The sequence below is a fragment of the Camelus dromedarius genome, chromosome 31, assembly GCF_036321535.1.
Source record: "Camelus dromedarius isolate mCamDro1 chromosome 31, mCamDro1.pat, whole genome shotgun sequence".
NCBI lineage: Eukaryota > Metazoa > Chordata > Mammalia > Artiodactyla > Camelidae > Camelus > Camelus dromedarius.
In genome coordinates this window covers 24,101,561-24,169,435 of record NC_087466.1, presented here as the reverse complement: position 1 = coordinate 24,169,435, position 67,875 = coordinate 24,101,561, and the positions used below count along the sequence as shown (strand labels likewise).

General features: G+C 53.9%; 2 long non-coding RNA genes and 1 pseudogene across 3 annotated transcripts; 2 read left to right on the top strand and 1 right to left on the bottom strand.

Moving 5' to 3' along the window:
* Window positions 1-7,320: 7,320 nt before the first annotated feature.
* On the top strand, window positions 7,321-27,545 carry LOC116149971 (uncharacterized). Of its 2 annotated transcripts, XR_010378622.1 has the most exons (5): window positions 7,321-7,422; window positions 8,121-8,664; window positions 24,837-24,935; window positions 26,753-26,928; window positions 27,418-27,545. It is a non-coding gene; the product is annotated as an uncharacterized LOC116149971 (long non-coding RNA). The 2 variants fall into 2 exon arrangements; XR_004133560.2 differs by lacking the exon at window positions 7,321-7,422 and having other exon boundaries at window positions 7,831-8,664.
* Window positions 14,608-14,983, top strand: LOC116149970 (large ribosomal subunit protein eL34-like; annotated as a pseudogene).
* Window positions 27,546-33,674: 6,129 nt separating the features above from the next.
* On the bottom strand, window positions 33,675-37,126 carry LOC135319758 (uncharacterized). The gene is made up of 3 exons (XR_010378621.1): window positions 36,927-37,126; window positions 33,983-36,097; window positions 33,675-33,904 (listed from the first exon to the last, which is right to left on the bottom strand). It is a non-coding gene; the product is annotated as an uncharacterized LOC135319758 (long non-coding RNA).
* Between the last annotated feature and the right edge of the window lie 30,749 nt (window positions 37,127-67,875).

Here is a 67,875-nt window from a genome sequence, read left to right as displayed (position 1 = left end):
TTCCAAGTTGTGCACTGTATTGGCACACAGTCATTCACAGTAATCCCTTCCGATCCTTTGCTCTTCTGTGCTGTCAGCTGCACCTTCTCTTTCGCTTCTGCTTTTACTTATTTGTGAGCTCGCTCTTTTGTTCTTGATAAACATGGCTGAAGGTTTACCAATTTTCTCAGAATTTATTCTGCTCGTAGATGATCCCATTTGAAATCTCCAGCGACTCTTTGAACAAAAGTAAATCTTCGGGTGAACTCAGCAGGTGTAGATCACGCCAGGAAGCCATGCCCAGCCTGTTCCCCTGCTCACATGCTTTCAACCACAAGCGCTGCCCAGACTCAGGGATGACAGTGAACTCTCAGGAAGCCAGTTGCTGACAAAACCCGCCACCTCCTCAATTTACCAGCTAGCTGGTGGCAGTGCTATAACACAGGCTACCTCACTTTTAATAATCTTATATCTAATGTTGCTTCACTATTTATCTAGGGTGCCCCAGATTTGAAGCCTCTCCTTACATCTCTTTATAAGCACCCAGACGCCCTGCAGAGCGGTTGATCAGAAGGGGTCTGACAGCATTTGCTGAGTTGCTTGACAACCTCATTGGCCTTATTTCCATTGTCATCGGTCTTACAGTCTGCAGACATCCAAGTGGATTTAGAGATGTGTTGTCTCTTAGAGTCTGTATTTTCCGAGGATATTTAAGATAAGGTCACTATCTCCCCAGGCTTCAGCTCAAAAGCACCTTTTTCGACAGAACCTCTTTCAATTACATATTTTCAAGCTGTTACCGGTTGGAGTTAAGGCATGAAGGAAATATTAAAATAACATTTAGTTCTGCCCGTGTATCCTCACGTGTTCACCGCGGGGCAGAAACGCCGTCTCCGTCCTGGCGTCCCAGCAGCTTTCAGCACCTTGGAGAGGGCCAGCGCCCAGCCCGCTGGGAAGCTACTCAGTCTAGGAGGGAGGAGCTGTGGAGGAAGAGCCACCTGGTGAGATGAGCGGGAACAGAGGAACGAGCTCAGCAGGTGAGCGGCCAGAACCTGAAAGAGTGGTGGGAGGACAGAAGGGGCTCCGGGGGAGGAGGGAGCCCCGTGTCACACATGCTTCTGGTGGCCTGTTCTTGATTACCAGGGGACAAACTGCCTGAGGCCAGGGACCCACTCACATCCGGCAGATTTTCTCCAAGGTCCCTGCCCCTTCTCCCTGGTGGCTCTCTCACAGACAGGCCCTACAGGGCGCAGGACACTGGACTTAAAATGGGCACTGACTGAGCCATTGCGACCTGTGTTTGCTCTGATGCAGGTCAGACTCTGTTAGAGGAAGGCAAAGAAAGAAGGCAGAAAGAATTCCTGAAACAAACAGAAATCTGCCTCCTGGAAGACTCAAGATGTACTTCCCCTCTCACGCCCCCGCCCTGAGGGCTGCGGCAGTAACTGCCCCATTGTCTGCATCCGCGTGGCTTCCGGGACCCGCACTCACTTCATGGCTGGCAGTTGCTCTGCTGGGTCTCGTCTCGCCCTTGCTCTTCCTCTCTGAGCATATGTGAAGACGCATATTTATTGATTATTTATTTATTTTTGTTTGATGATCCAACTGCAGTCTGCTTTAATTAGGAAGCTAGCCTTGGGCCAAGCATAATATACACTTGTTTGACTACTTTTGAAAACAAAAACCACCTAACGTCCCCCACAGCTAATTAGCTTGACAAGACTTGTGTCACAGGAAAGGCAGTGGGATGCCTTGAAGGCATCCACCCAGCTCAGCAAGAGGGGCGGTGGGGGGAAAGCGTTCCATGCTCTGTGTGGGCCCGAACACCTGAAGGGTCACACAGTCCCCCTGGGATGGCCAGAGGGGCATGGCTCAGCCCGCAGAGACAGAGGCCTGGACAGCGGGGCCTCATGGAGCCCGCACCTCTCCTGGCTCCTGCTTGTTGCCTTCAGACGGCAAAAGTGCACCATGGGAGGTGAAGGTGGCTCTGCCCAAGCCCAGAAGTGGTCCCGGTCCCTGAGTGGGACTGAATGGTGCTTGCTATCCCAGCTCTCCCATCCCTGCTGTTGGCGCCTGCTGTTGGCGCATCAGTCACAGGTGGTTACGGGTAATTAGGGAAGTCTTCAGCAGGGAGGTCTATTTACTGCCACAGATGATTCGTAAATTAATACTTCATCTTAAAACCCAAATCATTAAAACAAAAACCTGCATTTGATTGCATCCAATTAAGATGATAATAATCTTACCTTGGAATCATCTCATGTCTTATCTTGGCTAAGCCTCCAAGTCTTTCTACATTATTTCTTATCTACCCTCCCCGCTAAGCTTCCTGCTAGGGAGGAAGGGCCAGGGGTTATCCTGTCCACTCTGCAGAATGCTCCTGTGTCCTGCCCAGGTGACCCTGAACCCGGGAGAGCCGGCTGCTCCCCTATGACCCCCACTCCTGATATGACCCGCACTCCTGAGCGGTGGGCCATCCACAGCCAAGCCCCTGCCTGAGTCTCGTGAGTTGGGGTGCATTTCATGCAAAATCCCCTCGTGCATGTTCCTTGCCATCCAGGAGAAGGACGTCTCCACCCTTCCAGGTGGTTAAGCCAAAGGCTCGAGCTCTACATACAGTCCTCTGGAATCCTTACGGTTGGCAGAACGCCACCCTCCATCTGGCCACCTCCAGCCCCACAGGCCAGTTCTCGGACAGAACCGTCACCTCTTGCTTGGACCCCTCAGGAGGTCCAGGTGTGAGGGGCTGTGATGGCCTGTGATGGGCGGGGCAGTCGGGCAGGAAGGGTCTTTGAGACACGGGGCCAGCGCCCCGTTCCAGCCTCATCCCTCTGCAGGGAGGGCCCAGGAGACGAGGGACAGCTGGACCCTGAGCACAGCAGACAGTGGTGGGTGAAGAGCCTGTCCTCACCTGGCGCCCACATGCTCCCCGGCTCCAGTCTTCTACAAGTGACATGCCACGTGACCAGCTCCGACCGTGGGCTGCAGGCTGCAGACACGGGACTGTCCCCGGGGTCTCCATCCTTCTCCCAGTGGCCGGTCACTCTCTGTGGACACACAGTGCCTTCCACACACTCTGCGGTGAAAGCTTCGCCCTTTGTGACCTCACAGATCTGAGGTGAGGACTGGGCAGTGCCTTTCTTCTCCCAGTGACAGAACTTGGTAGGAAGGGAGCAGAGAGAGGAGGGCTTGCGCAGGACCCCAGACCTTCTCTCTTGCAGGGCCTCACATGGGTCCTTGGAGCTCAGGGCTGTGCTCCTGGAACTGGAGGATCCTTGAGAGAAAGTGAACACAGGGTTGATTCCTGGTGAACTGGGTGTGTGGCGATGACTGATAAGCAGGGAGAAGGATGAGGGTCAGTGGGGCTCATCACTGCGCTGTTCTGGGCATGGAGCAGGGCCTGGGCCAGATATCAGCCAGGGGCAGTTTGGGGCATGAGGGATACACCCCATGACCCTCCCCATTCTGCTCTTTACTCAGAGCCAGACCAGGAGACCTGTACATTCAGGGACCAGCAGACACTGCTATAAATTTATCCCTAGACAGTAACCTGAAAAACAGCCTTTACAGTCTTCACAAAACCCACGCTGTATGCAGCTAAAATGATGTCTTCCCCGCAATCTCAGGGACCAGTGAGAACTAATCATCTTTTACGTTGTGTCAATCGACTTAAAAATCAATTCACCCAAGTTACACCGTCAGCCCCTGGGGACACATCGAAATCACTTTGTAGCTCCAAGTATCAGCCAGTCCTGGAGTCAGCTCCAGTCAGAGGACGAGAGATGCTGGCTTTGAAGCCTGAAGCTGCCTGAGGTCTCTGAGGCTCCCGCGTAGACAGCCAGACACGGTGCACCCCTGGAGTCCTGTGCCACCACCCACCACACAGTCCTCTTTGGAAGTAAGCGTCCCGTCCTGCAGGCAGGAGTAGGGCTCAGTCTTGGCTCCTCTGAGTACCTCTCTCTCCTGAGCAACCTCCTTGGGGTGTAGGGACAAGCAAGGCGGCCTGGTATTGTGACACCAGGACAAATACTCAACTGGACTCACTAAGTCTGTGGTGGGTCCTTGACAAAGAGTCTGTTCTGATTGGCCCATGCTCCATTCTGATTGGCCCATGGTGCATTCTGATTGGCCCATGCTCCATTCTGATTGGCCTATGGTCCATTCCGACTGATCCATATTCCATTCTGTGTGGTCCAATGGTCTATTCTGATTGGCTCATGCTCCAGTCTGTCGGTCATGTGAGACAAGGTTGGGTCACTGTGGTGCGGTGTAGCCAAGTGCGGGTGGGCCTCCGTGGTCAATTCTCTCATCTGTCCTGCAGGAGGATTCCTAGTTATGACGGAGGACTCTCAGGGTTTTTTCTGCCCTCCTGGCAGGTCCCTTCACAGTGTCCTCTGGCCCCATCACAGTTACCCCTCCTCACGTCCCCAGGACACACCATAGCGACCCCAGCATCACCAAGATGTGCAATGATCAGTGTGAACAGCAGGTGGAGTGGCCACCTGTGTATGAAATGACAGGTCTTGCTTCTTCAGGACAGTCTGAGGGTTTACTTTGGGCAGAGGGAGGAGAGGTCGCGAAGAAAGGTTTTAAGACGCACCCAGGGATCAGTCTCTCCCCGGGGAGGCCCTGCCCTCGCCTGCAGACTGACAAGAGCCCACCGCTGCCCTCATCCTCACAGTTCCTGCCTCTGTTTTCTGCGCCTCCTTCCCTCGTCCATCCCTCTGCTCTCTGAGACTCACAGCTGTAAATGCCAAGGAACAGGCTGGGGACGATCAGAAAACGCTTTCTGTGCGATTTCAGTCAGGCTGTCCTCTTTCCAGCTCCCCGTGTGATGTCACAGGTTTTGTTTCTCTTCAAGCCTCAAAGCAGTTTTCTGTCTGCGTGTTTTCTTCGCCTGCCTGGGGGGCTTACCGCCGAGTGTCAGCCATGAGCGTGAGACTCAGGCGTCTGCAGCCCCGTTCCTCTCTGACTGGAGCCGTGCGGCTTCGCAGGAGAGGGGATGGGGGAAACCACGGAGGGTCCCATTTAGAATTCCACTCCCTCTGTCAGCAGGCCCTCCCCTGGGCCGAGTCCTACAGGGACGGTGAAGGTGGAGAAAGTTGAGTTCCCCGCAGGTGCGGGGACACCGCGTACCCCAGGCCTCTGGATGGGGGCCTCGAGGGCGTCTCCCAGCCTGGTCCCGGTGGCCGGGGGCTGACACATCCCTGCGGTGTCTCCGCTGCACTCAGCTGCGCGTGGAGGGGAGAGACAGGTCGGAAGGTTGGGGCCCGTCTGGAACTGAGGCCCGGCCGACAGCTGAGGGTGAGGACGTGTCAGCCCCTCCTGGGCCATCTGTGCACGTGTGGTCAGGACGTGTCTGTCCACAGACAGGACAGACGGACTCCAGCCCAAAGGGGCCTCTGTCAGCTGGTGGACCTGGAAGGGCTGGGGGAAGTGGGGGTTCAGGCATCATTTGGACAGGGGAGAGGGCATGGGGGCCGGGGGTCAGGGCCCTTGGGGTGTCCTCGGATGACCTGGCCACACACTGAGGTTCTGGAAGCAGCCCGGGGTGAGTGGGCCCCCAACTGCTTCTCTTCAGCTGCTCATAAACGCTGCACATGTGACTGCGCTCAGCCTTGGGAGCCTCTTGGACTTCCTTTTTTGCAGAAGTGACGCTCCGTTTAGCTGGCCAGGTGAGGGGCTTTCACATCCCGCCACTGCTTCCCCAATGCCCAGAGCCCGCTCAGCGCCTGGGTGGATCACGAGTGTTCTGAGTCCTGGAACACGGACTGCCCCCCAAGGTGTGTCGCCTTTGAGGGCCGAGATGTGCGTCCAGGGTCTGCCCAATTCAAGGACACATTTAAGTTGGGGGACAGAGAGGACGTGCCGGAGCTGCTCTCCACTGTGGCTCCGTGAGGGAGGCAGGGGGACAGGGACCGAGCAATGCTGCTGTGTCCTCACTGCTCAGGGTGCTCAGGCCACTATGGTTTCTGAGGCCACAGCTGCGATCTTCAGCTGTCCTTCTGTCTGAGCGTGGGGGTGGGGATGGGGGGATACCCGAGTCATCCTCAGAGTACACCCTGCCCCGTGCTGTGAGGATGTTTTGCACACAGCTCGCCTTGGAAAGGTTGACCCAGTGATGTCCGGCTCTGGGACCCTCACAAGTCGTGTAGAAAGTGTGTGCACCGGGCTTCCGGGCTGTGTCAGGGTCACACAAAACTGCGTCGCCTCATGCAGGCGCTGGTCCCTGCACTGGCAGTCAGGCCAGCTCACAGGAGGTGGGGGCCCTGGGTGCGGGCGGGCGAGTCTGGATCTTGGCTTCCCCGGGCTCAGCTCTTCCCACACCCATGTGTTCTGTGTCCCGGTCTCTGAGAGGAGTCTCAGGCCGCATGTCCCCCCAGATGACATCCTTCCCGGGCTCAGAGCTGCTGAGGAGCCTAAGAAGAGCGGCTGCCCAGGCCGCCAGAAATAAGCTTTCGAGTCGCCATGACTGGGGCAGCCTCCCCAGGCTGTTGGGGGGCTGGGCAGAGACAGGCTCGCAAAGGTTCAGGCGGGCTTCACAGGAGCTGTCCCCACAGCGACCTGATGGAGCCCAGTGCCCGGGGCCTGTGTTCCAGATGTAGGCGGTGAGAAGCTGTCTATGGATGTCCCGTGAGGGTGTCAGCATCTTAGAAATGCCAGCCCAGGGTGGACGGACGGAGTGCAGGTGAGGACTCGGCGCCGACAAAGCCTCTGGAGACCAGTCCCAGCTCAGGCTCTGCAGCTGTTGCTCTGGAACATTCCTGTCCCCCGTCTCCTGGAGAGCTGGCGGCTGCAGGATGTCCTGGGGCCCTTGTGTTTAGTGTCATTTACCTCTCCAGCACTCAGGTGGCATCATGTCTTTGTGTGACAGTGACCGTGAGCCTGGATGACTTTGAGCAGAGCTTCCTCTTCTGGATCCGTCACACGCTGAGAACGAAAGACCAAGCTGTCTTCCGCCGGCACGTGGGTGGGTCCGCTGGGCAGCGGGAGTAGGCAGAGGAAGCAATGCTTCAGCAGGAAGTGGGTTTGCGAGAGTGTAGGCGAGAGGGAGGAAGCAAAGCGGTTTAATTAAGCCCAAGTTTAAAAAATGAAGTCACAGAGTTATTTTTGATTAAATATAACTTTTTCTCCACATCTGTCACCACTCGGTGTAGGTGACATCAAATTTAGACAGTCCGTGGGTGTCTTTGTGGGAGCAGATCACATCTATTCGTTGGCAGGAAAGGTTGATTTGAAAAGGGACTGAAATTATCCGTGCTAAAAATGAACATTTCATGAACAGTCACGTGAGAGTGACAGCCTGAGCACACGCCCACCTCTCGGCTAGAGGCGGGGACACCACGATGGACGCACCCCCTGGCTGCGTCCAGGGTGTGGGGGGATGGTCACTTCTCCTGAAGGAAATCCAGAGGAGGGAGCAGAAAACGAACGCAGAGCCAAGTATGGTTCAGTCACAAGTTTCTGTCTTTCGTTTCTTGTTTCTCCCTTTAAAGGATTTCCTCCCTCCTCCCTCACCCTCTGCTTCCCCGCTCCCCGGCTCATCTCCTTCCATATCTGCTTCTCCTCCCAGGCTGCGCCCTTCTCCGCGTCCCAGGCGGACCCAGGCGTGGTGCCTGGGCACTCCCTCTCCCTGCCCTCACATCAGCGCCCTCCCTCAGGTCTAAACAGGGGCACTCCATACCCGCCTTGCGCCAGGGCCCTGGCCGGCCCGAAGTGCCTTCCCCACGACGGCTCCTGGCCCCTCCGACAGGCTGCCTGGCCCGCGTGGCTCCCCAGGCTGGCTCACTGGCTTCCCGGCAGCTCTGCCCACCTCAGAACCCACCCCATTGGGCCGGCTTGGTCACGTGCCTCCTCCTGACCAATCCTGCTGCGGGGTGGTGTTCATGCTGATTGGCTGGGCCTGATTCCCTGCCCTCTCCTGATTCAATCACCGTGCCCGGGAGGGGGTCTGGCGCACTGGTTGGCAACTTCCTGAATCACGTGTCCCACCCAAATCGCTCCACTTGGAAAGGCAGGACATGACTTCCCAGAAAGCAGATGAGGCCATGGGACCAGAAGGTGCCCCCAGGAAACGGATGCAGGGAGGCCGGGACCCCTGCTCACAGCCCGAGGGAGCTTACCCTCTGCTCTGCTCCTAGACCCCGTGCCGGGTGCTGGCCGTGCTCCTGCACTACTTCTTCCTGAGCGCCTTTGCGTGGATGCTGGTGGAAGGGCTGCATCTCTACAGCATGGTGACCAAGGTCTTCGGCTCGGAGGACAGCAAGCGCGGCTACTACTGTGGGATGGGCTGGGGTAGGTGGGGATAAGATGGGGTAGAGCAGGTGTGCCTTCATCTTCAGGTTCTTCTTGGCACCCCTCTGTGCCCAGAATGGCAGGAGGGGAAGGAGAGCCCCACTGGACAATTGATGGCAAAGACGCGTTGTTTCACTTTGTTCCTGTGCATCCTGAGGTGTCCTGGTGAGTACGTGAGGCCTCCCTTCCTGTGGGAAGGTTGGGCTGCGTAACTGATACCTGGTGTTCCGGCGCTTGCTGTACGGCATCTACCAGACGCTGGAGACCTCCTGCTTGTTTTTGACTTTCTCCAAATAGTTTTAATTTTCACGGTCCTCATTATGCGAGAAGATAACGGGTTTGTTTTATGCTTTGAGCTGCAAATACAATTTCTCTGATGAGGAACTGGAGGTAAGATATATACCCCACCACTGGTTTTCCTGGAGTGAACAGGAGGGGCCACTAGAGGGAGGGGGAAACTCTGGGAAGAAGGAAGGGGAGAATGGATGCTGGCAGACAAACTGTCTCTGCTTCATCCTGTATTATCTTATTACTTAAAATTTTTATATCTTTCATTAAAAATTTGAATATTTCTTTTTGCAATAGATGTGCTCCTGACAAGGAAGGGATTACCATGTTTTTTAGTGGTTGTAAGATAACTGGGCTGGGGCAGAGCTATGAAGATGAAGGCCCTTTAATCCTTCCTGACAACTGCTTCACCTGAGATGGTCTTTTTTTTTTTTTTTAATTGAGGTATACTCAGTTTACAATGTTGTGTCAATTTCTGGTGTGCAGCATCATGTTTTAGTCATACATATACATACATATATTCCTTTTTATATTCTTTTTCATTATCAGTTACTATAAGACATTGAGTATAGTTCCCTGTGCTCTACAGTAGGACTTTGTTGTTTATCTATTTTGTGTGTAGTAGTGTGTATCTGCAAGTCTCGAACTCCCAATTTATCCCTTCCTACCTCCTTCCTGCCCCAGACACCATGAGTTTTTCTATGGCTGTGAGTCTGTTTCTGTTTTGTAATTAAGTTCATTTGTGTCTTTTTTTAGACTCCACATATCAGTGATATCATGTGGTATTTTTCTTCCTCTGTCTGGCTTACTTCACTTCAATCTCCAGGTCCATCCATGTTGCTGCAAATGGCATTGTTTCATTCTTTTTAATGGTTGAGTAGTATATGTGTATATATATAGTATACATATACCATAACTTCTTTATCTACTCATCTGTTGCTGGACATTTAGGTTGTTTCCATGTCTTGGCTATTGTAAGTAGTGCTGTTATGAACATTGGGGTGCATGTATCTTTTTGAATTATAGTCTTCTCCAGATATATGCCCAGGAGTGAGATTGCTGGATCATAGGGTAAATCTATTTTTAGTTTTTTAAGGAACCTCCAAATTGTCCTCCACAGTGGCTGTACCAATTTACATTCTCACCAGCAGTGTAGGAGGGTTCCTTTTTCTCCACACCCTCTCCAGCATTTGTCATTTGTGGACTTTTGAATGATGGCCATTCTGACTGGTGTGAGGTGATATCTCATTGTAGTTTAGATTTGCATTTCTCTGACAATTAGCGGTATGCATAGTTTTTCATGTGCCTGTGGGCCATCTGGATGTCTTCTTTGGAGAGGAGGCTATTTGGGTGTTCTGCCCATTTTTTTATTGGGCTGCTTGGTTTTTTGGTATTAAGCTGTATAAGCTGTTTGTATATTTTGGAAATTAGTCCCTTGTCAGTTGCAGCCACTCTGTAGGTTGTCTTTTTGTTTTGTTTATCATATCCTTAGCTGTGCAAAAGCTTTTAAGTTTAATTAAATCCCATTTGTTTATTTTTGCCTTTATTTCCATTACTCTAGGAGCTGGTTCAAAAAAAATATTGCTGCGATTTATGTCAAGGGTGTATTGAAGATACTGTCTTTTCTCCATTGTATATTCTTGCCTCCTTTTTTGTAGATTAATTGACCATAAATGTGTGGGTTTATTTCTGGACTTTCTCTCCTGTGCTGTTGATCTATGTGTTTTTGTGCCAGTACCATACTGTTTTGATTACTGTAGCTTTGTAGTATAGTCTGAAGCCAAGGAGCATGATTCCCCTGGCTCCAATCTTCTTTCTTAAGGTTATTTTGGCTATTCAGGGTCTTTTGTGTTTTTATACAAATTTTAACATTTTTTTCTTCCAGTTCTATCAAAAATGTCATTGGTAATTTGATAGGGATTGCACTGAATCTGTATATTGCCTTGGGTAGGCAATATTGATTCTTCCAATCCAAGAACATAGTATATCTTTCCATCTGTTTGTGTTGCCTTCTATTTCTTTCACCAGTCTTATAGTTTTCAGAGTAGAGGTCCTTTGCCCCCTTAGGTAGCTTATTCCTAGGTATTTTATTCTTTTTGATGCAATGGTAAATGGCATTGTTTCCTTAACTTCTTTTTCTAATATTTTGTTGTTAGTGTATAGAAATGCAACCGATTTATGTGTATTAATTTTGTATCCTGCAACTTTACCAGATTCATTGATGAGCTCTAGTGGTTTTCTGGTTGCTTCTTTAGGGTTTTCTATGCATAGTGTCATGTCATCTGCAGACAGTGACAGTTTTACTTCTTCTTTTCCAATTTGGATTCCTTTTCTTTTTCTTCTCTAATTGCTGTGGTTAGGACTCCAAAACTATGTTGAATAGAAGTGGTAAGAGTGGGCATCCCTGTCTTGTTCCTGATCTTGGAGGAAATGCTTTCAGCTCTTCACCATTGAGCACGCTGTTAGCTGTGTGTTTGTCATACAAGGCCTTTATTATGTTGAGGTGTGTTCCCTCTAGGCCCACTTTCTGGAGAGGTTTTTTTTAATCATAAATGGATGTTGAACTTTATCAAAAGCTTCTTCTGCATCTGTTGAGGTGATCATACAGTTTTTATTCTTCAGTTTGTTAACGTCGTGTAGCACATTGATCAATCTGCAGACACTGAAAAATCCCTGGGACAAATCCCACTTGATCATGGTGTATGACCTTTTTTTTTTTTTTTTTTAACTTATTGTTAGAGTTGACTTGCTAGTATTTTGTTGAGGACTTTTAATCTATATTCATAAGTGATACTGGCCTGTGATTTTCTTCTTATGCGAGACCTCTGTCTGGTTTTGGTACTAGTGTGATGGTGGCCTCATAGATGGGTTTGGAAGTGTTCCTTCCTCTGCATTTTTGGGGAATAGTTTCAGAAGGGTAAGTGTTAGCTCTTCTCTAAATGTTTGGTGGTATTCACCTGTGAAGCCATCTGGTTCCGGACTTTTGTTTGTTGGGAGTTTTTAAATTACTAATTTGGCCTCACCCCTGGCCCCACCCCTGTCATCACCCCAGGGGCCCATTTATCACACTCGGGTGACTGGAGCAGTCTCAGGACCTTGGGCAGGTGGGACGCTGGACAACAGTGTCTTGGTGCTGAGCTCAGGAGGGAAATTGGTGATTACAGAGCATGCTGCGAGTCCTCAGGTTGAACAGAGGAACTCAGTGAAGTCGAAGACCTTTGCTCTGGGCTGGGGATCCTGGGAAAGACACGTGGAGATAAAAGGGGTCCGCCTTGAAGTTACTTCCTCCCTGTCACTTCTCCAGGGAGTCTGGGGTCAGCTCTGCAGGGGTCCTTCAAGGCAACCCCCACAGGTCTCACTCTGAGACGGGGGTGTTTCGAGGATATTTGGTCCTCGCCCCTCCTCCCCCTCCCACAAGCACCACACGCCTCAGCAGATTAACCTCAGTTAAACTGAACTGGGAGCCTCTGTGGGACTCACTCTGTGGCGAGGGGTGTGCTCTTCTCACAGCCTGGAAGGCGAGGTCACGAGACAGTGACCTGCCAGCTCAGTCCTGCTTGTTTGGTTGGTCTGCACAGTTTTTGAGAAGAAACTGGGATTAGATGCCATCACTCAACATCTGGTATTCCTTGAGCACCCGGAACCCAGGACCCTATCCCTTCCTGATGGCGCGTGGCTGGAGCCAGGCAGGTCCAGTCACCCTGACGGCCCCTGGAGGACGCGAAGCCTGCGGGCCCAGCTGTGGGCCCGGCTGCGAGCACTCTGCGGACGGAGCGCTGGGCGGGGTTCCAGCAGGCCTGCACTCCCATCCATCTCCCTGCCAGCCTCCCCTTAATTAATTTCATTGGCAGTTCATGCACTGTGTCCTTTTCTTTGATTGGGTCAGAATTGGCTTCAGGCCTAAGTAAACACATTCTGAAGGTGGCTGGGCTCTCTTAACCTGCAGTTATTAATTAAGAAGGAGCTGGGGGCTGACCCAGGGCATGGGGAGTTCATGCTGCAGGGAGGGCCCCTCCGAGAGGTTGCTTCCCCATAGATTTCCATCCTGTTCTTACTCCGACCTTCAAATCATCTGAAGCTGCTGGGAGTGGCACCGAAGGACCACCTTCCACTGACTGTCCTTCAGACGGCCAGGCCCCGTGCTGGGAAGTATGCGGTGAGTGGAGGTGGATGGCAATAAACCCCGTCTTCTACAAGTCCGTGAGGAAGCCGGGAGGATATCAGTGAGGAGCGCCCGAGGGTTTCAACACCAGCAGAGTGGACATGAGCCTCAGCTCGCACTCGGGGTGGAACAAGCGTGTTTGCTTTGTTTTCATCTGTGATGCTATCTGATCTCTTCTGGGAGCTCGCGTTCAGCTCGAAGGTGGAATTTAATCAGCCATTCTGGGTCCTGCTGGGAAGATTTATCACACTGTGCCAAGGCACCCGGAGGCGCGTCCCGGGCTGTATTGCGCCGCAGTAACGAACAGCTCACAAAATCCCAGCAGCTTCAAATAAGCAAGTTTTCATGGGAGTCAGGGGATTCCACTCACTACAGCAAAAGCCCTGGTGAAGAAAAGCACAGCCTGATTGCTTTGAAAAGTTACTATTTTCACCGGAGAGAGAAAGCTTGAACTCCAAAAACTGTATTTCATTAAGATGGGACCTGGATTCTGAAATTTTACACACAGTCTTATTGGTCTCTCACAGTTCAGTCGGTAACAGAGAAAAAGGAGACAGGGCTTTGAGGTGGCTGGTAACAGCAGAAATTACTGCAGGGATTGGCGTCCTACCTTGAGTAACTTATTTTACAAACACACGGCCACATCTTGTTTAATCCTCACAACAGCCTAGTGAGGAAGGATTTTATCACCAGTTTTCATGAGAACAGGAAGGCTGGGGGGTTTAGCTAGTTCCCTGAGGCTGCACGGCTGGTCTGGAGCCGGCTTGGGAATAGAATTGGGTGTCATTAGGCTCCAAAGCCTCGGCTTTTCCCACTCTTTGCCCCAGCCTGCTCCCACGCTCCTCATTCTTCCACGTGTGAACTTTTCCTCAACAACACACACACTCATGTAGTCTCTGCAGCGTCGGTAGCTTGTTCTGCAGCTGTGAGTTTGGGGAAAGATCCTACCAGTCTCATCACTTTCCTGCCCACGGGGGCTTGGGCCAGTTTTGCTATTTTGCCACTACCATCAAAGCTGTGGAGAACGTCCTTGGACTTGAGCAGGACAAATTCCAAGCACGGTACCTGGTACTTAGTGAGTCCTTGAGTCCTTCGTTGTGTGGATAAATGTATCTATCTCCAGCTGTCACTAGCAGGGTCACACGTGCAATTGCTTATTTTAAACGCACTCTTGGATTCTTCTTATTCTCATCCATCATCCTCCACCTCCCACATCATCACGTCACCAGCATAATCACCATTATCAGCTTCCCTGTCAACATCTATTGGGCACTGCTGTTTCCCTGTGTGCGTGTTGGGCTGGGTTAAGAACTTTGCACGCATTATCGTATTTAATCTTCCCAATAATCACTTGAATGATTGAGTTCATTAACTTACCAATGATCAACAGGATCTTAAGACTTGGCTTACTTGTCTTAAATACTGTACAGCTGATAATTCTTCCTCCCCCTCCATCATCCGCCTAGCAGTCATTGAGTGCTTACTGTTTACGAAGAATGATAAATTACTTTAGTTCTCCCAGTGACATTTTGTGGTAAGGATTGCTGTCATCCCCATTTTGCAAGCGAGGCAGCTGAGCCTCAGAGAGGTAAACTGACTCACTCAACACCATCCAGCTCCAGATAAGTAGAGCCTGGATTTCAACCAGGAAGTCTGGCCCCACAGTTGGGATCAAATAAAACCATCCCACTGCCTCCCAGACACACAGACCACTGACATTCTGAGCTGGTTACTCATCCTTACACAGAGTATCCCATAAGCATCTGGAGACCGAGAAAGTAGGAGGGTAGTGGGATAAATTCATGGTCATCAAATCCCACTATGGAAGAGTTTTGTATTTATATGCGGTTAGAACTAGGGAAACGTGCTTTTTTCCCCTCTTCCGGGGACTGTATCGAGAGGCATTCAGAATGGTCCAGCGTTTGACATACCGTCGTAGGCTGTCCTACAGTACAGCCTCTAACAAAAGCAGGCTGCCCCGAACCCCTGGTAATAGGGTTGTTTACCTTTATACCAAGAAAGATGGGAAAGCATCAAAATCCGCACGTGGCCTGTGCCCAGGATGACTTCGAGGAGTTCGCGCTGTAAGACCTACAGCTCTTATGAGACTGTCTAAAAAAAAAGCATGTCAGCCGGACTTATGGTGGTTCCACGGGTGCTAAGTGTGTCTGTGACAGGGTCAAGCGTGCTTTCCTTACTGAGGAGCAGGAAATTGTGAAAGTATTGAAAGCACAAGCACAGAGTCAAAAAGCTCAATAAAAAAATGAAGCTTTTCTGAGTAATAAAAAAAGTGAAAAAGCAAAAAAAAAAACCCCCAAAAACCAAAAACCAAAACAAAGAACTGGGGACAACGTGCCTGGACTGCAGATGTACTCTGACTTGGCAAAGCGACTGTTACCGGACGGTTCTGGGAGGCGTCAGCTCTAGGCGTTGAGTGTCTTGCCGGGAAGCTCTGTTTTCCATTTCCCTTTCATTGCAATTTCAAAGTTTTAATCAAGGTAGGACTTGGGAGAGTCTAAGACTGTCCTCACTGCAGAGGACAGATGGTGTTCTAGACAAAACAGGAAGGACTGAATTTGCAGTGGAGATAAAGGAAAGCCACGTGTGAAAAACTCAGGCTGACCCTACACTTGCTCTCGTCTGCAGGGTTGGGAGCCGCAGCTCCAGCAGGAGGCGCACAGTGCAGTCCTGTCCCTCCCCTGCTGGTCCTGACGCCCCGATGCTCTGGAAAGCCTTGGGCTTCATCTCCAGAGAGGGTCTGGTTCGGAGGCTCTTTGGGAGCCAAACCATTTGGATCAATGAATGCCCAGTGTCAGTGCGCCTCCACTCATCCCCCGGCCCCTCTGCTCTGGAGACGGAGGCCTCAGTACTCGCAGGGGTCCTCACAGCATTTCCAGAGCCTGAAGCTGGGTCTGTGCTGTGTGCATGGAGTCCGTGGGTCCTGTTCCCCATAAGTGGGGCCTCAGGGACGTCAGCTTCCTCATAGAGAGGAAGCTTGCAGTCTCAGCTCTTTGCACCTGTTTGGGCACCAGCCCTGCCCTTGGGTCCAGTTCCTTCGCGCTGGACCATGAATGCAGATGCGGATCAGCTCCAGACCCCGGGCTGGGATTCCTGAGCCTTCCACTGGCAGAGCGAGCAGAGGGGGGGATGCTGCACTCACAGCGGCTGCATCGTTCATAGACCTCGGAGGATGCACTGCTTTCTGAGCAGCTAGGAGTGGGTTATTTTTTCTTTTCAGAAATAAAGTCAGTTTCGCAAGAAAAGATCCTCATAATTCACCTGTGCATGAGGAAGTGGAGAAAGGCCCATTTTTAATGTGTGCCCTTCAGAACAAACTCCCCAGACAACTGGGGCAGGAAATGCTGGGTATCTACCTCCCTGTTTGAGGGTCATAAACACATCAGCTTATAAATGCCTCTAAGCTACACAGTGTCCTCTGGAAGAGAAAGAGAAAGATGAAGGTTCCCTATGGTCAAGCTGGAGTTCCCAGAGCTGTTTTTTGAATGTAGGGCCTTTCCTCTGCAGAATGATTGATGGCTGATCCAGAGCAAGTTTTAAGAAGTTTATTCTTAGTGTGAGAGCTTTCTTCCAACTCCCAGTCCCCAAACAGACTCTGGTGTGGCATTGAAAATACCAGGCAGATTTATTTTGTCTTAATTCAATCTCAAGTGGCAGAAACATAACTTCAAGAGTCTGTTGTAAAAACTAGAATTTACTGCCTCATAACAAAAACACCCAGGGCCATGGCTTCAGGCATGCTCACTCCAGGGGCGCGAGTGACATTATCAAGATTTGTCTTCCTTTTCCCATCTTGCAGATCTGACTTCTCCATTTGTGCCTTGGCTCTCCCCACGTGGTACCAAGATAGCTGCCTGGATCTGAGTCTCACTAATGTTTGCATCTTCTCGGAAAGCTCAGTTTCTTCTTTCTCAATCAGTTAAAGGAAAAACCCAGGGCTGAGTCTCATTGGTCCACCCAGTGCTACACATTCATCTTTGGGCCAATCTCTGGCTAGAGATGTAATGACTCAGCTAGCTGGGCTTGGGTGACGCAGCCATCTTAGATCCAGGAGAGGAACCAGATAGCACATGGGGGTGGATGATGGCTCACCAAGGAAAATGCAGGTTCAGTTACTAGAAGAAGGCGGCCCAATGGAGCAGATCTGCAGTGGTGCAACCCAGCAACAGCAAACACCCATCCTTCAAGTCCCAGAGAATCTCGCCTGCTTTGACTGCCTTCCTTCCCCTGTGAACCATGGCTCTAGACTGCAAGATCTCTTTCCACCACTGCAGGGCCACACCTTTCCCAGTCTGTCCATTTCGACCTAGAACTATCCATTTCATTATCCTCGTGTGCGTGTGTGCATGTGTGCATGCATGTGTGGGCACACGTGCCTTCCCCAATGAGACTCTCAGCTCTGGTGAGAGCTGTGTCTCACCTCATATTTTCTCTGTGACCCCCACCTGTTAGATTAACCCTTCACCAGATGGTTTGCAAACACTTTCTCCCATGCCATAGGTTGCCTTTTCATTTTGCTGATGGTTTTGTTGGTTAGAGCTTTTTGGTTTGATGTCGTTCCATTTGTTTTTGATTTTGTTGCTTGTGCTTTAGGCGTCATCATCAAAAAATCACTGCTGGGGTTCACGTCAAGGAGCTCTTCACCTACATTTTCTTCGAGGAGTTTAATGGTGTTAGACCTTACAGCTAAGTCTCCCATCATGCTGAGTTAATTTTTGTGAGGCATAAGATAGGGCTCTAGTTTCATTCTCGTACATGTGAATATCCAACTTCCCAGCACCACTTATTGAGTCGACTAATTCTGCATTGAGTATTCTTGGCTCCCTTGTTAAATATTAGTTGACCACATATGCACGGGTTTATTTCAGGACTCTCGATTCTGTTCCACTGGTCTGTGTGTCTGTTTTTATGCCAGTACCATAGTGTTTTGAGTACGCTATTTTTATAACATACCTTAAAATTAGGAAGAGTGATGCCTTCAGATTTTTTTCTTTTCAGGATTGTTTTGGATATTTGGGGTCTTTTGTGGTTCCATATAAATTTTAGGATTTTTTCTGCTTCTGTAAAAAATGCCATTGGAATCTTGACAGGAATTACATTGAATCTATAGATGGTTTTGGGTAATATGGATATTTTAACAGTATTTAATTCTTCCAATTCATGAACTTGGGATACCTTTCCATCTATCTGTGTCTTCTTTGGTTTATTTGGTTAATATTTTGTAATTTTCAGTGTAGAGATCTTTCGCCTCCTTGATTAAATTTATTCCTAAGTAGTTTATTGTTTTTGCTGTTACTATAAATGGTATTTTTAAGATTTATTTTTCTGATAATTTGTTGTTACTAAGTAAAAATGCTACTGACTTTTTATGTTAAATTTGTATCCTGCAACTTTACGTAATTTGTTGATTAGATCTAATAACTTTTTGGAGTCTTTGTAATGTTTTATATATAAAATCATGTCATCTGCAAATAGGGATCATTTTAGTTCTTTCTTTCAAATTATGATACCTTTTATTTCTTCTTCTTGCCTGATTGCCCTGGCTAGGACTTCCAGTACCATGCTGACATAGAATGGTGAGAATGGGTGCCTTTGTCTTGTTCCTGATCTTAGAGGGAAAACTTCCAACCTTTCACTGTTGAGCGTGATGTCAGCTGCGGGCTTGTCATATATGGCATTTATTATGTGAGGTACTTTCCTTCTATACCTAACTTTTAAAGAGTTTTTTTTAAAATCATGAATTGATGTTGAATTTTGTCAAATGCTTTTGCTGCATCTATTGAGATGATCATATGATTTTTTCCCCCTTCTTTCTGTTAATGTGATGTATCACACTGGATGGTTTGCATGTGCTGAGTGATCCTTGTATCCAAAGGATAAATCCCACTTGGTAATGTTAAGAGATCTTTTTAATGTGCTGCCGCATTTGGTTTTCTAGTATTTTATTGAGAACTTCCCATCTAATTCGTCAGGAACAGTCACCTGTGGTGTTCTGTTCTTGCAGTGTGATGGTCCGTATTCTGGACCGCCCGCCTGGGAGGGTGCTCATCATTGAACCCCCTCAGCACCAAGGCTGGTGACCAGGCAAGGCCTGTGGCTGGCACAGGGGTTGGGTCATACACACCATGGAGTACAGTCAATGGGCATGTAATTATTCCTAAATGGGAGTGTCCTCTTCCCTCTAAATGTTTTTGAACGTTATAAGCTTCTAATGAAAACTAAGGCAGGAGTTACTCTGTGCTGAGACCACGCCTCACAACTGAGAAGATGGAGATGGCGCTGAAAGGATTTGGGTGCTGATACTGTAGGCTAACTGCAAAGCTGCTTCACAAATCCTTTTTCTTCTTGAAAACTGAAATGGACTTTGATGTCTTTTGAGAGCCTTACTGCATTTTTTAATTCACACAGAGCCTCTTTTCTCAGTTCTCTGTGCTCTGCTGAGAACACTGGGGACCAGTGACGGTCTAGAAATGGAACTGAGGGTGAGCTTGGGCAGAGCTCCCATGGTGAAAACAGCCCAGTTCCCACGCCCGTCCCATAGTGGGCAGCACTGGGGCATCTGGAGTTAGGGTGCAAAGGGGGAGGGGTCTTGGCCCTATCATGCTGGGTTGGGCTCTCAGGGAAGTTTGTAGAAGGACCTTTCCCTTCTCAAGGAGTCCAAGGCTGAGCTGCAGCCACAGGGCACGATCGCTGCCAGGGACAGGTCATGGTTCCTGAGTCCCAGCGGCAGAGCTGGACTCTGGCCAGCGCCATGCAGCAGAGAACTTGGAACACCGGGAAATTTAATGGATTTTCACCCAGAATGTAAGTCCTTTCCCCTCCTTTTTGCTAACCTGTGTATGCTGTGTGAAGGAAAGGGGAGGGAGGGAGGGAACTTGGCTCAAAGTGGCCTCACAGGCAAACACCTGTGAAATGGCCTCCTCACCCTATCTGTGGGTGAGGGCTCCCCTCGGGGATCTGGCAGATGACACCACTTCCCAGGGTCAACTAACTCCAACGGCCCCACCCTGGCAAGGTGTCCGCAGCTTCAAGAGTGCTGACATAGCAAGGAGAGCATCCTCAGGCCACTTCAGAGGTGGAGAGGAGAAAATGCACCCAGGACGGAAAGTCCAAGTGCAGCGCTACTCTCCATCCTTCATTGATAACCTCCTCGTGAGGGTCCCTGGCCTCGTCTTTTTTCTGAGCTGTCAGCAGTGGATGCAGCAAACACCAGTGTTCCTTCATCTCACATCAGCATATCCTGATTCCTGGGGATGCCCAGGGCATCCTAGGAGCTGGGGGCCTCTCCACATCTCAGTTTGGCAATTATACATCCCAATTAAGTCCCTCCTGATAATGGAAGGGGCACTGGGTAAGCCTTGGCAGCAGGACGTAACTGGGGAGGATTTATGAAGTAAATTAACAAGGAACTTCTGCATAAGCTCTTTTTTTTTTAAATCAAAGAGATAAAGGCTTCGCTACAAAATATTACTGCACCCATAAAACTGGAAAAGAATGGACTCAGGTGGGTTATTTCATTCAAACATCTTGACGTTCTCTGTGAAGGATGGAAGGATCATGATTTCGAACGTGATTCCCAAAGTGTCTAGTCCAGAGCACGTGACTCTCAGGTTAGAAGGGATACTGGGCCCCTAGCTGGCCTTTTCCAATCTTATGTCTGAATCCAGAGCTGGTGTCAGCTTGTGTACGTGTTACAGGTGCGCAGCCCACGTTGGGTATGTGTCCTGTGCACGGTGGCTGCTACTACTGGGAGCTGCCTGTGCTGTACCCGTCTGGTTCCTGTGTGAACTGCCTGTGGGTGTGACTTGCGGGCTGCCATCGAGCATCACCTACGCACGTCCTTCACGTGTGATGCTGCGTGTGTGTGTTACCCGTGTGAACCCTCCGTGTGCCGTCTCCCTGGTTTCCGTGCTATGTGTGTGTTTCCCAGCGGCTGTGCTCTCTCTGCGGCTGCTTCCCCTCTGTGCTGCCTGGGTGTGGGCTGTGTGTGCACCGCCTTCAGGCTGCACTGCTGCTGCCGTGTGTCACTCACCACGAGCCTCCCCGTGCAGCCTGAGTGTGCATCTTGTGTGTGCATGTGTGCTCTGCCTGTGTGGGCACTGCCCGGCTCAAGTTCTAGCCTTTCCCCTGTGCTGTGCTCACTTAGGTGGGCCGCGTTACCTGTGTTCATGCGGCCTCTGTGTCACCTGACTGCAGCAGGACCCCGTGTTATCTGTGCATGCCCCCCGTGCGCTGGGGTCCTGGGGGTCTCCTGGTCTGTCCCTGTGTGTGCACGCCACTGCAGTACGCGGTCTGTGTGTTTTGCCTGCGTCCAGCCTGTGTGTGCGGCACCTCTGCGTCACCTGAGCCTGCTGCTCCGTGTGGACATTTCCACACGCTCAATGTGCGTGATTCTCAAGTGAGCTGTCACGGGTTATTCCCCGGGATTCTCTGTGTGTTTTGGTTTGTGTGGTGCCGCCCCTGTGACATCTGTGTGTCCTGTGTTCATGCTACTTGCATGTTACTCGGGGTGATGTTTACAGCTGTCACACGTGTGTTCCTGGTATGATTACTACCCGTGTGTTGCACCTGGGCACTGCCAGTGTAACCCAGGCGTGTCACCTCTGTGAGTGCTGCCCGCGAGCCCTCAGTAACACAGCATCTCCCCTAACTTAGCGTGAGGGGCAGGAGAGAGAAAGACACAGAAAATCTGAAGCTCCAGGTCCTCAAGAGCCTGCCCCTGTCATCATGAGGCTGAAACCCGCCTCTCTTTTTTTTTTCCTCAAAGCCCAGCTCACTCACGCTTCTGACCCAGGGAAGCCAAGAACTCCTGGCTGTGGCGCGAGTACATCACACGAGAGGGCTCTCCCTCCGCTGCAGCGCCGCCCCCAAGGCCCCGCAGGGACCCCCGCCCAGCCGAGGGCAGACCCCCTTCCTCCCTGACCCATGTCCCTTCGTTCGCGAGGACTAGACTCCATGTCGGCGGCAGCTCAGGCCGTGGACTAGACCAGCGCCCATCTCGGCCTCTTCGAGCGGAGGGGGAGGGTGGCGGGAGCAGAGGGTGTCCCGGCGGGGGTGACCCCCACCCCCCGCGGCCCCGGCGCCACAGAACCCCCACCCCCAGGACGGGCTCCCTGACCCCCCCCTTCAGACGGGACACCGGGGCCAGGGCGCCGGGAAGGGCACAGTCCCCGTTCTGGGCCCCGCCCCGCCCCCTCTGTACTAACGAGGACTCCTCGCCCCAGAGGGGCAGAAACGCACCTCAAATTTGCTCAGGAAAAAGCCGGGCGGTTGGTGCGCTCCTGACCTGCGGTCTCGGCAGCGCAGGCCCAGCTGGATCCAGGGCTCCAGTGGTGTCGTCAGAACTCAGTCTGCTCCTTCTTCCAGCTCAAGCCTTTGCCTTCATGCGGCCTGGCTTCGCTAACAGGCCCCAGTCTCCCCGCCGGGCTCCTCCAGGATCCTCCACAGTGACAAGGCGGCGGCAGCGTCCCGTCCCCGCCTCCTCTCAGGGCCGAGGCTCTCCTGTCGGCCCGGGGCAAGGCCTGGCGCTCCTGGTGATTGGACTGAACGAGGTCATGTGACCGTCCCTCACCCAATCAGTGCAGCCAGGATACAGCCAGCGGAACTGTAAGAGCCTTTCCTATTGGTCCTCGAGCAAGTCCTGATGCTCACTCTGATTGGACACGCAGAGGTCATGTGACCAGCTCTAGCCTAATCACTGCAGTCAGGGTAGGGCTTCGCTTGACCCGCCTGGGTCACAGCCCCATCTGGAACGAAGGGTGCTCCAGCTGGATCACAGGTTTGAGCGTGGGGCACAGATTCCCTGGTGAAACTTGGGGTGCTCCTAGAAGGAGAGGTGGACACAGGAAGATGTCCTCCACAGAAGCCGGGTCAGTGCCCTGGAGGCCCCCCACCATCTCCACATGGGGACCCTGATGGGTAAAGAAGAAGGATGCAGCCTGGCCCCCACTTCTGGTCTTGGACACACATCTTTTTTTTAAAAAATATTTTATTTATTTATTATTGTATTTAATTATTTTATGCTAGGGGAGAAGGTAATTAGGTGTCTTTTTAGAGGAGGTGCTTGAACCCAGGACCTCATGCTTACCAAGTATGTGCTCTGCCACTTGAACTATACCCTCCCCATTAACACTCATCTCTGAGACCCGCTGACCCCGGCCAGAGCCTGGGACTGGCTGGGACTAAGGCCTGCTGGGCAGCTGTGGCCAGAGCTCGGCCACCCTGCCCTGCGTCCTGCCCTTTCTCTGGTCCTGCAGATTCAGCCCAGCCACGGGCTCACGCCTCTCTGAGCTCACTGTAATGCGCTCCTTAAAATGGTACTTTCGTAGTTGGAAGGTTTAGCCCTGAGTGTATCAGCATGAAGATTGGGGGCTTTGTGCATTAGCGGAATATAAATTATACTGAACTGTGGAAGATCTTGAGTCTCTAATGAAATTTGAATTTTTAACCTCATTCATGAACTCGGAAGCCGATGAATCATCCACAGGCGGTCCAAGGTATCAGGGAACTGCAGACTACGGATGTGTGCGCTGGAGCGAAACCCCAGTCCTGGGACTCGCCTCTCGATTTGGAAACTGGAAATGCTGCCTAATGAGATGCAAAGCCTTAGAATCAGAAAGAGAGATTCTGGTGTGGAGGCTCCTAAAGTAAGTTGTAAGATGGGGGTACAACTGCGCCCACAGTTCTGTGTCCAGAGGAGGTGAGCACAGTCCGTGGTGACAGGTCTGTCCTTAAGTGGAGAAAGTCGCAGACTGGCTGCCCTGCCATCTGCCCTCGGTGCTGCTGGGGCGAACCCACACAGCAGTTAAGGAGCAGGAACCCGAAAAGGCAGGGGCTGAGCTCTACACAGCGCTCAGACCTCCTCTCACCTCCAGAAACGTCTGAGGCTCAGCCTCTCATGGACAAGGCTGCCTCACCTGAGCCCCCTGGGAAGCCCTCCCGGACCCCTCATCTGCCCCTGATGCTCCCTCCTGAGCCCGCCCAGCACAGGGTGGAGCCCCATTGGAGAGCGTATCTCATTCCCGTGCCTTGGAGTTAGTCTCACCCACCTGGAGTGATGGGATTGCTGGAAGGAGGTCAGGACTCACTTCTTTCCCAGAGCATCTGACGTCCTTGTCAAGCTCCTCCCACCTCTGACAGGGTGACGGGCAGCAGCAGCCCAGGTCTGGGGGCAACTATGGCAATCGGAGCACCCCTGTCTGTCCATGATGGACACGAGGCGCAGGCAAGAAACAGACAGTGTTTTAAGTCACAGAGATGAGGGGATTGTACGTGACTGCCGCACACCTTTGCTTTGCATGCGCTAACCAAAACTAGCTCTCATAGTGGGACGGGAGGGTCGGGCAGCAGGCAAAGGTTTCTTCTCAACCACATGTAGCTAATCTATTGCACAGGCTTAGCTATCACCCTGGTATCTTGCACTCCAGGGCTCGGAGCCAGAGCCCGCATTTTCTCTAACACCCTATCCTGCAAAGATTAGGATTTATTTATTCTTTGCTTCTGGTAAATCTCTTTTATTAGTTCTAATGTGTTTACTCTGCTTACTTCCAATCAGTCTTTAGAAGTTTCATTTGTGTGTTTATTTGCGCTTTAGTGTTCTCTCTTTGTTTCAGAGCCGGGCAGTTTCATTCAGCATTGTCTTCCATTTAATCTCTACTCTGGACTTTCAGGGGCATTTTTTTCTGTGGCTTTTCAAAACTCATGAATCTGGTTTAAAGCATTTCTGCTGAGTGTTCTCACCTCTGAGTGGAGGGTTCCCTATTTATAAACAAAGGATCTGATGCTCAGAGAATCTGCTACTCAACCCGGGTAGACTTTCAGTTAGGTCAGAAAGATGAGGGGAGCGGAGATCCACAACGATTTGATGAAGTTAAATATTCAGGAAAAATAAATATTAAAATCTTTGTCAGCACAGGGTAAATTTAAGAAAGGACACTCACATTTAAAGGTATACATAGTAGAATAAATTTAGAAAAGATTCAGTGAAGCAAATACTCAGAACCCCGTTTGGACTTTACACAGAACCACTTCATGTCTGCTACTGGTCAGTGTCCAGGTTTGTAAATTAATGCAAGTTGTTTCCATTGACCACTAGGGATGAAGAACATCTCCTGCCTGGAGATCACATGATAACTCACCCCGCAGACCCTGGGGGAAAGGCCTTGGAGTTGATGCGTGGAAAGAACCAACACTGGTGAGAGCTCTGCTATGTGGTAGGGAGCACCGGCACTGAGTGGCACTGAGTCATCTCAGTCCTTACACCGGCCTAGGAGACAGGCACTGTTTACCTATAACTCTATCTATATGGGGACTGAGTTCCAGCAACTGTCATGATTTTACGTTTAATGGGGATATAGGACAGGCCTGTACCATCGCAAGGACACTGTGATCAGTGTGGTGCGTGCAGTACTGGGGGGGGGGCGGGGAGGGCACTATGGGAAGATGAGGGTAGTGCTGCATGGGTGTGGCTCAACCCCAGCCCAGGCATTGGGGGTCACTGCTATAGCCTCCTGGACCTTGAGGAAGATGGAGCCTTATTCATCCTGCAGCTGATACTCCCAGAGTGCCTGCCACGTGAAGGCAGTGGATTCTTAGGTATGACCCCAAAAGCGTGGGTGACAAAGGAAAACAGAAATAGGACTTCATGGAAATTGAAAAAAATCTGTGCTTCAAAGAACATTATCAAGAGGGTGAAGAGACAACCCACAAAGCGGAGAAAGTGTCGGCCAGCCACACACCTGCTAAGCGTCCGGGGTCCACAGTGAGCAAGGAGGTTCTGAAACTCACTACAAGATAGCCAAGGACCGAATTTAAAAATGGGCGAGAGATGTGAATAGATATTTCCCCACCGAAGGACACACACGTAGGTAATTAGTACACGAAGAGAGGCCCAGCATCCCCCCGGTCTCAGCCTGTCAGTGACCCAGTTATGACTAGGCCTCGTGGTCCTTATGTATGATGACAAGACGCCCTTCAGGCCATCAGGGAACTTTGGGGAAAAATGGTTTATTACTTCCATGCTCTGGAAGGTACATGGTACACCTGGGGCCACACCGTGAGGTCATAGGTAGAGAGAGAGAGCACTGGGGTTCTGCTTTTCCTGGGGCCAAGGGTGGGTGCCTGGGGTTTCAAGGGCTCACTCTTTATTGGTGAATTAAAAAAAATAAAAATGGGACCATATAGTGCAGGGAACTATATTCAGTTTCTTGTGGTGAGCTGTAGTGGAGGAGAATCTGAAAAAAATATGTATATACATGGATAACTGAATCGCTCAGCTGTACACCTGAAATTAACACTGTAAATCGACTAGACTTCAACAAAAAATAGTATTTTGTTAAAAAGTACATTAAAAAGTAAGAGTGGGGCTTTAAAGCTCAGAAAGAGAAAAAAACAAGCATCCAAGTGGTCAGTTACCAACTTCAACCAAAATCTTTAAAATCAAAGGAGCCCCAGTGGACGGGGGTGGCCTGGCTCTTGTGTTTATCTTTAAAGTGGATACCTCTTTGAAGTGGGTGTCTTGGCAGTCAAAGCTTGTCAGGCGCTTGCATTACACAAAGAGAAAACCCAGCTGTCAGGGTTTACCCTGCAGTAGGACAGGGTGACTCCTGTCCCAAATCGCCAGCACCATGAACCAGAATCTTGAGAGCTAATTACCCACGTGCCGAGTGCCAGGCTGTGCTTGGCTTAGCAACCTGGGCAGAGAATCAACAGACAGCCTCCTAGAAATGGTGAGGAAAGGACCTAGATTTGGAAAATGTACGTATGATTTGCTGAAGTGATTTTCCTTCCTACAGGGCTGTTGTGTGTGTGCTTTTGTGTCCTGTGGAAAGGACACATCTGAAGGTTTATTTTGCTAAGAACGTTAGTCCTTCTGTTCTGTGCTTCTCACGCGCTCTTGCAAGGTTCTCGGGCGGGCGGGGGGTTGCTTCCCTTTGACCGGCAGGTCTGAGCCACACCCCGTCATCCCTCTTGTACGAGGGAACTTCTCTGCTCTTCCCTTGCCATCGCCAGCTGCACCAGCTCTGGGCTCTATCCCAGAACGTCCTGTGTCCTGTGGCAGGGGACCCACAGCAAGGTCCTAGGAGACAGTCAGGGGCCAAGAGAGGAAGTCTGCCCCACGTGGATTCCAGGACGGAGGTCATCTTGGCTTCGCCCCCGACATTATCAGTTGGATTCCCGGAAGACAGGTGCGTTCTCACCAATGTGACAAACCTCTGCTGTGTTCCACAGCTGCTGGCCTCACCCCTGGCATCTCCCTGAGTCTGGGAGAAGCCGCAGTGATCTCCTGGGGGTGGGGTGGAGGAGACAGACCTTCCTGAGAGGTCTGAGGTCTGAGAGAGCAGGGGTGCTGGATGGTGGGAGGTGGGAGAGTAGGTGTGAGAAACCAAGGAAGGGGAGACGCCCTGCTGTCAGGCTGCTGGGGGATTCCTGGGGGGATGGGCCACTGCATCTGGGATGGGTTAAGTTTGCCTCCCATGTGTGACTATGAGAAAGAAAAATGAGAGAGAGAGAGAGGGGGAGGGAGGGAGGGAGGGAGGGAAAGAGGTGATACTGGCCGACAGGGGATGCTGAGGGAACACGGAGGAGGCCGAGGTTAAACAATGTCAGCTCTCACTCAGGTATAAATTAAAAATCATCTCCTGTGAGCTGACTGAAAATGACAAACTTCCTTCCAGATGACAAGCTGGAGGAAGGAGATATGAAGAAATGAAAGGCACGCTCTGACTACCCTTTAATAACCCACAGGCATGTGTGAAAGGCAAGATTGTAGGGAATCCGAAAATAAATTTTAATCTAAAAGAACAAATAATACAGCGACAGTTTCAGTTTCTGTTATTCTCTTAAAGTCTAGGCTTAAGCATTAGGACTAAGTCAGTAAGAAATACAGGTTGAGGCAGCCACACGAAGAACAAAAATATTATTAAACAGTAAGAAATATTTGAGTCCAGGGTCCTAGCTATGAGAAAGCAGGTGATAAACGCCTTTCAGGCTAGTGCTTCATTCACAAGTGCCTGAAATATACCAGGACAAATTCCCAAACTATTTCTACATCTTTTACCGCTAGGTCCATCTTGTGCACATGAAATTAATAACCGTCACATTTTTGGAGCACCTCCTGGGTGACAGACCTTTGCGCTAAGGGGCTGAGATGGATGATCTCATTCAGTCCTCTCCCAGTGAGGTGGGTACCACTATCAGCCAACTTACCAGTGAGGAAGCTGAGGCACTGGGAGGTGACAGAGTTGGCCACACATCCAGGGAGGGGTGGAGCCAGGATTCTCACACCAGCGTGTTCTGCGCCCAGCTGGTGGAGCCTCAGCGGCCAGGCTGAAGCTCAGTGCAGGGGCGCCACACAAACACAGGGGCAGCCCACGTAATGACAGCACGGGATCCGCATCTTACACAGGGCTTAGGTTTAAACAGAGCGTCTTAAAAATCACGAGTAGGCCGGCATTGGACCAGATCAGTTTTTGGTTTTCATTTTTTTCTCTGCTGAGCATAAGATGAAATACATGCCTCATCCGTAGGGCCATTTTGAGTGAAAAACACAACTTTAAACACTGAATCACCTCAGAATGGTGGGATAGTCACCCCCTGGAGACAGATGAGGGGACAGCAGGTCCCCAGCCTCTGGTTCGTCTGCATTTGCGACACAGACTCCTTGACAGGACTGACCCAAATGGTTTAAAGTGGCTCCCCCACTCCCTCTCTGCAAACTGAGTGTATGTATCTGGATTTAATACCTAGGTGAGTACGTGCCAGGGTCCCACCGCGTGCCATATCGTAACTTCTGTTTCCTTGGTCCACATGCACACAGTGAGCTCTCTACACTGACTGCCCACTCCCTCTGCGTGCAGTGACCGCGTGCTGGCTCAGCCCCTTTCCAGCCCCGGCCGCACCAGAGAAAAAGCACTTCAAAGGGATCTTGTGAAGAAGCCCCCCCGGCCCCCCCACACCACGCGTATATTTGACCAAGAGGCTCAGTTTTGTCCCCAGAGCGGTCCTTCTTGGAGGAGCCCCGCGCCTGCACGGCGCGTCCGTGGACGGGATCTTCCCGTGTCACGGAGTCTGGGTCAGTGAAGACTCATCTTGCTGAAGCAGCAGGACGTCTTGTAACTTCGCGCTGTAGGGGGAAGCGCGGGTGTGAAGCATCTCTGGAACGTGCTCAGTACTGGCGGCCTTCGGTTTGGGCGCGGTGTCCTGGAACCGGGGTGGTCAGAGAAGGCCTCCGTGCGGACGTGGCGTCGGGGGCGAGGCCCCGCCCGAGGATGGGGGGGAAAGTCCTCGCAGCACTGGGCTGCGGGTCGGGGGGCACGGAGGGGCCTGGGGGCCGCCGGTGAGGCCCTCGTCCCGGGGCCACCCCCTCCCGCGGGGCTGCTGTCCCGGGCGGACAGCGCAGGGCCCCGCCACGTGCCCCGGGCCGCCGACCGGAAGCTTCCGTGAGCCTCCGCACCGGAAGCTCCCGTGAGCCTCCACTCCGGAAGAGGAAGCCAGCGCTGCGGGCGCCCCCGTGGGCCGCGGAGGTACCGGGCCTGGAGTGGGGGTGGCGGGACGGAGCACTGGGGGGCCGGCGGGCGGCTGGGGGGTCCGGGGCGGGGCCCTCCCTGGAGCCGCCCCAGCGGGGGGCGGGCGTGTGTTCCCCCCAAGCCGCGCAGCCCGAGTCTCTGCCCACGAAGGGCCTGAGCGCGTCCTGCCGTCCGCCCTGGCCTCCCAGCGGGAGCGGGGCCTCACCTGGAGCCGGGGGGTGGGGGTGGGGGTGGGTGGGAGTCCGCGGCCCTGACCCGCCCAGGCCTGCTGACACAGGGGCCCCTCCCAGCAAGGCCCGGGGGTGGGACGCTGACATGTGCCCTCCTTAACCCGTCCTTGCAGCTGCCGGCCCTGCTGACTCGGGAGCCGTGGGAGGGGTTTAACCAGGGAGTGAGGGGGTCTGGTTTGTCCTTTAAATGTGTGTCCTGGTGATGGGCTGCAGAGGGATGGGAGGAGAAGCCAGGCCAGGAGGCCGCGCCTTGTCCAGAGAAAACTCGTCGTGGTCACAAGACACCAAATACACCTATCCTGGGCAAAGGCAAAGACGGAGACACACCTGCAAACTGAGACATGACCACACAGATGCACACACACCCACAACCACGCATGACTCCTGTGTGCAAATTCAGAAACGTTCCTATTTATACAGAGAACACAGAACCACACACAGGCAGGGGTTGCTTGGGCCCAAAGCTGCTCCTTTCTCATGTCCCTAGAACTGCAGGAATGAACCAAAGCTGCTAGGCTTTGCACCCTCATGCTGCAGAAAAGCTTGCAAATGAGATAAATATTCAGGAGCCCCTGGGAGCCTGGTTTGGGAGATTGGATCCTGTAATGAACGGTCACAGCTCCGGGCCGGATGAGATACCGGTCCCCCTTCCTCTGTCAGTGAGGCTCACTCAGCTCTGCTCCCCACAGCTACGGACAGTGTGGTCCAAGTGCTAATGGCTTTTAAGCCAGGCTGCTGGGGACCAGCAGTGAACCCTGGGCGGTGTGTGATGTCGGTGTGCACCTTTATCCTCCACAGGGTAGAGCAGGTCAGCCACGCGCTGTGACCCCAGGTTAGTGGTATTATTGAGTCCCAATGCGTTCTTGCCGCGTGACAGGTCAGTAAATCAGGAGACGAGTCTTGGGGCAAGGAATAATGATTTTATTTGGAAACCTGGCAGACCGAGAAGATGGCAGACTAACGTCCTGGAGAACCATCTTCCCTAAGTGAGAATTCAGGCTCCGTTTATACTAAAAAGGGGGAGGGGGTGTGGTTGGTTGTTGCAAACTTCTTGGTGTCGGAATCCTTTGTTCTTGAAGCTGCCCACGTAGGTCAGGTCGTGGTGTTCCTGTAAACTTCCAACAAGACATACTATTTTTCTGCTCTGCAACTTTTTATCTCTGTATGAATGGAAAAGTGTTCTGCCCTTAAAGATCAGAGCCTTAGGAATGGCCTGTCCCATGTATTTCAGGCTCTAGGCAACATCCCTTTACGAAAAAGTGAAAAATCAGTATGACTTAACCACGAGAAACACAGCACAGGGTTAAAGTCAAAGGAACAGATCTAAAATGGAGTCAGATTGGTTCTTTTCTATTACAGTGACATGGTGTGCATCATTTGTGCATCAGCAGGATGTTCTGAGATTTGAGACGTTGGGGACATCAGCTTTTGTCCCTGATCAGTTGTAAACAGTGTATCTTGGCAAGTCTATCCCACTAGTCAATTACAAGGGAAGAAAATCAGATTTGAGAAGTAGTCAGACATTCTATAGTATATTGCACTTCAGATTATAATTCTATAAAATCTAATTATTTATGTCTAGACTGAAAGAAATTTAATTTTGATTATTTAACCACATTTCCTATTGTTCTTCTGAGGAATGCTGATTTCCCAGCAGCCCTCTGACCCAGTCCTTGAGAGTTGCTTTTTTCTGATGTTGTGTCTGGAGCTGAGCAGTGGCTTCTAGATGCCTTGGGTCTCAGGGTTTGTCCTGAAGAGTGATTCTGGGAGGACGTTATGTCTATTCTGGGCTCTTTTCTTTCATCATCGTTATTTTCATTGTCACCACCATTGCAATCATCACCATCCTTATCAACATCACTGTGGTCATCACCATCATCATCGCCATCTTTGTCATCATCTCTGTCCTGCTCGTTGTCACCATTATCATCACCACTGCCGTGATCACAGCCATTCGTGATGTGGTACTCATCAAGTCCAGACGTTGCTCTAAGTGCTTCCAATCCATTGCTCCTTTACATCATCGCAAGTCTGTGAGGCAGTATCACTGCCAGCCTCATTTGAATGATGATGGAGTTGAGGCACAGAGAGGTTAAGGGACTCACTTAATGTTGAACAGGTATGAGCTGTCGGGTGTGGACTCAGACCCAGCAGCCTGGCCCCGTGTCCATTCTCTTACCCACTCTCTGTATTGCACCACGTGCCCTTGATCTGCCTCGAGAGCCTTGACTCCCCATCCCTGGGATTCTGTCCTCACCTTGGCTGTTCCCAGAATTTCCCTCCCTCCCCCCAAGCCTTTTGTCAACATGCCCAGGCTCCCTCGTAGTCCGCATCCTCATGAAGCCCCTTCTAGCATCATATCTCCCCACCTCCAGAAGCTCATAGCACTGCTGCTGTCCGCTCCTGACGCTGACCACCCGCAGCACTGTCCTGAGGGTCATAGTCACGTAGACTCACCCAGCCTAGTGCCCCGAGCATCTCCCCAGGGTGTCCAGGGACAGCCTGATCTTAGCCCTGATGGTGGGCTTTAAGGCGCAGGGTCAGGAGGAGGAGGAGGTGTTTATCACCTGAAGTCCCTGATCTCTCAACATTCCCACATCACAGCCCACAGAAGCCACATGGCCGTGGCATTGTTCTGGTTGACGTGCCTTGTGGCTCCGTGCTAGTGTAGGGCCCCTGGCTCAGGACACAAGCATGTGATGTGGGCAACTGAGAGAGACTGAATTTGAAGGAAAGGAGATTGAAGCACAGAAGCCTGTCTTCCCCACAAGGCAGCTGTGGTGACACCTCTTAACAAAGTCCTCACTCTCCATCTGATCTCCCTGCTGGAGACACCTTTATCTTTTCTTGTCGAAAATCTAGCCTCTAAACCTACAAGATTTCCTGCTGTAGCAAGATCAGGACATAGAATTAGAACAGCATGTGTAGTAGACACGGGCTGGGCTTCCCCACTGACCGCCAACAGGAGCAAAGAGCCTCCTGCTGAGCAGGGCCCCCTCCCTGGCGGCCCGGGAACGAGTGGCCTCCCCACGGTCCCCTCTGGCCCCCATCCCAGGGAAAGGGCCCCGAGCTCCCTGGGTCCCCTATGGCCCCCGCCCCAGGGAAAGGGCCCCAAGCTCCCCTGCCAGCGTGCAGATGGAGAGCCCAGCATTACCGCTGCTCGCTCTGTGCTGGCCGTGCTCGCAGCTCTAGTTACAGGACCAGTTCCCTCAGTCCTCATCCTGACATGGGGTCGGTTATCCTCAGTTTGTGGATGAGGAAACTGAGGCCCAGTGGTTCATTCACTTGTCCAAGGACACATCCTAGTGAGTGACAGGACTAGCGTGGTCATCATTATCATCAGTATGCGGGTTGAGCTGCTGTGACTTCAGACACTGACCTGAGGCCCCTTCCCTTGTGTTTGGGTGTCAGACGTTTTATACAAACCGGGTGTCCCTGTCAGGCTCCAGTGAGGAAGGAGTCAGCTGACCGGGGTGGTGGAGCAGCTCGGGAGGACGGAGGGTGGAATCAGGTGCAAACAGGGTGACACCGTGGTGACTCTTGTTCCTGCCGAGGCCACCTGACACCTCCCAGGTGTGATGTTGAGGCCGGTGCTCCCACCTCCTCCAACCCCCAGACGGACGTCCTCCTGCGCTCAGGCCCCGGCGGCGCCAGCGCTCACTCGGCCTCCCTTCCCTCTCAACCCGGGCAGGTTCCTCCTGAACCACGTCCTGGGCACCTGCACCACCTCTGGGTCTTCATCCTGTCTTCAGCCCAGGACCTCGTGCGTCCAGGGAAATATTCCAAATATTTAAAGCCTGGGACAGAAGGAGCAGCAGCTGAAAACGAGCAGGCAGCCCTGAGCAGCACGTGCTGGCCCTGCGCCTGCCGCCGCCCCCATCAGACCCGCGGCTCCCTCCCTTCACCTTAAGGAGACCCAAGTCTTCGACCTCAGGATGAAGGCTGAGTCCTGACCTAAATCATCAGTTTCCAAAGTAGTGCGGGCTTCTGGTTGTAACACATCAATGCAGATAACATTTTGAGAACAGCTGGAAAAATTAGAATATACTCTGGGTATTAGACTGGATTAAGAAACTATTAATTATTTTGGCAAGCATTTTAACTATAAAGGAAAAAGTTACACTTTTGTTACACATACAGACATATAAAAACAAAAAATATCATTAATACCTCAAAATGTATACAGTTGACCTTTGAATAATGTGAATTTGAATTTTGTGGGGCCACTTATACACGGATTTGTTTCAGTACATAAGCACCACTGCACTGTCCGAAGTTGCTTGAATCTGAGGATGTGGAACCGTGGCTGCAGAGGTAACGTTAGACATGGATTGTCAGCTGCACGAGCGGCTTGCGTCCCTCAAACCTGAGCTGTTCAAGGGTCAACTGTAATGAAAACACACTTGCTTCAAACGAAAGATAACTGCAGAGGTTTTACACGCACGTGTGCTCACACATGCACCCACACTCTCACACTAACTCACCGAATGATGGGAGTGGCACAGCTCAGGGTGGAGCCGGATTTTAAGTGTCTGTGATGACCCTCTTGTCGCTCAGTCCTGTCCGGTACCTGCGATTTGACCCCATCTGGGGACCAGGTGGAAAGTCTGAGGTTGAGCCCATGAGCGGTCGTGCTGCTGTTCTCAGCTCTTCCCCTGCTCGAGCATCCTCACGCGTTCCCCTGGCTTCAGTTTTGAACACGTGCCTGCTCTGGCCACTAGCTGCAGGGGAAGGGGCTGTGGGGCAGCTCCAAGCTGGACGCCAGAGCCCTCTGCTGCGTCCTGTTCCCTCGGAATCCCCTGTGCTTGTTGTGGGAGGAGGCCTAGGCCGGCCCACGGCCCCTGGGGTAAGAGACGCAAAGCACAGAGACCCCTCAGCCACGTTCAGCCCATACCAGGCAGTACCCAGCCCTCTGCCCACTCACGAGGGCGGCCCGAGACCAGGAGCGCCGCCCCGCGAAGTCAGCCTGCCCGACCCGACCCTCATCGGGTCTGCAGACCCCTGAGGACAAAGGCTGTGGCTTAGGCCACCAGGGGTCTGGGTGACTCGTGATGCAGCATTCTTGTGGCAGCAGGTGACTGACACAGTGTCCCCGTCCCAGTCTGGGCACCAGGGAATACTGGGTCCCCCTGTCCTACGAGGGCCGGGGCTCCCAGCCCACGGAAACAGCAGCCCTGAGAACAGGTGGGGGCTCTGCTTCCTGGTGTTCCTTGACAATACCAGGCATTACGGGCTAAACTGCTTTCTATCCACTTAGCAGATAATGTACAACTCACACAAGAAACCCAGAGTTATTGCTTATGACGTCTTATGACTGCATTATGGGAAGAATCCATCTTTGCTCAGAAGTTAGTAGGAAACAATATCGTCCCCAGACAAGCCTCCTGAACAGTACTGTGCAGTTGGCTCAGTCACACTGGGCGGTCGGGCTGTGATGCGATTTTGTGATCAGACACCGGGCACATCTGGAAAGCCGTCATCCCGGGGTGGCCTGAGCAGGCTGGTGCCATGGGGCCTGTGGGAAGTAATCCCATTCTCGGTGAAGAGATTTCTGATCATCCAGAGCAGCTCTGAACTCAGAGATTTGGGGCCCCCGAGGTGGCAGAGCCTGCGGCACCTGGCAGGGAAGTGACAAAAACGCCTAAGTTTACTTTGGTCACCACGGGAGGCAGAGACAAGACCGAGTGGGTCAGGAACCACCACATCGGCCCCCAGATGGGCAGTGGGAGCCGTGACGTCCGAGTCCAGCCAGGACACGGCGGGTCTGGGCTGTGAGCGGTGCGGAGGGGCCCGGGCCCACACATGGCTACGTTCTGCGGGATCAGACAGCTTTTCCAGGTGAGGACTGTCCTACCCCGTCCCTTCTCCCTCCGGCGTGGGCAGCGCCTGCCCGCTGCCCCTGCCGTGTGTGGGCCCATCGCAGACTGACGACCCCCGTCTGGAAAAGTGCTCACTTGCCGAGATGGGAGGGAGGCTGCCCGCCAGCCTGCTGGTCCAGGGGGACGGGAGACGGGGAGCCACCCCCAGACTGCGGGCTGAAGAGAGGCGCCCACTGGGCCTCGCAGGCCTTCACCTCCTCCCTCCCAGCCCAGCTGGGCGAGGGGTGCCGAGGGCGGCTGAGACCAGCCAGTGGTGACCCTCTGGCTGCAGCCCCGGGACCTCTGCCGGGAGAGCCAGGACCCCCAGGGTCGTGACCGCAGCGTAAGCTGATACGACAGGTCCCAGGCCCAGGGCGCCGTCCCGCTGGGTGGTGTCCCGAGCGCACGGGTACGCGGGGCGGCGCCTCAGAGCCACGTTCCAGCGCCACCACCCCTGTGCCTGGCCAGGGCGCTTCCCCTCCCTGTGTGTCACCTCCTCGTACGTGAATAATAGTAATGACAACGTGAGGCTTACTGCGGAGAGTGAACGTCTGAGTACACACGTGGCTTCGGGAGCAGTGTGAGCGCACGTGGCACTGGCACACGCTGCGGTAGCGACTTTGCCCAAATGCTGGGAACCCCGGACTCCGAGCCGAGATGCTGGGCTCGTCTCACAGACCGGCCTTTCCCCCGGCGTCCTCTGCACGTGGCGCACTCGACAGGATGAAGGAGTTGCTGCACCTGTACAAGGACCCCGAGGTCAGACATCCCGGGAACCCCAGCACCAGCCGTCCCCCCAGCCTTTGCCGCAGCCCCGCCAGTGCCTTTCCCACCCCGAGGAGTCTGGGGGGGGCGCTTCTCGGGGGCGGCACGTGGCTTTGCAGCTCCTGGGGCTGGAGCAGGGCTGGCGCAGGGGCAAACCCTGCCCTGCTGTCCTCTGTCACTGAGTGACCGCCTCCCACCCACATTCCTGTCAACAAAGTCACTGAGAAGTTGATAGATGGGAAGGGAACCCGTCCTCCGTCCAGGGCAGCAGGCGAGACAGCCGGCTGTGTGTTCCTCGGGTAACATGCTGGCTTTAGTTTGTCAAGTATTTGCCGCCCAGCCCCGGCCACTCGTGAGCAGCGATGCTGTGACTTGGAAATGCCTTCCACCCACTCAGCTCCTCCCTCCAGACAGAGGAGCTGTGGGAGCTGGGCTGGAAATCGCCTCCTGGGAAAACCGGGACCAGCCGCCCCCCTGCCGGGGTGGGGGGGGCCTCCGGCGACAGCTCTGCAGCCCGATGCCCGGCCAATCAGTCTCCCGAGGAAGTGTGCGTGTCTCCCGCCCAGAGGCTCCCTCCCGAGGGTGCGCCCCGAGCCACAGGCTGCGGTTTGCACAGTGGGCTCTGTGAGTGACGGGTCCTCCTCGTCCTGCGCCCAGACTCAGGCATGGAATCCCCCCCCCCCCCCGCCACAGTTGGAGGCCCCGCAGAGACCACACCGCGGGCAGAGGCCCTGCTCCCGGGGCCGCCTTCAGAGGCAAACTGTGTGTGCAGTGACGTGCCCCCCGGGCTGGTGAGGCCACACACCGGGGCGGAAGCCAGCGCTCCAGGTCGCCCCCAGGTGCTCCCCGCTTTGTCGTTTCCACATAAAGATCATCAGCGGGAAAGCTGTGCCCGGCGAGGGCGGTGTTCAGCTGCCGCGGCCTGGGGTTGTGGGTGCTCGGCTTTTCTGAGGAAGTCCCTGAATTGTCCACTGTGCTTTTATTTTCTGCCTTTCCCAGCTTCACCGAGTTCCTCTTGGCGTAAAGTGAAGGGCACTTCCTGATCGCCTGGGGCATCTGAGTGTCCGTGTGAGGCCGTCACTGCAGTCACGGGAGTGAGCGTGTTCCCCCCCCACGTTTCCTGTTCCCTCGTCAGCCCTGCCTCCTGCCCGACAACTGCTGTCACTGTAAAGTAGGGGAGCCCTCCCTGGGCCCGGCGGAGAGACTTAATGTGATTATCTCCACTCTGCACGTAACTACACTTCACAGATTTACAGCGATCGAGGCTCAGAAGGTTTACATCGCTTGCCCAGAGCCCAGGGCTGGGAAGTGGCAAAGCCAGCATGGGTATTAAAGGCAAGATGACTCTGAAGTCCTTGCTCTCTTTCTTCATGCTGTGTTCTCTCTCTGTTCCATTCACAGTTTTTTAAAAAAATTCAATCCTTAATTCTCTGAGCACACTACGAACAAAATACTAGTAAACTTTTCACGTAAATTCAGTTTGCTGAACACTAGCTGGGCCAAAGATCTTTTTTAGTTCCCTTTTCCCCTGTGTTTTCCAGTTTGTTTAATGTCTGCTGACCTACTCATAATTGCTCACCCTGTTCTTGGCTGTGTGCCAGGTGCACAGATGTGTCCGTGAGAAGGGTCTGCATCTCTGTTCCTGTGGTTCACTTTCCCTTACACTCTGGCCTCCACCTCTCTGTTGGATTCTGCTATTTGTTCGTGCATCTTCTCTGTATTTTCCACTAGAGGCTTTAACATGTTACTCAGAGTTGTTTTAGATTCACTGACTTAGTTCCAACAGCCTGTGTCATACCTGAGTCTGTTTGTGTTGGTTGCTGTGTCTCTTGACAGTGGATTTTTTTTCCTCCTCGTCTTTCCCTGTGTCCTGGACTTTTTGGTTGAAAGGTGGACATGGGAATGGACAGTAGAAATGGAGGCAATACTATTTACACTGGGAAATGTACATGCCTCCCATTTTATGAGGGGGCTTTGTTTGGGGCTGGGGTGAATTCATCCAGACAGGAGCTGAGCTGGCGGCACACCCCCGCCTTCTCACTCCTCTAGTGTTACCTTGTGTCTACAGTGGGGACTAAGTTTCAAGAGGATATCTCTCAATATTCCTATTCCACCCTCAGCTTTAGGATTTACTTATAAGCCTGTGGCGTGGAGGTCTCTCTCTACACGCTCGTCCCTCTCCCAGGGGCCTTCTGCTGCGACTTGTACTCAGTGCCTGCTAACTTCATGATGGGCGATGGGGACCCTCTCTGTTGTCCCAGTTGATTGTATTAGGTAGGCTCCCTGTCGCTGTCTTGAAAATGAGGCGTTCACAGTGACCCTGACCCACTGGCCACCGTGTCATCCACACTCGCTTTGTCAGTCTGATGTGTCTTTGAGGGAGCTTCCTGTTCTCCATCAGCAGAAGGTACCCTTATGATCTGCACCCAGGGTGGTTGTTTTTTTCCTCTCTCTCTCTCAGAAGGATGTCTCTCTGATCCCTTCCCCTTGTCATAATGGGCAGAGACCCATTTGCCGTGGAGATGGCAGGGTTTGCTGATCTCCCAGAGTTGCCTGACATTTGTGCCCCAGGAGTGAGGTGAGGGGGGAGGACCTGGGAAGGGCTTGTTTCCTCCCTGCAGTGACAGCCATGCCGCTCTCCCAGAACGGCATCACAGAGGGAGGCTTCCTCCCATCGCCCATCCTGCCGCCAGTCTTTGTCCTGAGCAGCAGGTCCATGGAGCAGCATGTGCGAGGGGCTGCACCCTCCTCGCCACGTGCCTGGCTTCTAGGGTCTGCACTCACAGGCCTGCCCACCCTGAGCCTTTGGAAACCTGTGGACACTTCAGAAGAAATGCACTTATGGGAGCCCTGCGCTGCCCTTGCTCTGACCCCGACAGACCAGGGCTGCATCCCTGCCCCTCCCTGGAGGCGGCTGCCTTCCTTAGATTCAGGTTGGCTAGTGGCCCTGCAGCCTCCGCTCTCTCACGGGCAGACTTCCTGCCTTTTCCTTATTGTGACTGTGGGAACGATGCTCTTTAGCACTTGGGAAACATGACAGAACCCTTTCCTTTAAGGGTCTCTTCATAGGCTGTCGCTCAGAAATCAGCCACATGGACCATGCGTGGAGCATGAAGAGAACGCTGAAAACACAGCTGGCATTGCAGACAGCTGTGCAGCCAGATAGACGTGCTGTGACTACGGGGGTGAGAAGACGGGCTACTGAGGGGCGACAGGCAGGCTCTGCTGCTCCTTGCTGTCTTCTCGGTTTTCATGTCATTTCCCCCATTTTACACATAGGAAGGTTGGCGCTCAGTGCCATGGCAGCTTTTGCCCCAGTCACATGGTCCAGAGCATCAGCACTCAGGCAGGGACTCTGCTTTCTGGATGCAAACCCGGTCAGTGGGGACGCTGGTGAGGACAGACCAGAGGGGAGCCCGCAGCTCCTCCCAGGCGCCCCTCAGAGCCCATCGAGCCTGGTCTCCCTTCTGGTCGGCATTTGGCCATCAAGCTTCACTGCTGTCCACAGAAGCTTGTCAGCTTCCCACAGAATCCCAGGTCACCCAGAGACCCAAGTACCTCTACAGGGTGCATGGGCAGCTGGCCCCAGAGAGGAGGCGCATGCTCCAGAGAAAGACCCCTGAAGCCGGAGGGCAGGGGAGCACACCAGCAGGTGGCAGAAAACAGCTTCAAGAGGCAGGCTGTGGGGTCTGGGTCTGATGGAGGCAAACTCCTCCAGCCACCCCCGCAGTGAGGAGGAGGTTCACACTCGTCACCAGGACTTGCTAGGCAGAACCTGACCCGGCCCCGCCACGGGCTCCCACCTGGCCTGGGGGCCGTGCTCAGTGCTCACGTGGTGTCGGGGGCGCTCAGGTTCTTTCGGTTTGTCAGAGGCCCCATGCGTCAGCCTGTCCCATGGGCTTTGCGGTTGCTCTGCCCTCTGTCTAGAACGGTCTTCCCGCCACGTCCGCGTGGCTGTTCCTTCTCCCCTTCCCGCTCTCAGCGCTGCAGCCCCGTCGCAGAGACCTTCTCTGACCCCGTGGCAGCGGTCCCCACGTGGTTCTCCGCCCCATCACTGTCTTGTTCCCGGTGCAGCCATCATCACTGCAGAAAATCGTGTTGGCTTCCTTCTCATGTTACTGTCTGTTGTTGGCTTCCTAGGAGGGCAGGTCCTTGTCCTCCTCGGCACCATCTGTCAGCAGTGTCAGGGCCACAGCGGATGATGACAGAGCTCTCCTGAGTGAGTGGAGGCAGCAGCGCATCCTGAAGCCTTGTACGTGGCGGGTGGAAAAGCTCTGCTGGTGGTTCCTCCTCCAACCGGAAGCTCCCCGCCTCCTCCCCAGACCTGAGCCGGGCAGGTGCCCCCAAATCAGGACCTCGCCTGTGGCTCCCCCACCCCGCGCCCCTCCTCGCAGCCCAGCTCTCCCTCCCTCCTTTGCCCTCTGCCTCCTCTTCCCTCCATCCGTCCGCTGCTTCTCCCCCCTCCTCCCGGCTCAGCTGCTCCCGGGACTGGGCTGAGGCGGCCTTTCGCCCGCCCTCAGGTGACTGAATGTCCCCCCGCCCCCGCCCTCCAGACTCACGATGACGTCAGGCCCAGAGCAGCCATCAGCCCTGGGCAAACCCCACTTCTTGGTAAAGAAGCAAAATTGTTTCTGCATCTGCTGGCTCTAAAGCAGATCTGACATCTGTCACGCTGCCCGTAACCGCTTCTCCCGAAGCACACTCAGCTCACATGGACTTCTAAGCCCTCAGCCCAAGTGTGTGACAGAACTTGGTTCTTTTATAACTAAATACAGTTTCTCTCCAGAGCCCTCGCTCTGGCTAATGGCAGAAAACACCGACTCAATTCCAGCGCAGTGGTGTCAGCTCAGGGCAGACTCTTTCTCTACGCAGTTGAGACTTTTTCTCCCTCCCCTATTAGGTGCCTCTAAACTGGCTCACACGGGGGCGGGGGTGGGGCTCTCGGTTGTCACCTCGCATGCTGACATCTGCTGAGCAAGCTCGTCCCCATTCAAGGTCGGCTCCTGCGATGCTCAGTGTGCCTGGTGTCACATCCCCTGACCCCGCCCGCTCTCCTGGTGCCCCGGCCCCCTCTTCGCTGTAGGACTTCGTCCTCCGTGGGACCCCGCGTGATCCATGCTCTACCCCGCACACCGGGATGTGAAGGACCACAAGGTCTGTCCTTGGTCCTCTCTGCCCCGAGGCCCCACCAGCCACCTCCTCTCCCCACCCCCATTCTCACTCTGGCTGCGTGGGGTCCCTTGTGAGGTCAGTGCTTCCAGAATCCCAGGCAGGAGCCAAGCCCAAGCCCCCTCAGTGCCTAGACCCCACGCTTACCAGGGGCGCCTGGCGCTCCCCATCTCAGAGCCAGCTCGGGGGAGTGTTGGGTGCGAGGCCCCTCCTGGTGTCTCCCCTCTTCCTCCTGGATTATTTCTCTTCTCCAGCTGTCTGGGGGCTGGGAAGCAACCCGCTTTGAAGTGATTCTCCCTCTCTCTGCATTACGGCAGAACGATGTACTTGGGGAGGGAAAAAAACCCCTAAAGAACAGGAATATTATTCCTTTGTTCTCTGTTCCTCCTGTAGAACTTCCCCCGGAGCAGACGCCTCAAGGGCAACGAGCAGGGGACAGGGGGGAAAGCGAGGCTCCAACGCAAAAACCCACCAGTCACCTCCTGACAGTGTCGTCCTGCCGCCGGCAGATCAGGGACCTCCCACAGCGGAACCACCAGCCCTGGAGGCCACTCTGGGTGACCCGGCACCTGGCGCGGGTGATGAGAAGCTGTCTGGGGAGCATCCACACAGAGTCGTGAGACGGATCTTGGGGTCCCCAGGCTTCCCCGGAGGAAGAGAGAGCAGCTGGCGGTCCCCAGGCTCGGGGAGGGGGGGGGGTGCAGAGAGAGACGTGGATCCCGGGGACGCCCTGGGGGAGGAGGAGGAATCACAGAGACCAGCGAGGACCAAAGTCTGAGGGATTAATGGGAGTCATGACGTCCCAGACCAGGGGCCCCTCACCCACAATGTCACGGCATCACGTGGCCCCACACACCGGTCAGCATCTCAGATGGGCACTTGGGCAGATCAGGCAGAAAGTGAGTTTATGTGAAGGAACCTGGGGCGCCCACTGAGTGGTCGGGAGGACGGTGGTCAGGGTTGGAACAATGACCTGACCCGACCAGACGAGGGACCGGCCACCTTTGCGGCTGCAGCCCGGCCCCCAGCACATCCTGGACGCAGGCGGACGGCGAGGGGCTTGCGTTTTCTGACTCAGCTCATACTCATACGTCTGGAAATTTGCCAAACACATCAATGAATTGGGGAGGTCTTGGACATAAATAAGAAAAAAATTGCCCCCTCACCTTTGCGGGACTTGGAGCAACACCAGGGGAAGGGGAAAGCGGACCCTGACCGGGCTGACGTGACGGCTCCACCAAAGACACACAGCGGAGCCTCAGACAGATGAGCTTCAGTTACGGAAAAGCGACCCGAAGTGCTGTTTCCTTGCAAACCTAAGATCGCAGACTGAGGCTCACACCTCACGCGCGTCTTATCCGGAACCAGCCGTCATGACGGAGTGTGTTCAGCCCAGAATCCCAGCTCCCTGGACGAGAGCCCCTCCTGGCCTCCTGGGCACAGAGCCCACGGGGACGCTGCAGGGACACAACCTTCCCTAAGTGACTCGAGCAGCTGCTGGTTGCAGCTGTGGGAGGGCTGCGCGGTCACCGCCCAGCGGAGCAGCCCCACCTCGGGTGCAGAGGAAGGGCCCGGGAGGGCGGCTCCAGGCCCGTGGAGGCCGAGGGCAGGCCTGCTGGACACGGCGGCTACGTCGTCCCTCCGTCAGCAGATGCTGCTGGGGCCCCGCCCCCCGACTTTGGAGGACGTATCTGTGGACCCCAAGGTCACAGCAAGGGCATCGCCTGTTGGTTCAGGCTCACCCTTCAGCCCCTGCAAGTGCGCATTTGGCAGAACTTCCCACCAGTCTGGGGGGCACGCTTCTAGGCTTCTCACCCACCCATGGGGTCTGTCCTAGGTTCTCCTCAACTCCCTGGCTGGGAACCCTGTGGTGGGGTCGGGGACTCTCCCTTTGCTCCGCTAAGGAGCAGAAGCAGAGTGGGGTGTGGGGGTGGAGGGAAAGCAGCAGCAGGAGCTCCCGAGCCCCCCAGGGCCCCAGGTGGGTGCTGAACACTGTCCTGCCCACCCCCAACCCTGGGCAGTGGGAGGTGGTGGGTCCGAGCTGGTCAGGGCCCTGAGGCCCGTCTCCCCATGCCCTGCCCAAGGGCTGTGGGCCGTCCCAGTCTCTCAGCCACTCCTGTTGACCCTCAGAGGTCAGCTGGTGTCCCACATCCAGTACAAGGGGGGCGATCAAGAGAAGCCCCTTGGAAGTAACCTCTGAGAACAGCTGGGACTGACCAATGGCTTGTTCTGTGGGGCTATTTTAAGAAAGAAACCCGCCAGAAACGAGGCGGGGCACCAGCTCCCTCTGCATTTACACGGGCAGTGACAGGATTTGCCAGTGCGGAGTCACCGGGGCTCGGCGCTGCCCCCTCAGCAGCTCCGTGCTGATACTGGGGGTCCCTGGGCCCCCGTTCCCACATCGGTAGAACGGGGGCTGAAACGTCACCCACCCCACGGGACCCTCGTGAGGATCCACGAGGTCGTTCACACGACACGTTGGCACGGTGCCTGATCCCTGAATGTCCGTCGTTATTATCCGAGGCTTTTGCATCCCAAGGAGAACAGAAGGTGGAGGTGGAAGGGAAGAGGCGGAGGACTCAGTTACGCGATCAGACGCTCCTGAGCCTCAGGCGCCAGGCCAGGCCTCCTCCCGCACCGCGGACACCGCACTCAGCACCTTCCCTGGCTCCACGAGGCCCAAGCCAGCCCGCCTCCCTGAGGGCGCAGGAACCTGGGCCGAGGGGTCCGTGCGGCTTCGCGTGTGAGCAGGTGTATCCCTCAGGGGACACATTCAGCTGCAGTGACGGGGCCCCCAAAAGAGTGGCTTCAACAAAACGCGAATTCCCTGTTATCCACAGTCCCGGCATAGGCTGTGGACCGTCATGCGGTGACCCCGCCATGGGAGGCCCGGGCTGCCTCCTGCTCCACCAGCCCTGGCAGATCCCCCACCCTCCTCGGGATCCAAGATGGCAGCACACTCATTCACTTCCGGAGGAAGGGAGAGCGGGCTTCAGGGAAAACCGGAAATAGTACCCATAATTTCCTCTCACCTCATTGGCTGGAGCTCACCATGTGACCATACCTTGCTGCAAGGGAGGCTGGGAATTGTAGTCTATTATGGAGAAACAAGTATCCCGCTAAACCTTGGGTGCCCTTTTGCTACAGCACAAAGCAGAGGATTGGACGTTGGGGGCAGTACTGCCCCAGGAGTGGGCCCAGAGGATGTTCCCAAGCCTTGAGGGCCTTTTTCATGTATAAGTAATTCAAGATGAATGAGAGTAAACTCGAGAAAGGGAGTTCAGCTGGGTACAGGTGATCACTGACAAAGTTAGGAAGGAAATTCAAGACAATGATTTCAGACAAACTGGAATTTTAGGTCCATGAGATCCATGAATTATCAGATGATACACACTTGAAATTTGAAAACAAAAAGACAAGTCCGTTGCAACTGGAAGGGAGATGGAAATTGCTTCTTGAAACATTTATGCCACAGCAGCCAGGGAAGCCCACAAAGAATGTTTGATGATGTTTTAAGTAGCTTTTGCGCTGCTGGACTCTCATTAACAGTCATTGCTTTTATGTTTGTCACCATGACAGGACATTTAGTGCATTTCACAAGACCCACGTGTCAGCTGTCCTCCCTCTGCAAGGTAGTGGTGTGGTCCAACCACACCATTCCCTGAAACAGCCTTTCCCTTCCAAGACCTCTGATACCCCCTGCTGACACTCACCGTGGGGCACCCATGAAGCCCTAACCAGCCAGACACAGGACGCCTCTTCTCAGTGTGCACACTGGACCCAGACTTCCTGCAGGAAAGCTGCCATCTGACAGGAGAGCTGGGGTGCAGAGCCAGTCTGACTCTTGTCCTGCTGAGACATTTAAAACGAGCATTCCCCAGCTTCGCACACACAGAAGTCCGACCACTGCGGGAGGTCAGATCTTCTTGTTTATGGATGATTTATGGGCGCAGTAGCCTCTAACTCGCCTTTCACTTCCAGGAACAACTGTCCCCCTGAGTATCAGATAAAGACGAAGTTGTCGCAACGATACAGTCCAGGAACGCAGTACTGTGTTTTCAGCACTCAGACATCCGCTCCGTCTTTCTGAACGAGCATCATTTGTGCTGCAGGCTCCCGAGTCTGTCCTTGAAAGGCGGCTCCTGAGAGGGTCCCAGGAAGCCCAGACGCACACAGACACCTGTGCCCAAGTCTCGGGGGTGGGGGTGATCTAGAAAGCAAGCACCCAGGTCTGCTTCTAATTAAACATTTCGGGCATGCGACCCGTGTAGTTCATCACTCTCCAGTCTGACGGAAGACGAGAAATTGCAGCCAGAGAGTCAGGAACTCCTGGTCTTTTCTTCGGGACGGTGAGAAGACATCAGAGAAGTGGCAGTGTCAAGTCACACATTAAGGCTGACAAGCACTCAGTCATCTGAGTTTCCTCCCCTCCCCCTTAACTTCTGTATTTAAATTCTTTGTACACAGCCACACACAGACGCATTAACTGTGGGACCATGTGGGTTTTCTTGCTAAGTATTTTTTTTTCATTTTTAAATCACTAATCAAATTTAACTGATAGTGTGAATGGGGGGGTCACATATAAATTGAATAATTTTAACCCCAAAATATGCAGAGGTCTCTGATTGTTCTATTTCCAGGGTTATTAGAGAACTTGTTTAATAAATCAGTTTATAACCCTGCCAGTTATCACATCCAGTCATGGGATACAGGTTGAAGGTCATTCTCTTTCTGCCCTCTCTTTGTGTATCTGTCATTAAACATAATACCTCATCAGGAGATAATGTCATGGATGTAAATTACAGGTCCTTTGTGAAGAGGAGGCAGGACCAAACGCCCTCTCTGGCCCCCATTGGTCAGGCAAATGTCCCTCATTTTCTTTTTCCTCCAGATGCCTGGGGGGCCCATGGAGGACAACAGGCACCTGCTGTTCTTCCTTGGGGCCTGGAGGCTCGAGCCTTGAGCTCAATCCACCCCCAGCCTAGTGGGTACCAGTCCCTGCTGGATGCTACAATGATTTACATAAAATATTACCTCCTTTCGGTCCCCGCAGTGGCTGTAGATGACCTCAGAGCAAGCCCAGACAAATGTTCAGAGCAGTGGTCGGTCGAGAGCGCCCTTCTCTGGGATCCGGAGTCTCCAAAGGGTCTGCAGTCACACATCCCACAGGAACCAGAGGTGTCTTATGCTCCACAACAAATGTGTGTGAAGCATTCAGCCCCACTCAAATGTGCAGTGTGATTATCTTCCTTCGTCTGTAACTGGATTGCACTAGCCTCTAAAAGCCCCACTTCCCCCATTAATTTGATCATCAGGTAACCCAGTCACTTGGGTTTAAAATAGCCATTTTGGTGCAAACGACCAATCAGGATTAAGATTTACGTTCAAGTTCAGCCCCAGATCAGGCTCTTCTCTGTCTCGGCACCTGCTTCTCCTGGTGTGAAGGTGGCTGGGGAGGTCCGGGGGGGGGGTGGGGACGACGGGAAATTTCTCCCATGGCTGCCAGACAAAGGCAAGATCTCCATTTAAATTTGAATTCCAGACAGACAAAATTATTTTTTATTATAAATATGTCCTAAAAAGTTCATGGGACACTCTTAGACCAAAAAGCACATGTATTATTTGCCTAAAATGCAGAATTAACTGCACATCTTTTATTTTCATTTGCCAAATCAGGCTGCCCTAACTCTCCCTCATGACATATCTCTCAAGCTTCGGCTGGGTGGGGTCATCTCTAGCCCCTGGAATCTGGAAATCAAAGCCAGGTGATCCCCATCACCACCCCTCTGTCTCCATCCCATATTTCATACTATCCTGAGGGACCTGTCTTACTTTCTTCCTAGCACATATCACAGTTGCTAATTCCATATTTGTTTCTGTGATTATTTGTTCAACATAAGACTTCTCCTGCGGGCTGTCAGCTCCATGCTGATGGGGAACAAATGATCATTTCCACCTTGGTGTCCAGCTTGTGGTGTCCCTGGATATCTGCTGAATGTTTGAATGACTTTGCTCCAACACCCCTACTTTACAGGTGGGGAAAGGAAACCCCAGAAAGAGGGGGATTAAGCCCCTCTAGTCTGATGAGAATCATATCCTAAGGGATCAACAAGTCTCTCTCCTTTGACCCAAAGACCGCCATTAGAGTCAGGGTCTCCCTGCCTACACTTGGACCCTCACAGAGGGGGCATCTCCCCCCACCCTGAACCTGCCGTTGACTTGGCCAGAGCGGGGGGCAGCCTCCAGGCACCGCCCTCTGCCCTCCACTCAGGGTTTGTGTGGGGGTTAGGAAACGTGCCCCACTTCCACAGGACAGGCTAGCAGACAGTAGGCCCTCCCCGAGGCCCCGGCCCTGGCGATGGGACTCTGTGCTCGGTCCCAGCCTGGAGTGCTGGGTAATGAAGACGGGCGTGTTGCAGCCTCCCCGGGAACCAACTTTCAGGGCCTCGGCGAGCCCTGATTGAGCATCTTCAGTCCCTGGGAAGGGTCTTAAGCTCCAGGACATCCCATCAAACAAGCCCAGAGTAGCAAGAGGGGTTAATGAGCCTGTATACTAGAGTGTATTTTAGCAGAAAGTAGAAATGCAAAATAATGGCAAGAGTTGAAAAAGACCATTAGAGGGACCACGAAGAAGAGAAAATAAAGCCAACTTCGCCTCTGCGGCTGAACCCCCTAGAGCGCCCTGCGGGGTCTGGCCTCAGGATGCCCGGATGCGGCCCCAGCAGGCTCCGCGCCGAATTCTCAGTTGGTGGCAGCAGCATGGACTCACTTTGGGCAAGAAACGACATTTCTCTTCCCGTCAATCGCATTGAGCCTGTCATTTTGAAAGAGCAAACAGTTCCTTCTTGCTGTTCTCCGTGCTTTTTCGCTAACACTTTACTGCTGGCGGGGGAGCGGGGCGGGGCGGGTGACCGTTCTAGCTCAGGCCTGTTTCAGTAGCAAGTGATGAAACTGGAACTCAGACTGGCTTACAGGAAAAAGAAATCCTATAAATATAAGATGAATTTCTCGTGGACCTCAGGCACCTCTGGGGTTCCTCTCCACCCTCCCATCCCTGCTTTCCTCCTCTGATCATTGATTTTCCTGTGGGCGGTGAGAGCCGGGGCAAGGAGGTGTTTATTTCAGCCTTGCCCACAACAACAGAGCCGCCCACCCCGCCTGCAAGCTGCCTGCAGAAGTCAGTGCTGGCTGACTCAGGCCTCCAGGGAGGCAGGGGTGACTCACGCGGGCACAGCTGCCTCTGTCTATAAACCCTTCACAAAGCCCCGGAAGGGCCTGGGAGGTTGTCGGGTCCTGCGCAGAGAGAACGCGGTGTAGAAGCACGAACTGGATCTGATGTCCCGACCCCGGGCCCTGACCTTGGCTAGCTGGGACCCACTCAGATGCACACGTTGTCCCTGACTGGCACACTAGTGTGCGGGGACAGGCCAGGAAACCAGTTACTGGGAACCGGTTTGTTAAAAGTGATTTTTCAAAACATGAGAACCTCAGAGGGCTCTGGCCTGCACAGTGTTTGTTTATAAATGCTAGAGAGCACGTTCTGCTCATCAGTCCCCCAGGGTACCGCAGAAACCCCTGCTTCCACCCGCGGGCCAGGCTCAGTGATGACGGAGTGGCTCAAGTTACTCCCTCCAAGAGCTCCAGTGACTCCTCATCTACTTAGGGTAAGCCCCATGCTGTGTCCTATAGCCTGGGGGGCCCTCCGTGGCCTGGCCCCGGCCTGGCTCTCTTACTCAGTGTCCCCTACCCACTGTCTATTCCACTTCAGCCTCTCCGACCTTCCTACTGTTCCTTGAATAGGCCAGGCTCACTCCTACCTCAGGGCCTTTACACTTGGTGTTCCGCCTGCCTGAACACTGTTCCCACAAACTTCATCCTTTCAGTCTCAACTCCAATATCACCTCCTCAGGGAGACCACCCTTGACTTTCTGTCTCGTGCAGATTCCTTGCACCAGGTCACACTCACAGTGCCCTCTTTGATTTTCTTCATTGCACTTGTCGCTGTCTGAAATTATTTGCCTATTTGTTTAGAACATAGTTTCTGAGCCCAGTGATTCTGGAACCAGATGCCGGCTCTGAATCCCAGCATCACATCTTCCAGTGTGACCTCGGCCTCTCTGTGCCTCAGCTTCTCATGTATGAATTAGGGATGATGAGAGCACCTGCCTCAGGTGTTATGAGTCAGTTAACACGTGCAAGATGTTGCGAATAGTGTCTGATACATAATAAGTGCTATGGAAGTGTTTCCTCAACGACTGCTCCATTTGTTTGCTTCCCCTGCTGCTGCTCCCAATACATCATCCTCCCCATCATCCCCATCATCTTCACCTCCATCATCCCCATCATCATCATCATCTTCACCACCATCATCAGCATCACCATCACCATCATCATCTTCACCTCCATCATTATCATCATCACCACCATCACCATCACCATAGGGACCATCATCATCTTCACCTCCATCATCATCATCATCACCACCATCATCACCGTCAGGACCACCATCATCGTCACCTCCATCATTATCATCATCACCATCATCACCACCACCATAGTTATTCCATCACAAGAATATAAACTCGGTGAGAGCAAAGATCTGAACTGTTTCTTCACTCTTCCTGTGTCTAGAACAGTGCTTGGCATGTAGCAGGCAGGTGAGTATTTACTGAAGGAATGTGGCATTATGAAATGAATAACTGTGCAAACACTCCAGCTGCAACGCCGACACAACATGGAGTCAGCTGCCGATTGCTGGAACGTGGATGTTACAGGATCAAAAATAAAAACCGCCCTTCCACCCACTCTGGATGCTCTTCTAGCCTCGCCTGCACTCCCAGCACCTCTGAGTCACACAGGGCTCCACGTTGCCTCATTGATTAAGTGCCCAGGCCCATTAAGTGATGGGTTTTGCATCAATACCTTCCTGCCCTGGGAGCAGGCCTGGGCAGGAAAGCTCTCTAAATAAAGACATCTAACAATGGGTTGATGACCTCGTGTGAAGGAGGGCCGGGGAGGAGGCTTCCTTTTCATTAGCAGAGGCCAGAGGAAGCCAGGCGGGAGGAGGCGCGAGGGCTGGAGCCTGCGCTGTGCTCTGAGGGGGAGAAGCCTGGCTGACAAAGCCGCCTGCGGGTCGTGTGGGCAGAGGACAGGAGAGCTGACCGGGGTGAGGAGCTGACCGGGCCGGCACAAAGGAAGGTGGGAAGCTCAGTACTTGACTTTGCAGCCTGTCTGCCTGGGGGCTGCAGGGGGAAGGGGGTGGGGGCAGCTCTGGGGCAGCCAGCCGCAGCGCCTGGCAAAGGCAGGAAGTCACATGCTCTGTTCGTAAAGCTCAGCTCACTGGGCTCTGTAACATCAGTAATATTCTACTAACCCAGAAAGAAGAAAAGAAGTATCTGTCCTTCATGTTTGCAATCAAAATTTGTCATTTCTAAAAACAAAAAACACAAAAAACTGTTGTTTATAAAATGCTCCTTCTTCAAGACACTTGTCAGGCTGCTGATCTCTCGCACATCTTACACCAGCACCTGATTTAGATCCTCCCTCAGGCCTCTCTTCTGTGTATTGTGGAACCTGGAAGCGTTCCCCAAGGTCCCACATAATCCCCCTGGGAGGCGGTCTCCTCTGGCACCACGCCCCCCCGCCCCTTACCGCACTCAGTTCCTCAACCTCTGGGACCGGTTTCTATTCTGCCCATAACAGTCCAAGAGTCGGGACTCAGCCTTAACCCTTATTTTCCACGGAAGGCAGGGAGGGAGGAAAGAGGGATTTGCCCAGATCACCCAGCGTGATCCACGTTCCTGCAGCTCCAGGACCCCCGGCCCAGCCTTCTGCCCACAGGATGCCCCTCCCATCAGCTGGCCGCCGGTCAATCTTGCAAAGCCATCAGAAAAGACCGCACTTAAACTTTAACGAATGAGCCCACGTGCTAGTTCTTCTTTCCACCCCATACCTTTCTCTGGTACATCAACATTGGTTTTACATCTTTTTACAACAAAAAGTTGATGCTGTGAAATAATCAGGTCACCTATTTCATTTTGACCTGGAAAGATTCCCAGCGTAGATTTGGAGGGTTACTGGGAGAGGTCGGCAGGCAGCAGAACTGCCCAGCCTGCTCGAGGGGTGGGGGAGGGAGCGAGGAAGCGTGCGATCCTCCCCAGAGCAGGGTCAGCCCAGGACGGGTGTTCTGCGAGAACCTGACCCAGAGGCCGCGCAGCCCCCAGGCAGGGCCCCATCCCATCCCCGCCCCGCAGCCTCCTCCAGTCCCCAGACTTCCCTCTACAACAGGATTTACCTTTTCATTCTTTTATTATCTGTTCCCCTGATTCCCCAGGGCCCTAATTTATGGAGCTGGACTGTAAGGATTTCAAAACTGCTCCTGATGCAGAACTTCCTCCAAGAGAGATGTCAAAATACACCCCCAAGCTCCCCAGAGTTGACTATTAAATGATGTCTGCTCGCTCGTGTACACCGGCTGCGTGCAAAGTAGCTTTAACTCAAGGAGTTACACGCACGCACACACACACACTCACAGCTGTTTCTAGATATTTCAGAAAACTCCCAACCGTTGTCTTTGAAAAACACCTGAGGGTTTTACAATCTCTTGCAAAGTAAATGATTTTGAAACACTCAGTGACACATTAGCAGTTTGTGCAGCATATTTCAAGACCACTTTCTATTTATTTAATTTATTGGCTTTTGTAACTTGAAGTTCTCACTCACACTCCAAACTTCTTTTGATTCCTGAAGAAAGTGTTAGCACCCGGTCTGCTGAGGGCGTCGGTCTTCAGCCCTGCAAAACCGCCTTCTCTGCGCCTTACCCAGGATTTCACAAGGCTCACCGTTACAAATCATGGCTCAAATTACAAAAAGGCACCTCTCTTGTAAATAATTTCAGGTTCTAAGTATGTAATTATGGGATTTTTTTTTGCTAATTACATAATCAAGGTAGGTGATTATGTCATCAAAATGTGACACTTCATCCACGCTGCAGCAGCTGCTCGTCAATGACCGTGCACTGGGCAGGCCTGGCTGTGAGCGGGGCTCTGTCTCGGGGACCCTGGGACGATCCTAGGCAGGGAGGCGGGGGTCACACCTGGTACATTTCCCCCACTCCTGGCCCTCCGCCCGGGCCCAGGGATGCTGAGTTCTGTGGGAGTTGGTGGCACGTGTTCCTCCCCTTCGGAATCCCCTTAGTGCAAACAACCCTTTTACCCCAATGGCCTGAATCATCCGGTTGAAATCCCGTGTAATCTCCTGTAACGACTAATAAGTGGACTTCGATGGCGCCCACACCGACTTGCCCTGCGCTGGGAACACCCCAGAGCCGGCTTTCCCCCAGGGCGGGGTCGTCTCGGGAGGCGCTGTGCCGTGGGGCTCCGGCCTCCTGGCTGAGACCCCTCAGGGGCGGTGGGATCGTGTTAACGTCTACGCGCGGGGGGGCCCGGGGTTCACACGCTGGGCGAGGACTCGCCCCTTCCCACGGGCTCCTGACTTACCCCGAATCCTAACTGAAGGGGACACGTGCCCCAATGCCCTTGCTCGTCCACCACTGGGTAAAGGCCAGCGTCCACGAGCCTGGAATCCTCTACTCTGTGGGATTTCAGCTTTTTCTGTTTAACACACCTTTGGAAGTCGGTGCTCGATTAATTAGCCATCCCGGGCCAGCGCCCCACGCGTAGCTTGGGCTTTGAACCCTGGAGGGAGGCTGGTGGGGATGAGGACGGAGACTCCAAGGGGTGGATCCTCAGCCTTGGGCTGCAGCTCCTGAGCTGGCTCCTCACCCACCCACCCCTGGGGCGGATTTTTCGCGTCTACGCGGGGGTTGCGAGGCCAGCAGCTGCCTGACCCGATGCTCCCTGACAGTTTCAGAAGGAAATGACACTCCCTGAGATTAAAGGAAATGATCCTGAGCTGGCATCACTTCTCCTTCCTTAACACGACGAAAATGTGCATCGTCATGGGAACTCTCGCCCATTCGTAGCAGCTGTCACCCAGGTGCATGTGATGGTCACACGTTTTGACTGCTGGTGTCTTTTCGCTGTGTTACTGCAGGAAGGTCCCAGCGTGTGCTGTGAGTGTCGTTTCACCATCAACAATAGGACATGGAGAAGGTGAAGGGGGGCCCGGGGGTACAGGCGGACGATGGTGACCTCACAAAGCCACCAAGTGCAGGATCGGCTCCCACCCGCCCCAGCGTCAGCCGCCTGGGCCGGTGACCTGGGATCAGAAGGGGGCGTGGGGGCAAGGGACAGTGAGGGGCAGTGCCCTGACCTGGCAGCAGCAAGGAGCATCTCCTTCAAGCCCTTATTAACAGAAGCACAGGTGAGAGGAAAGGTTTCCATGGAGCCGTATCAATGATGGAGAAATACAAGTGATTTGTGATTTTGATTTATCATAAAGAAGACTTTCCTCCGAGCCTTGCCTAAACCTCGAGATTCCCCTTTAATGAGGAGAACAGCCATTAAATTAGATCTCACGGACTCTGCCTGGATGTCTCCTCAACCCCATGAAGGTGTCCCTGGCCGGGTTCACGTCCTGTCAGCCGTGGCTCTGGAACAGCCTCTGTGGACTGGACACTCGGGAGGCTCTGTGGGGAGGAGGGGCCTTTGGATCTGTGCCCCACCCGCGTCCCCCTGCCCCCCCAGAACGCCCCTCCATCAGTGAGTGTGAATCAGGGAACCCAACTTTTTAAACATTTGCCCAGGCAGACATTTTTTAAAAACATAATTCTCCTGAGATGAAATCACTCATTTAAAAAGGGAATTAATGTATTCTGAAGGCAAGTATAAATTAGCAGGGGATGATTCACACTTAGATCATTCTGGTCCATCGATGAAAACAGGGGACGCTGAGGCTCATGTGCAGACAGGACTGCTGGCGCCATCTGAAACCCGCCTTGTGCTGGGAAGTCTGCTGTCCAGCGTGACTGAGCTTCCGTGGCCTCTGCCGTGCTAGTGAGAGCTGCTGGACGCGCACGTCACAGAGGGGAGGGCCCGGGGGCCTGTCTCACCCAGACACGCACCCAGGGAGGAGGGTGCCAGCTAACAGAGCCAACGTTTAAAAGCTTCCCGTTTGCGTAGCTGCGTCAGTAACGCACACTGACGGCAGGGAGAGGGGATGAGAAAACACAGGGCATCAGAGAAAGAGAAAGGATCACCCACGATTCTACCATCAGTCAGGTTAACTGGTAACAGCCCCGCATCTCCTCCATTTTTAAACTTTGTCTTAAAGAAGCACACATACACGCAGGTGATTTATGCGACCTCATTTATACCTAAATGGGACCGTGTCCTAAATGACATTTCATCATCTACCCCACCACTCAATACACCACACACACCGCTGCGTGTGACTAGTACACACGTGCACGACCATCTGGCTCCTGCAGTGTCCCATCGAACGCTGTCCTGAAGCCCACTGGACGGTTCCCTCTTCTGGCCCCTCGGGGTTCCCTGAGGCCTTGCTACCACATGCGGAGGCGTGATGAGCGTCCCTGGGCCGCACGCTTGCCCTCGGCATGACCCCAGCCGTGGGTGTGCACTGGGCACACAGAGCGGGGAAGCTGTAGCACTAGGCCTCCAGGCAGAGGACTGGGGAGGGAGGAGCGAGAAGGGGGCACCCGAGAGGCGTGACGGGTCGGGGAGATGGCAGAGGAGACGAAGATGGAGGAAGGGAACTATAAAGGTGTTTCCAAACCACTCCCGGGCTCACCCTAACCTGCCTACGTGAGCTGATACGAGTCAGCACACCAAAGGCTTTGAAGACTGTCTACACCACAGACCAGCCCCAGGCTGACCGGCGGACGGCGCACACGAGGGACAGATACACACAGCGCTTCAAAGCCTTCGAGAACCGAAACTGAGCTGCAGCCCACGCGGCAAGGGCAGGGATCTGCTGCACCGACCCAGCCAGGTCAGCCGCTGCTGAAGCAAGTCAGCCTTCCCCACAGAACTTAAACAGGATCCAGGGTCACCTGACATAGTACCTAAACTGTTCCGGATACAACCTGAAATCACGTGCCATCAAAAAGCCAGAACCATCTCAGTATCTTGCAAGAGGAAATTCTAATCCAGAGATGCTAACGCCAGGGGGAGGGTGGAGCTCAGGGTAGAGCGCGTGCTTAGCACGCGGGAGGCCCTGGGTTCACTCCCCGGCACCTCCAGTAACAAATAAATGAACCTACTTACCTAACCCCGCCCCCCCCCCCCGAAAAAGCGATACCAGCTCCAGGTGACACAGAGGGTGGAATTACCAAACCAACCTTGAAAGCAACTGACGGGGCTCCGAGGGGAAAAGCGAGCACTCTTCACGCAAGCGGCAAGAGCTTCAGGCGAGGCACAGAAGCGACGGAAGACTCAAGTGACGACTCAGAGCTGAAAAATGCAGTAACCGAGAAAACACAATCAAGCTGGCTGGTCTCAGCAACAGAGTTTACAGGAGAAAGGGCAGCGCTGGATAACAGGTTAATAAAAACTACCCATTCTGAGAAACTAGGAGCGTAACGCTGAGACCCCTGCACAGAGGGGCGGAGGCCTGTGGGACGGCACAAACGCAAACAGACAAGACCCCGCGCTCGCGTCGTCGGAATTCCAGGAGTGGGGGAGCGCAGCGCAGGGATCCTTGCTGGCGCCTCCCAAATCTGCCGAAACGCACAGCTGCTATTCAAGCGACCGAGGGAACCTCAAACGGGAGAAATTCAAAGAAATTCATGCTTCCGTTTGTCAGAACGAAACTGTGGCAAAGCAAACCCAAAGAATAACCTCGAAATAGGCATGAGGACCTTCCACGGGCTGTTTCCCTGAGTGCATAACTCATCAGAGGTTCTCATCAGAAAACATAAACTCAGGGGCCATCGGGACAGCACACGGCTCCAGCACGTAGAAAGTGGCGTCAAGCAGAGCTCCGCATCCAGGGAACACCCTTCGGTAAAGGTGACCCAGAGACGATCTTAGAAGCAGGAAACCCAAGACGTGTTGCCGGCAGACCTGCTGGGAAGGAAACGTCGACGCAGGGCCTCAGGCAGCAGGCAAAGAGACCAGAGGAAGCCCAGGCCGTCACAGTGGAGGAGAAGCCGCGGAAGCAGGAAGGACCTGGGCCCCGAGACGGGCTGTGCACTGAAACAGGAGACTCTGGTTTCAGCTCTGACAGCACGGAGCTTGGAAGCGGTCACTTCTATCCATAAAACGAGGGAAAGCTGAACAGATGAAAAATCGGGGTTACCTGGACCCACCGGAGAAGTGACATCACAGGACAAACCAGCACGTCTAAGTCTGGAGGGAGGAGGAGGCAGAGGGTCAGGCCAGGGTCTGCTCGCCTGGGCCAGAGGCACGTGGGGACACCAGCTGGTGGGAACACTTTAATGACACTGAATATATATATATATATAAATTTACAACAAGACAGAATTTCCAGTCCTAGGTGTCTACCAAAGACAAATGAAAGCATATGTCCGCACAGAGACTTGTACACTCGCACTCATGGCAACAGTATACGTGGTGGCCCAAACCCCAAAACAACTACACGTATGTATGTACGTGTGACTGAATCAGCACGCCGTGCCACCAGAAATCCACACAGCACAGCAAACAGACTACAGGTCAATAAAAAGAAGACAAGAGAACAATTACAACAGCCACCAAGTGGAGAACGCAGACACAGAGGTGCTCTGTGTACACACCAGCACGCTGACTGGCAATAGAGTGAAGTCCTGGTGCATGCAACCGCAAGGCGAATCGCCACAGCAGGGCGCTAGGGGAAAGCCGCCAGGCCCGCGAGACCGGGTCAGGTACCATGCCGTTCCTGTGGAGTGGCGGGGAAGGCGGATCCACCAGGATGGACAGCGGGCTCCTGGCTGCTTGGGTCTGGGGTGAGAACTGAGCGTGACAGAAACTGACAGATCCCTGGGCGTGCTGGGGGCGCTCTCACACTTCGTCAGGTGAGGGTCGTGCGACGCTTTAAATTGACTGGAAACTGCAGAACTGGGTGCTTAAACAAGTCAATGTCATGGTATGTAAACACCCCAAAAGGTGTTTAAAAATACCATGCACACCAGAATGGCCGAACTTTAAAAGACTGACCGCTCAGAGAGCCACTGAGGATGTGAACCATCCAGAATGCGTATGCACTGCTAACAGGAGTGTGAAACGGCACAACAATTTCAGAAAATAGTATGACACTTCCTTAAAAAGTTACAAACCCATTCATGTGACCCAGCCACTTTTAGATTCTCCCCCAAGAGAAATGAAAGCAAATGTCTAGGAAAAAAACACATGCACACATGTTCATAGCAGCTTAGCTTGTAACGAGTGAAACCTGGGTGTGACTCAAAGTCCACCAACAGTTGCATGGAAAACAACTTGTGGTCCGTCCATGCGGGGAAATACTCAGCAAAGAAAAGACGAGGGTATGGCAGCCACGTGCGTTTCTGAGTAAAGCAGGAAGACCAATGGGTGCACAGAGCGGGGTTCCATTCACACAAAGCCTGGAAAACGGAAACACTTTGAAGTGACAGCAGTTGTCGGGCAGGAGGCAGGGCTGACGAGGGAACAGGAAACGTGGGGGGGGAACACGCTCACTCCCGTGACTGCAGTGACGGCCTCACACGGACACTCAGATGCCCCAGGCGATCAGGAAGTGCCCTTCACTTTACGCCAAGAGGAACTCGGTGAAGCTGGGAAAGGCAGAAAATAAAAGCACAGTGGACAATTCAGGGACTTCCTCAGAAAAGCCGAGCACCCACAACCCCAGGCCGCGGCAGCTGAACACCGCCCTCGCCGGGCACAGCTTTCCCGCTGATGATCTTTATGTGGAAACGACAAAGCGGGGAGCACCTGGGGGCGACCTGGAGCGCTGGCTTCCGCCCCGGTGTGTGGCCTCACCAGCCCGGGGGGCACGTCACTGCACACACAGTTTGCCTCTGAAGGCGGCCCCGGGAGCAGGGCCTCTGCCCGCGGTGTGGTCTCTGCGGGGCCTCCAACTGTGGCGGGGGGGGGGGATTCCATGCCTGAGTCTGGGCGCAGGACGAGGAGGACCCGTCACTCACAGAGCCCACTGTGCAAACCGCAGCCTGTGGCTCGGGGCGCACCCTCGGGAGGGAGCCTCTGGGCGGGAGACACGCACACTTCCTCGGGAGACTGATTGGCCGGGCATCGGGCTGCAGAGCTGTCGCCGGGGGCCCCCCCAACCCGGCAGGGGGGCGGCTGGTCCCGGTTTTCCCAGGAGGCGATTTCCAGCCCAGCTCCCACAGCTCCTCTGTCTGGAGGGAGGAGCTGAGTGGGTGGAAGGCATTTCCAAGTCACAGCATCGCTGCTCACGAGTGGCCGGGGCTGGGCGGCAAATACTTGACAAACTAGAGCCAGCATGTTACCCGAGGAACACACAGCCGGCTGTCTCGCCTGCTGCCCTGGACGGAGGACGGGTTCCCTTCCCATCTATCAACTTCTCAGTGACTTTGTTGACAGGAATGTGGGTGGGAGGCGGTCACTCAGTGACAGAGGACAGCAGGGCAGGGTTTGCCCCTGCGCCAGCCCTGCTCCAGCCCCAGGAGCTGCAAAGCCACGTGCCGCCCCCGAGAAGCGCCCCCCCCAGACTCCTCGGGGTGGGAAAGGCACTGGCGGGGCTGCGGCAAAGGCTGGGGGGACGGCTGGTGCTGGGGTTCCCGGGATGTCTGACCTCGGGGTCCTTGTACAGGTGCAGCAACTCCTTCATCCTGTCGAGTGCACCACGTGCAGAGGACGCCAGGGGAAAGGCCGGTCTGTGAGACGAGCCCAGCATCTCGGCTCGGAGTCCGGGGTTCCCAGCATTTGGGCAAAGTCGCTACCGCAGCGTGTGCCAGTGCCACGTGCGCTCACACTGCTCCCGAAGCCACGTGTGTACTCAGACGTTCACTCTCCGCAGTAAGCCTCACGTTGTCATTACTATTATTCACGTACGAGGAGGTGACACACAGGGAGGGGAAGCGCCCTGGCCAGGCACAGGGGTGGTGGCGCTGGAACGTGGCTCTGAGGCGCCGCCCCGCGTACCCGTGCGCTCGGGACACCACCCAGCGGGACGGCGCCCTGGGCCTGGGACCTGTCGTATCAGCTTACGCTGCGGTCACGACCCTGGGGGTCCTGGCTCTCCCGGCAGAGGTCCCGGGGCTGCAGCCAGAGGGTCACCACTGGCTGGTCTCAGCCGCCCTCGGCACCCCTCGCCCAGCTGGGCTGGGAGGGAGGAGGTGAAGGCCTGCGAGGCCCAGTGGGCGCCTCTCTTCAGCCCGCAGTCTGGGGGTGGCTCCCCGTCTCCCGTCCCCCTGGACCAGCAGGCTGGCGGGCAGCCTCCCTCCCATCTCGGCAAGTGAGCACTTTTCCAGACGGGGGTCGTCAGTCTGCGATGGGCCCACACACGGCAGGGGCAGCGGGCAGGCGCTGCCCACGCCGGAGGGAGAAGGGACGGGGTAGGACAGTCCTCACCTGGAAAAGCTGTCTGATCCCGCAGAACGTAGCCATGTGTGGGCCCGGGCCCCTCCGCACCGCTCACAGCCCAGACCCGCCGTGTCCTGGCTGGACTCGGACGTCACGGCTCCCACTGCCCATCTGGGGGCCGATGTGGTGGTTCCTGACCCACTCGGTCTTGTCTCTGCCTCCCGTGGTGACCAAAGTAAACTTAGGCGTTTTTGTCACTTCCCTGCCAGGTGCCGCAGGCTCTGCCACCTCGGGGGCCCCAAATCTCTGAGTTCAGAGCTGCTCTGGATGATCAGAAATCTCTTCACCGAGAATGGGATTACTTCCCACAGGCCCCATGGCACCAGCCTGCTCAGGCCACCCCGGGATGACGGCTTTCCAGATGTGCCCGGTGTCTGATCACAAAATCGCATCACAGCCCGACCGCCCAGTGTGACTGAGCCAACTGCACAGTACTGTTCAGGAGGCTTGTCTGGGGACGATATTGTTTCCTACTAACTTCTGAGCAAAGATGGATTCTTCCCATAATGCAGTCATAAGACGTCATAAGCAATAACTCTGGGTTTCTTGTGTGAGTTGTACATTATCTGCTAAGTGGATAGAAAGCAGTTTAGCCCGTAATGCCTGGTATTGTCAAGGAACACCAGGAAGCAGAGCCCCCACCTGTTCTCAGGGCTGCTGTTTCCGTGGGCTGGGAGCCCCGGCCCTCGTAGGACAGGGGGACCCAGTATTCCCTGGTGCCCAGACTGGGACGGGGACACTGTGTCAGTCACCTGCTGCCACAAGAATGCTGCATCACGAGTCACCCAGACCCCTGGTGGCCTAAGCCACAGCCTTTGTCCTCAGGGGTCTGCAGACCCGATGAGGGTCGGGTCGGGCAGGCTGACTTCGCGGGGCGGCGCTCCTGGTCTCGGGCCGCCCTCGTGAGTGGGCAGAGGGCTGGGTACTGCCTGGTATGGGCTGAACGTGGCTGAGGGGTCTCTGTGCTTTGCGTCTCTTACCCCAGGGGCCGTGGGCCGGCCTAGGCCTCCTCCCACAACAAGCACAGGGGATTCCGAGGGAACAGGACGCAGCAGAGGGCTCTGGCGTCCAGCTTGGAGCTGCCCCACAGCCCCTTCCCCTGCAGCTAGTGGCCAGAGCAGGCACGTGTTCAAAACTGAAGCCAGGGGAACGCGTGAGGATGCTCGAGCAGGGGAAGAGCTGAGAACAGCAGCACGACCGCTCATGGGCTCAACCTCAGACTTTCCACCTGGTCCCCAGATGGGGTCAAATCGCAGGTACCGGACAGGACTGAGCGACAAGAGGGTCATCACAGACACTTAAAATCCGGCTCCACCCTGAGCTGTGCCACTCCCATCATTCGGTGAGTTAGTGTGAGAGCGTGGGTGCGTGTGTGAGCACACGTGCGTGTAAAACCTCTGCAGTTATCTTTCGTTTGAAGCAAGTGTGTTTTCATTACAGTTGACCCTTGAACAGCTCAGGTTTGAGGGACGCAAGCCGCTCGTGCAGCTGACAATCCATGTCTAACGTTACCTCTGCAGCGACGGTTCCACATCCTCGGATTCAAGCAACTTCGGACAGTGCAGTGGTGCTTATGTACTGAAACAAATCCATGTATAAGTGGCCCCACAAAATTCAAATTCACATTATTCAAAGGTCAACTGTATACATTTTGAGGTATTAATAATATTTTTTGTTTTTATATGTCTGTATGTGTAACAAAAGTGTAACTTTTTCCTTTATAGTTAAAATGCTTGCCAAAATAATTAATAGTTTCTTAATCCAGTCTAATACCCAGAGTATATTCTAATTTTTCCAGTTGTTCTCAAAATGTTATCTGCATTGATGTGTTACAGCCAGGACCCCTCAGTACTTTGGAAACATGATTAATGGTCAGGACTTAGCCTCTCGTCCTGCCTTGCCAGTAGGACTGACTTGTCCTCCACAAGCCCCCCAGTGCTCCACTTCTCGGGAGCCTGAGAGCCGCCGAGGGTGGATGAAAGGTGGATTTGGTAAGGCATTGTTTTATAAACCTGAGAAGAACTGACTGTTGACACAGGCCAGGCTTATAACTGAGGGGAACCAACAGGTGAAAGGTGGACGGACAGGATGTTCACCTAGTGCCAAGGTCCCCCACCTCCACCCCCACCCGCACCCTGGCGATTTCCTCCTGGTCACAGAGAGAAGTTCCACCTGCTCCCTGGATGACTGGCCATTGTCACCTGATCCAGAGCCATCTCAGCATTACGGATGCGCACCCGGCTCCCTGTGTCTCCTGACAGAGTACAAGGAAGTGAACTGTTAACATGTTCGCATGTCAACTACTCCACAGTTTACAACCTGATTTGTTTGGAGGTGTCCCTTGGCTTTGAACATCCCTCGAAATTCAAACAATGGACTGGACCTGGGCTTGTTTAGATGACCCAGACGCCAGGATCCTGGAGGGGAAATCAGTCCACTGAGTGTGTGGGAAAGGTTGAGGGGTGGTGGGAGGTGCCTGTCCCCACCTTGGTGGACACGGACCCAGAGCTGGGGTCTCCTGAATCTCGTCAGTGCCCTCTGTAGAGACTGCATAAATTTTACTCCTTTGTAATTCGTGATGTGGGATTGGAAGGTACAGGAGAACAGGGTTTGGGGAAACATAAAGAAGTAAAAGTACAACTAGTATTTCAGACTGGCTCTTGAGTGTGGAGACAAGGCCTGGGGCAAAGGAAGAGGGAGAGGGGACATAAAAACAGAGAGGACAAGAGACTGAGGTCTCAGTAGACAGAAGGGGCGCAGCCGGACCCGGCGGGCTCCTGGTTAGAATAAGCCCCTGGTGCGGAGGCTGCCTGCGGCCCCTCCCACAGTAGGAAGCTTCTCTTCTGCCGGCGCTGCTGACAGCAGCGCGGCCCTGCTACAACCCCAGGCGCCCGGCCAGTCTGGGACGACTGACCGGATGCCCTCCTGCTGTGGCATTGGGCTTGGAGGCACCCCCAGCCCAGTCAGCTTCCCGGACTCCAGTCGAGGTCCAGCCTCCTCCCAGCCCCGCCTTCGCCCTCACTTCGTTCTCCCCGAAAACCGGGGCGGGGGCATCCGTGTCTTGCCCAGGAAGCGCCCACAGCCGCAGGACGCGCTGCCTGGGGCGGGAGGGCCCCCGAGGAGGGGCTCGGCGGGAGGCCGCGCCCCGGCGAGCCGCGGGGCTGCGCTCACGTGTGGGCGGGGGCGCCCACTGTGCTCCGGGCCAGACACTGGCTGTCCCCCTGGACACAAGTGGGCGGATCCAGGGGTCCTGGACCTCAGACAGGAGGGGAGACCCAGAGGCGGTGCAGACGCACCAAGACGGGGTTCAGGAGGCGCCCGCCGGGCGGAGAGGGAAGGGGGGCCGAGCCGAGCGGCGGAACGCACGCCCGCCCCGCGCCCGGGCCCCACAGCCGCCCGCCGGGCCCCAGCGCGCCGGCCCGCACCCCCACCCCAGGCCCGGGTCCTCCGCGGCCCCCGGGGGCGCCCGCAGCGCCGGCTTCCTCTTCCGGAGCGGAGGCTCCCGGGGGCTCCCGGCTGGCGGCCCGGGGCACGTGGCGGGGCCCTCCGGTGTCCGCCCGGGACCGGACGGGAGCCCCGCGGGAGGGGGTGTCCCCGGGAGGAGGGCCTCACCGGCGGCCCGGCCCGCAGGCCCCTCCGTGCGCGTCTCCCCGCTCCACTGAGACCCGGGGCTCCTCCCGGGGGACCGTTCCGGGGACAGAACCGATCCGCCGTGGGGCGTCAGCCGCTGCGGGTGCAGCGTCTTCACGGTCTGGCCGAAGTGCCCTTTCCTGGACAGCAGGGTCACAGTTCTCCTTGCCCCCAGCGTGTACAAAATACCGGTGTGACGGGACAGCAAGGCACTGTCACTTAAAAGGCGCCTTTAACCGCCCGGGCCCTCAGCCGGTCCGTGGCAGTGCCTCGGGATGCGGAGGGTGGAGGGGCCGGGGCGAGCGCACACCCCTGAGTCACCGGGGTGAACGGAAGGTTAGCTTGGGATCTGGTCGGAGCAGCGGGAATGGAGGCCAGCGACGGGGGAGGTGAGAGCAGAGCTGTCGGGTGGTGGGGCGATCGGTGTTGAGCAGAGGAAGCTGAGAATCCAAACACAGAAGAAAAAATCTCAGTAACAGTAAGTCCCTTTCATTTCTTCGTATCTCCTTTCTCCTGCCTGTCACCTGGAAGGAGAGAGTCACCCTGAGTTGGGTCCATTCACTTGAGATGGTTTTTAATTTATACCCGAGGGAGAGGTGACATTGCTCAACCTTCTCTGTGTTCCCTCAGCATCATCCTCTGTCAGCTAGTATCCTCTCTCTCTCATATTTCTTTCTCATAGTCACACATGGAAGGCAAACTCAACTGATTCCAGATGCAATGAGCCATCCATCTAGGAATCCCCCAGCAGCCTGACAGCAGGGCGTCTCCCCTTCCCTGGTTTCTGGGTGGACCTCACACCTACTCCCGCCTCCCACCATCCAGCACCATCCCTGCTCTCTGAGACCTCAGACCTCTCAGGAAGGTCTGTCTCCTCCAGCCCCCAGGAGATCATTGCGGCTTCTCCCAGACTCAGGGAGATGCCAGGGGTGAGGCCGGCAGCTGTGGAACACAGCAGAGGTTGGTCACATTGGTGAGAACGCACCCGTCTTCCGGGAATCCAACTGATAATGTCGGGGGCGAAGCCAAAATGACCTCCATCCTGGAATCTACATGGGGCAGACTTCCTCTCTTCGCTCCTGACTGTCTCTGCTTCCTGGAATCTCTGACACATGGGTTGATGTGCAGAACTTGATCTTCCCGCTGGTGCTCGCACCCAGCACCCAGGGAGGACCTGGCCCACAAGACAGTCAGTAGAAAGAGTGAATGTCGGGGAAATTTGGGAGGGGATCAAGGTCCAGGTCTACCATCCAAGTCCTGGCTGTGCCCACCCCTTGGACACAGTTCTCAGCATCATTCTAAGAACTCACTGTGCATCTTTGGAGGGCCAAGGTCACCTGCTACAGGCCACAGAGGATTAATACCAGTGAAAGGCTATCATATTTCAAGAAGTGATGGATTAGATTGGGCTCACCTAGACAATCCAGAATACACTCCCCATTTCAAGCTCTGGACCCCTAATTACATCTGCAAGCCTCCTTTCCCACATTGGGTAACAGTCACAGGGTCTGGGGATCGGAGTTTGGACACCTTTGGGGGCCATCATTCTACCAGCCACACCATCATGGACATGAATCAAGGTTCTCCCACTCTGCTCCCCTGATGGGAAGTTGTGCTGTGATTTGGTGAACTGCTTGTCTGTCCCCCTTGTCTGACCTGAGGGTCAAACTTTCTTAAGGTCAAGAGCAGTCTCCAATTTCCAAAGGTCCGTTCAGTGAGTATGAACTGATGTAAAGGTGCATCAAGTCACCTGCAAAAAGTGACAGTTTCACTGCTTCTCTTCCAACCTGGATGCCTTCTGTTTCTTTTCCTCATCTGAGTGCTGTGGCTAGGACTTCCGGTATTACGTTAAACAGAAGTGGTGACAGGGGGCATCCTTGTCTTCTTCCGGATTTTAGAACCAAAGCTTTTAGCTTTTCACCAGTCATTGGCCCATTGGTTTTTTAGCATGTTGTTGGGTCTTCACATGTTTGTTCTTTTCCCATTTTCCTTTCTGTAATTGATTTCTGTTTTCTTAGCTTTGTGATCAGGAAGGATGCTTGATATAATTTATGTCCTCTTAAATTAGTTGAAACTTGCTTTATGGCCTAGCATGTGAAAGAAAAAGATATGTGAAGTTCTCTCTCTACAAAACAAAAGCCGTACAGGACGGGTGGCTGCCTCAGTGGGGTTATTTAACCTGCAAGCGCATTGAGAACAAGGCGGGTGCGTAATGAGCAATCTGTGTACTTGGAGTAATAGCTTATTGGAGAAGATTCCGAAAGAAGAGCTCTTGCCAAACCTACCCCCTTTTTTCTTGTAGTGTGCACATTTGGGGAAAAAAAGGGTAAAGTTCCCAGCCAGAATGCTTTTGATATTCCCAGGTATGTATAACCATAAAGTTGTAAAAACCCATTTACTGGTTACAAGTGCACATTCTCTTACTTCACAAAGGACTGAAACAAATTGAACTAAATTCTGCAATGAGGTCACCATCAGCTGGAGACCAAGCATGGAAATTTAATCCCTAAGAGGAACCTTAATAAAGTCATGTGTGGCTGACAATGAGGTGACTAATGAAATTATTTCTGGGAGTGGCTGGACATTTTACACAGAATGAACGGTGCTCATTGGGAGTTATTTGAATCCATTGCTGATAAATGATAAAAAGAGGGATTCTCTGATGCTCTAAGGCAGACTTGAAGATCCACTGGGGACATCAGAAGTTTAGGGCTTTTGAAATTCCAGAAATATTCACAGCTCTTTATTCTGTGGCTGCCGAGGAAGAGTTCAGGTAGTGTGACCATCAAGGTTGACGTGTCCCCAGTTCTGTAATGGTCCTTTTCCGTATAACCCACATCTTTACAGCAGCGCTGCCTTCACATCAGGCCAACAGTTTAGGCTTCGTCCATGACATTGCTCTTTGCCTCACATCCCACATCTGATTTCTTTTAAGTCCTGGAGGGTTGACCTCTAGTGTATGTCATCTCATGTTACGTTCGCCCAGAGGCAGTTCTAGAGTAAAGATTCAAGGTCAAGCCATGTGTTTGGGAGAACTGGTGGGGGAGGGGTGAATGAGGCTGGACGGGGAGGTGACTGGTAAAGAGCTTGTATCTGGAACCAAAGTCGACTACTGTGCACAAATAGGTAAATAAAAATTTGAGAGAGCAATTAGAAATGATGAGAAGAGTAAACACATTAGGACAAATAGATGTGTCAGATGTAAATAATTAATAAACCCTAATCCTTGCAGAAGAGGGTGTTCTAGGAAGTGTGGGTTCCAGCTCTGAGCCCGGGAATGCAAGACACAGGGGTGAAACCCAAGCCCATGCAGTAGACCAGCTAAACGTGGTTGTGTAGGAACCCCTGCCAGCTGCCTGTCACTCCCTCCTATTACAGGAGCTGCTTTTGACTAATGCACATAAAGGTTGGCAGCAGTCTCATAAAATCCCCTCATCTCTGTGACTAAAAATAACCACCCACTTCTCTCCCCTGCCTCGTGTCAATCTTGACTGACAGGGGTGCACTGCTCACCAGTCGCCCCAGGGCACGGTCACCCTGTCAGAGCGGGGAGGAACTCGCCAAGGACGTCAGATGCTCTGGGATAGAAGTGGGTCCTGACCTCCACCCAGCAATCCCATCACTCCAGGTGGGTGAGATTAACTCCAAGGCACGGAAATGAGATAAGCTCTCCAATGCGGCTCCGCCCCACACTGTGGGGACTCAGAGGAGGGTGCATAGGGTCAGAGGAGGGGTCCGGCAGGGCTTCCCGGGGGGCTCAGGTGAGGCAGCCTTGCCCACGAAGGGGAGGTCATGAAAGGCTGGGCCTCAGACGTTTCTGGAGGCGGGAGGAGGTCTGAGCGCTGTGTAGGGCTCAGCCTGTGCCTTTTCGGTTTCCTGCTCCTTAACTGCTGATGGGGATTCATCCCAGCAGCACGGAGGGCGGACCAGTCCAGGCAACTTCACCACCTAAGGACAAATCTGTCACCGCGGGAGTGTGCTCGCTTCATCTAGACGCAAGCGCTATTGTATCCCCGTGTTTGGCCTGACGTCTAGGCGGCGTTCCTGCGAGTTTCTCATCTTTTCCTCGGGGTGACTTTAGAGTTCTGCATTTCATGAGGGAGCGCTCCTTCCTTCCAATCGGAGTCCTCTCTTCTCCCTCCAGGGTCCCTAGGTGCGTGCAGCTGGGGTTCCAGGGCACTAATCCAGATTCTGTAGAGAACACCTGTGGCGGGCTCCCGGCATCCACCTCTCCTTCTAGGAGTGCCCCAAGTTGCATCAGGGAATCTGTGCCCCACGCTCAAACCTGTGATCCAGCTGGAGCACCCTTCGTTCCAGATGGGGCTGTGACCCAGGCGGGTCAAGGGAAGCCCTTCCCTGACTTCAGTGATTGGGCTAGAGCTGGTCACATGACGTCTGTGTGTCCAATCAGTGAGCATCAGGACTTGCTCCAGGACCAATAGGAAAGGCTCTTACACTTCCACTGGCTGTATCCTGCTGCATTGATTGGGT